Consider the following 60948-nt stretch of genomic DNA (forward strand, 5'->3'; position numbering starts at 1 on the left):
GACTGATTCAAGCTGATAGAAGAGCAACTTTGACTGAAATAACCACTCGTTACAACCGAGGTATGCAGCAAAGCATTTGTGAAGCCACAACACTCACAACCTTGAGGCGGATGGGCTACAACAGCAGAAGACCCCACCGGGTACCACTCATCTCCACTACAAATAGGAAAAAGAGGCTACAATTTGCACGAGCTCACCAAAATTGGACAGTTGAAGACTGGAAAAATGTTGCCTGGTCTGATGAGTCTCGATTTCTGTTGAGACATTCAGATGGTAGAGTCAGAATTTGGCGTAAACAGAATGAGAACATGGATCCATCATGCCTTGTTACCACTGTGCAGGCTGCTGGTGGTGGTGTAATGGTGTGGGGGATGTTTTCTTGGCACACTTTAGGCCCCTTAGTGCCAATTGGGCATCGTTTAAATGCCACGGCCTACCTGAGCATTGTTTCTGACCATGTCCATCCCTTTATGACCACCATGTACCCATCCTCTGATGGCTACTTCCAGCAGGATAATGCACCATGTCACAAAGCTCGAATCATTTCAAATTGGTTCTACTGTACTAAAATGGCCCCCACAGTCACCAGATCTCAACCCAATAGAGCATCTTTGGGATGTGGTGGAACGGGAGCTTCGTGCCCTGGATGTGCATCCCACAAATCTCCATCAACTGCAAGATGCTATCCTATCAATATGGGCCAACATTTCTAAAGAATGCTTTCAGCACCTTGTTGAATCAATGCCACGTAGAATTAAGGCAGTTCTGAAGGCGAAAGGGGGTCAAACACAGTATTAGTATGGTGTTCCTAATAATCCTTTAGGTGAGTGTACATACAGAGATAACTGGAGTAGCAGAGCGAGCTGAGTGACGCACGCTGTTCCATTTGCAGAATAACCGGACTCGCGTCCTCGGGAGTCATTCTCCTGAGTCGGACTTGGCAATTAAGTCCGAACTTTGCCTACTTGCTATCGAGAAACGCCTAATGTCGGCACTTGGCTTCTTGTGACAAACACGCCGAGAAGCAAGAACAAGATCTGCTGTATGTCATCCATTGTTGTTTATGTTGCTTTCTTCGCGCGAAAATGACATTCCAGTCTCACACAAAGCCCGCCCTTTTACCCATATATGGATTGGCCAGAAGGTGGGCGAGGTTAGGATTTCCCAAGATTTTCCAAGATGGCGCCGCCCATACCCCCCATAAACGGCCTCAAAATCGTTCTTCAGAAAGTCTATGGGTGACGTCACAGACGCTTTGTCCATATTTTTTACAGCCTATGGTTTGAATGAGCTCGCGAGTTCCCGTTTCCTCGCGTGTAGCTGTTATCCTCTTGCGAATGTCATTTACTGTGCGCGCCAGCATTAGTTGTGCGCTCCGTTAATTTTGTCATTGATTTTTTGCCATACATATGAAAACGTAGACAAAACTGGTGTAACAACAGTCCAGTCACCGGAACGTGTTGTTGCACGTCGTGGAGTCAAGCAAGTGAGTGCGATGACATCGGGTGAGAGAGGTGTGCTCATGTCAGTAGCATGCGTTGTGCAAGCGCTGGGAAATTCCCCCCTTCTTTGTATTCCCTCATAAATGTTACAAGGAATAGCCTACTTTGTTCAGAGTGGGCCAACAGGGAGTGCCGGAAGCGGTAATACTTCAGGATGGATACAAGAGGAAGAATTCCTGTTATTCCTTAATCACTTTGCAAAACACACAAAGGTCAGCGTTCTCATATATCATATATCACTGTTCTCATATATCTGTTAAAGCTATCGACTTCTGCAAAAAAAATCGAATTGTGCTACTTGCCTCCCCCCCTTAAGTCTTTCTGTCATATGGCCATTTCCAAAAGCAGGGCAAAGAAAAACAACTGGAAGGATCAGGAAGAAAAGGCAGTCTGAAATACTCACTGATACACCGGTGAAGCAATCCTTGATGGAAGAACAACAGAGAACGGGAAACAAAAATGTAAGAAAGAGTATCTTAGGAAAGGCAATCAACAGAAGAGAAAGACCACCAAGAAAATGTTGAATGCTGATTCTGACACCTCAGATAAGGAAAACCTTTGTGTGGTTTGCATGGAGCCATTTAACAACTCAAAGCCAAAAGAGGTTTGGGTGAGATGCGCCCTATGCAGTTTCTGGGCCCAGCAAGTCTGCACTCCAGGGTTAACAACATTCATCTGTCAGCACTCTGTGACTCTGATTAAGAATAGGCACACACTCACACACACACATTGACATGTTATTTTTTGTTAGATTTTTTTGTTTATGGTACATTGTAGTAGTGTTTATTAAGTATACTGTTAAGTATGTTTGTCAAGTAGATTAATTTACACACAGACATGTTTGTTTGTTTTTTTTAGACATAAAGATGTACAAAGATGTTCTTTAATTAGGTAAATTGTAGTAGCCTAGTGTTATTATTAAGTGTACTGCTGTAACGGATGACAGACAGGATGTATATGCAACAACGCTCTTTATTGAAAACACACAAAAGGTCAGAACACAGAACACAGATGGTCGCCAACACAGCGGGACAGATGGGCGGACACAAACGCTGGTGGAATGGTGACGCAGGGACCTCGGTGGGCAACTGGTGTTGGTGCTGTAGTCCAGTGGTGAGCCCTCGTGAAAGTGCTCGATGATTCCGTGAAGAGTGCAGGTAATCCAGAAAGACACGACGAAGACACGAGAATCCAAAACGGCACAGGGAACACAGGAACAGGCACGGGAAACACACCGGGAAACCACAACGATCTGACAACATGAGACACCTGGGGCATGTTCAAGTTCAAAACGGTGCGCAACGTTTTGCTACGGTTTCCGGGTTGAACGTCATGTTTCCTGGAAACGGCGTGCACCGGTGTGCAACGGGGTTTGAGATACGTTTTCTCTTGTTTGGTGGGTGTGTCAGAACTGCAGTCCAATCAGCAGCAACATGTATATAAAGCTTGCAGTATTAAAGTGAACTCACACAATGGGTTCAAGGAAAGTAATTTACAAATGTGTTCGATGCAGCTCGGTATACACAACAACTGAGGATATTAGAAGACATGTTTGTCGTAAGTTTTATTGTAAAAATATAGGATATCAACATAATGATGTAGTTGTTTATATTTTTAGCTTCATTGCAAGTGTATGACATTTGGTATAGAAATAAACAAGGTAATTAAGTGCTTTTCTTAAAAATGAGAAAGAAAATACAGGGTATTAAAACAGTATGAACTACAAATAAAGTCAGTATGTGAGACTAAATAGATGTGTTTTAGTCTGAATTAGGTAAGATGTGTGCTTCCATTTCAGTTTCAGCAATCCCTTCACTCGATTGGGATGTTCTCTTTTGTTCTGGGCGGCAAGTGCAGTAACTGTAACATCGGGCATATTTTGTAGTATTAAACACATATTTATACCGACTTCATCAGGCTCTGAAAATTCTTCACAAAGAACACAAAGAATGGCCTTCTCAGCTGCCATAGTTGCAACTCTTGCGTCATCAGAACAGTGTGTTCAACGCATCACCGTTTCTGTTTAAAAAACGTTGTGCAACGTTTTGTCGGGGCTGAACGCAGCCAAGTTACTGAGCTTATAAAGGGACATACAATTGAAACCAGCTGGCACTACTGATCACTGATGATCAGTGACCACGCCCACAGACACACACACACACAACAGCACGTTAGACGAGAGAGAGAAAGTGAATTCATAAACCGTGACAACTGCTAAGTTTGTTCTAGCAGACAAATGTACACACACACACACACACACACGAGTCAAACAGACATAGTCTGTTATAGAGAGAGAGAGAGGGACATTGTTGTTTATTTCAATACATCTGTTTTTGAACAATATCATATGGTATGGCATCCATTTTGACTTCTTTTGTCTAATTGTTACAACTTACCACAGCATGCGTTACCTACCCATACCTGTTAACATTTGGAAAATACGGGAGGACTGGGGGGGGTTCAGTTCAACCACATGCGGTTTCATGTCATCTATACATTACACACCCACCCCATCGCCAAATCATAGAAAAATTCAGTTAAGACAGTTGTATTCATCTTAACAATACACAACAAATGAATATACAGAAAAACAGATTTCTAAAATAAGGTATAGGCCACAAATCTGTGAGTACGCTACAGTTTTCAAAACTGAACAGGTGATGTTGTGTAATATTCAGTTACTGTAAGAAACTGTTCCAGCGGGTGGAGTTTACTGGTACTGAATATTACACATCACCTAGCTGTGTATACTCCCATTAACTGGAACAGATTTTCACTCGAACTGAATATTACATCCAAATATTGTTATGTAATCAATCAGCATATTGTTGTGTAACTTCACCTATTGGAACAGTATTTCACAATTTTTCACAGGAACTGAATATTACAAACAACTATTGCGAAAGAACGATTTACAAAACAACGATTGCGAAAGCGTGCACGGATTATTAATTTGTTCACTGTTACCGTTGTACGTATTTTTTTTCTTTTCTTTTTTTTTTTCTGTATAGTTCTATTTTGTTAATAAATTTTGCATTCTGTTTTGGCTTTCTCGTGTGTCCCTATTTCTGTTGTGTCCAGAGCAGGGTTTGTTTTAATCCAACCAAACAACAAGTGTGAACACTATCATGCACACTAAAGCACTGACTTCAGATCAGATGTTTTACTTTAATGGATCCAGACATTTTGCTGTGGTTTGAGTAGGTGTATTCAGAAATTATGAAATAATTTAGCAAAATGATGATGGCTGCAAATGAATTAAGGATCACAAAAATAATCTAAGTTGGAACCACAGCTGTACTCCAAAAACTGAATTTCTGAAGTTTGAAAAAAAGTAATTTTTCCTAAGTGAAACTTCTGTAATACAGAGCATTTCTGATCCTCGTCTTTAAAGGCCCTGAGCTGAAGGGAACTTTAAAACTTTTTTCTATGATTTGGCGATGGGGTGTGTAATGTATAGATGACATGAAACCGCATGTGGTTAAACTGAAACCCCCCCAGGCCTCCCATATTTTGGTAGCCAAATGTTGACAGGTATCAGGCTGCGATGTCAAATGTATTCCCAGGAATGAGTGACGCGTTTTCTGCTTTTAAAGTTTTATAAAATAAGTAGCCTAAGATATGGCTTGAATGGTTTAAAAGCATTAGCAAGAATAAAAGCGCATCATATAATGTAACGCCATGCAGCAAAGGATGACAGAAAAAAACAGATGCTGCGTTAATTGCGTTAAATATTTACTTACCACCGAGTCTTTTCCCATTTCTACCAGTAACGCTTATTCAACTTCCCGCGTCTACTACCTGAGCAGATATCGACGGCACAACTGGGTTGTAGGTTGCCAGGTTGAGCTCACAAATGGCTTGAAATGTCTATGATGTGTTGATTGCGCGAGTAGGATGGGTTTCAAACAAGATCTGGCAACTGGACAACCTTGGAATAATATATTGATGTGATTATTCATATAACGACGTTTGGGCCATACAAATAACGGGAGTTTCACGGGAGAAATAACAAAACGGGAGGGGGGCGGGAGATGGGTGTGAAATACGGGAGACTCCCGGGGAAAACGGGAGTGTTGCAGGTATGTGTGGCGCCCTGTAGTGCAGCAAAATGAGAATAATTTAAAGGGGCTTTTTATAATAATTTCTGCACAAACCAGCAATACTGTATTAACCCCGATTAAATACAAGTAGCCGACTACGCCACCTAGGTTGTTTTAATGGAACCCAGGACCCAAGTTAATCATTCACTGAGGGCTGGACAGTATTGACACTCAACAGATAGATTGAATTACAAAAACACTTCATTAGACTATAAAATGATCTCAATATTAAAAGCAGTTATCAAAGGAATGCAGTCCTCAGCACAGTCTGGTATGATGTCCTTATGGTGAATGAACAAATGTCCTGGGTTGGTCTCACAGCATGTAGGTCTCCACAGATCCAGAGATTATAGTGTACTAGAAAAAAAATAAGAAACAACTACCAGTATCTCCAGTCCAATGCAAGAAAAAGCTAACTACAACTCTCACTGGTGCACGCAAATACCCACACCATGTAATACACACTGCAACCCAAATAAATCACACCACAGCAAAAGGAAAACAAGAGCTATGGATAGTAAGTTATACTGGAAATTAGTTCTTAGTCTCTTATTATGAATTATCTCTATTATGAATTGTCTCTATTATGAATTAGATGCAAAATGATCAACACAATATTCATCAGACGATCTTCAACTGGGGTTGTACTCACAATATGACTGGGTAGCAATTCCCACTACCCAGTCTAGTTAGTTTCCAGCGTTGTGCAATCCTCCATCGCCGTCTCACCAACCGCGGTCTCACTCGTCTCCGACCAGCACTCGTTGATTCGCTCCTCCAAACAGCAACCGCTGATACACTCGACTCTGTACCAAGCGACAACCTCCTGAAGGTTGCTGAAGCAAAAAGTGTTACAATCCTCCCCGGTCTCCCCCTACAGCTTCAGAGATTACACTGTAATTCAGTCTCTCCAAACTTTAATTTCTCAGGGTGTGTGGTTTCTCAGGTTTTAATTTCACACTTGGCATGTTTGGTTCGATTAAAACGTACCCTGTGTGATTGCTCTGGTTCATTTGAACATGTGTGAACGCTGCCATCCAAACCCTGATGCACACCAATCAAACGGGCCGAGACTGCTTTAAAGATGGGTCTTGGCCCATATCCAAATGAACTCTGGTGCGGTTCGAATAATATATGAACGCAACACTGACCAAATGCATGTAAACGAACCAAAAACAGGAAGATGAGACCCTAAAAAGGACAGAATGCATATCGTTTTTTTCTTGTTACAGTCGCGAGATTGCCCATCACAGTTCAGTACAGGCAGGGCCGTGCACAGACCTTTTGAGGGGCATGTGCTGAAACTGAAAAAGGGCACCCCCCTCCCGTTTTCTTTTTATATCAAGATTATTTAGTAAGCCTACATAAAATGAAGAAATGGTCACATCTTCATGACAAATTCAATAAGACAAAATAAAAATAATAATAAAATAATAGTCTCAAAAGCTTTAGATTTATTCACGATTAATAACAACCATAATTCAGCTTTGATCACAGAAATAAATGACATTTTAAAATATATTCAAATAGAAAACAGTTATTTTAAATTGTAAAAATATTTCACAATATTACTGTTTTTGCTGTATTTTGGATCAAATAAATGAAGCCTTGGAATGAATTAAATCATAAATTACATTCTGCATGATAAAATATAAAGATTTCACAGTGATCTTCTGTAATGTTTTTTTTTAGTTACTACTACAACATTACTGTAGTAAAACCATGTTTTACTACATTTTATACATGTGAGGACGAGCAGAGAGTATAGAATACTATAGATTAAAAAATTAGCTAAATAGCGAATATGTTAACAGCCTTGAATTAACCATAATTTAATATTATTACCATAACATGATTAGCCTAAATGTTAATAAATTAAATTAAGTGTATCAGCAATCATAAATCAAAGAAGAAATTTCTTAGAAATATATGTAACGACGAGGATCACTCGTCGCTTTGTGTAAGTTCCAGTACGAAATTGTATTACTTATCAATATATAGTTTTTGACCAGCGAATGCGTGCAAATGTGCATTTTTTTGTCCATCATTAAAACGGCGCCAGCGCCTGCCGGCATCACATTACATTTTCATCAACAGGTTACAAACTAGTGTGTTGTAGCTATATACTGTAGGCGGGGCGCTCAGTTTTTCCTGTTGTAAAATACATTTGGCCAAAATCGCATTTCATAAAAGATGAAATGCTACTGTATGCACGCACAGGCTATTTAGGCTATGTATTGGCTATGACTAGATGGCAAATGCTACCTCTCAATCAGGCGAAGTCCCACATGTCTCAGTCAGTGAGTCAGACATCAAATAAATAAAATATGAGCCTTTATAGACATAGTGTTTAGTAGTACTTATTCAAACAACAAGATATTTATTTACCCTTCGCAAAACTTCGTTCAGCTGCTGTCTACTGTGCGGCTGCTGTGGAACTTTAGTTGATTCAGTGAATATAGAGGGGGCGGAGTTATCAGCTTACTGACAGCTTGAGGATCGAATAAGATTTACACAAGCTTGTTTTAAGAACTTTCATTGGCTAAATATTTGTAAAACAGACAGACAGACGTAAATGGTGACCAATAGCATTGATTTAAAAAAAAAAAAAAACACCACCAAAATAAGGGCACTTCGGAGTGTAAGGGCAAAAAGGGCATGTGCTCTGCACAGGTTGAGCCCTATCTGTGCACGTGCCTGAGTACAGGCATCAGAACCGCGTCTCCTCGCAGCATATCGTTTGTGTGTATGACGGAGGAATTCCCACCACTGTTTTGACTCCTACTGTTTTGACGCTAATCGGACCAGGACTAAATGTTTTTTGTTTGTTTTTTGGTCTGGAATCTGGACCAAACTACAAGTGTGAACACACCCTCAATCTCTCTTGTGCAAATAGTGAATCTCTCAGATATCTTGCACAGGTTTGGACTCTCGCACATGTTATATACCAGAGCTATAATTATTGTCATGTTATATATTAACATGGAAAAATGCAAGCCAGCGGATCAGAAATGGTTCTGATTCTGAAGGACCTGTTATGCAAGAAGAAGAGGTCGTATAGGCCTGAAGTTATGAAAAAACTAAAGCATGTGCTGGTGGAGCTAACGAGACAAGTAGCCTGTGAGAGAAATACGTTTTTGCATGACAAATTTACATATGAAAGCATTCACTGCATGTATTTATTATCTCTATAAGCATGACAGCATTTCACATGATAATATACTTTCTGCTATTTTCTTTCATTATTATGCAACTCTAAAGATTTCTCACCTACATCACACATTCTTGTCTGCTACTAATCATTAAGCTTGACTTATTTGACTTATTTATTAACATGACTTATTTTGATGTGTTTAATTCACAGTTTTCTCAATTCACATATAACAATATTAAAACTTTGGCTAAAAGTAAAGTTATTTCAATTATAAAATAAAAGTCCTGCAAATAAATATGCATTCCATAAATATTATTACAATGGAATACTAATGTTTTCTGTGTGAGGACAATAAACATGCGAATATGCATTACATAACAGGTGAGTCAGCTTACAGACACACCTTTTTGCACACCGCACACATGCAAATAACCAGGAAAACCATTTCAGTTCTTTAGTTCAGTGAAACCGAAACTTATCAAACAAAGTTGTTGAGCTGTTGTGTGTGCTTCTGTTTCTGTTCACATACTGTAATATGGCAGAAGCCAGTGTTTTATGGACTCAGGAACAGTTCATCTGTCCAGTGTGTCTGGATCTCCTGAAGGATCCAGTGACCATTCCCTGTGGACACAATTACTGTAAATCATGTATTGCGGACTGCTGGAATCATCAGGATCAGAAGAGAGTCCACGTCTGCCCACAGTGCAGACAGACCTTCACTCCAAGACCTGCTTTAAATAAAAACACCATGCTGGCTGAAGTGGTGGAGAAACTGAAGAAGACTAAACTACAATCTGCAGTTTCTGTTGACACTGGACCTGGAGATGTGAAGTGTGACGTCTGTACTGGAAGAAAACACAAAGCCGTCAAGTCCTGTCTGGTGTGTCTGAACTCTTACTGTCAAAACCACCTTGAACAGCATGATATTTTTTTCATAGGTAAGAGACATTATTTGATGGATGCCACTGGACAACTCCAGGAGATGATCTGCTCTCAACATGGCAGACTGCTTGAGGCTTTCTGTCGCACTGACCAACACTGTATTTGTACATTGTGTACGATGGATAGACATAAAAATCATGACACTGTACCAATAGCAGCAGAGAGAACAGAGAAAGAGGTAAGAACAGAAATTGGTGCATTAATGGGAAAAAGCATTGTTTGCATCTCCATGATATACTACTGATATAATAATTAGGATGATCTGTCTGTTTTTCAGTCTATCTGTCTTGTCTAACTCTTGGGCGGGCTTTGAAGAGGTCATGTTTTGTGTCCTTTTGTCCTGCTGCTGCCCAAGGTTATTTTCGTAAACTAAAACTGAAACTAAGTCTAAAACTATTGGTCAAAAAACATTTTCGTAAACTGAAATAAAATAAAAAATTCATAATAAGCTAAATGTAAAACTAAACAAAACTAACAGTTAATGAAAAACTAACTGAAAAGAATAATTAGCAAAAACAAATAATCGTTTTCGTAATTAGTAAGCTCTTTACTTTGGCGGAAAATCTGACCTGTGGCTGTTTAGGGAAATGCCTGTATGAAGGCTTCACGTGCGTGGAGTTACTGAGGCGATTAACGCTGTCCTGTGACGCGCTCAATGAAGGACCGTAACGTCGCGTCGAACACATCACTAGTCCTAAACGGCTGTTCATAGGATGCGCCTGTTAGCCTAGAAATCTAGACGCACCCTAGCGGCAGCAAAAATTATTTTACAGCCAGGGTTGTCTAGCAACTCTCCATTGACTTTCGTGCTGGAAAAACCTAAATTGGGTCAGGCCAATCACGTCGTGTATAGAGTAGGCGGGGCGGGCTTAACATAGTGACGACAGAGTTGCGACGATTCCCTGCTACTTGAAAACAAAGAAGAGCTGCTGCTGGCGAACAGTCTTTCGAATCGGCTTTGGCCGCGACTCTGGAGGACTTGGAGTTAAGTTTTTCTTTGAGAAAAGAGCAAAGAACGGCACTTAAGTCTTTCTTAAAAAAGGAAGATGTGTTCGTAGTTTTGCCGGCCAGATATGGCAAAAGTTGAATCTATCAACTAACGTTAGCTCCGCTGTTGGGAAAACGCTCTGGTTGGTTGAAGCACTGTCCTATCGCGTGCAGAGGGAATTTGAAAGACAGCCGTTTATCCCGCCCCTCGGATTGAGCCGTGTCTATGGTGAGTTGCCAGACCTAACATCTTGATGTAGGTCTAGCTTGCCAGGCTATGTGTCTGTGCCAGTGGCAGTGGAATGGGAAATAACACAAGGTAATAATGAGACGCAAGTTGAACTTGTTTAAACTTGAGCGCAGCATTTTTTGAATGCCGTTTCATGTGCGAGTCTGCGAGAGGTGGGTGCAACAGCAAAACAAGTCCGTCATGCACAAAAAAAACTTTAATGTACTACTACTAGGCCTACTGTATGTTTGAGATGTCATTCATGAAGGTTGACAGGCTGAAAGGTGCTGTTATTATCTTTGTTTTTACAAAACATTTACTGCTAATAATATTATTGTCCATGTGGAGACATTTCCCCACAATGTACCAGGACACGAAAACACACAAGCCGCTGATACACACAGACACAGAGTCTTCTTCTTCTTTCTTCTTTGGGCTTATTGGCAGTTCGCATTTTTAAAAAGAGCATTACCGCCATCTACTGTAGGTAATAGATCAGAGACAATATACCACAACTCCCAGAACAATCAGGGCTTGTGCTTTCAATGTTGCTGCATGTTGTTCAGCTCCTCCATCTATAGCCAAAGTCCAGTCTTAACCTAGAAATAATACAGTCTTCCTTCCTTCTCCCACTTGAATTCCTTCCTCTACCTACCAATGGTTGTATTACATGTAAATGTCTACCCTTTTTCTCATTATCCCAATACGATTGCCAATTTTTATTTATCTCCCTTTTAATTATTGCTTTGATTTCTAATTTGCTATACCTAATTTGCATATCTATATTTTCCTTTGCCATAGACTGTTTTGCTAATTTATCTGCTGCTTCATTTCCAGACACTCCAGTATGTGCCGGAACCCATAAAAACTGAACTATCTTATTTTTTTGTTGCATCATGAACAATATCTGTAAGATTTCCAAAACAATATCCTGTCTAGTACCTGACTTTTGAGCTTCCAGGCACATCAAGGCTGAACTTGAATCTGAGCATATTAAAGTTTTACTTAGCCCCATTTCATTTATTTTATTAATTGCTACCATAATTGCTATTAACTCTCCTGTAAACACAGATACATGATCTGATACTCTTTCCCGTCTTGCCACTTTCAATCTGGGAATGATATACGCTACCCCCACCTGTCCCTTCTGTGGATCCTTAGATGCATCTGTGAAAACCTGTATATATTGTTCATACTTAATACCAATATATTATTTTGTCATCTCTGCTTCCAACATCCTCTGATCTTTATCTTGTCTTGATTCCAATAAGAATAGATCTACATTTGGTTGAGGTAAAATCCATAATGGTGTTGTTGGTAATATTACTGCTGGAATAACTCTATACTCATTTAATTTCATATCCTGAACTAAATCCTTAATAATCCAACCAAAACTGTTAACTTTCCCTTTCCCATATTCCCAACATGCTTCAAGTATACCTTTTGTTGGGTGACTATCCTTCTGCCCTTTTAGGTTTACCCAGTATGCCAGTATCAATTGCTTCCTTCTTAAGTGAATTGGCATCTCCCCCATCTCCACCTGTAAAGCTGAAACAGGAGAGGAAGGATAAGGTCCACAACATATTCTCAAAGCTTGTGATTGAATTCGTTCTAATTTTCCTAACTGTGACTTAGCTGCTGTTCCATATGCGATACAACCATAATCTAATACTGCTCTTATCATTGTCGAATAAATTGTTTTTAATGCAACTCTATCAGCTCCCCATTCTCGTCCTGAAATACACCTCATTACATTTAAAATCTTCTTACATTTATCCTCCATCTTATTTATGTGTACATTCCATGTAACCTTTGTATCAAACCACATACCTAAAAATCTTATCACTTTAACTTGTTCTATCTCTTTGTTGTATAAATTCATCTTTAAATCAATACTTGACCTTTTATTTGTAAAAAATATATATTTGGTTTTCTCCACTGAGGATTTAAAACCCCATTTATAAGACCATTCCTCAACATTTTTAAAAACTGCTTGCATTTTATTAACAATATACTCTACATTCCTACCTCTAAGCCACAGAGCTCCATCATCTGCGAACAATGATTTATTTACATTCTTATCTATTGTTGCAAATACATCATTAATCATAATAATAAACAACAAAGGACTTATAACACTACCCTGAGGAGTTCCATTCTCAATTATTCCTTTCCTTGATATATATTCTCCAATCTTTACTTTAATATTTCTTTCAATTAAAAACTCTTTAATCCATTTATATAATTTTCCTTCTATTCCAATTTGATCTAACTTTATCAACAAACCCTCCTTCCATAACATATCATAAGCTTTTTCTACATCAAAGAAAACTGCTATTAGAGTTTCTTTATTTATCAATGCTTTCCTTATATCTGATTCCAATTTAATAATTGAGTCCATTGTACTCTTTCCATGTCTAAAACCATTTTGATATGGGGAAAAAAACATTATTCTTCTCCATATGATACATTAAACGATCTGTAATCATTTTTTCCATAACTTTACCTAGATGTGATGTTAATGCTATCGGTCTGTAGTTTAAAGGGATACTTGGATCTTTAACTGTTTTTTTAATGGGAATTATTACTGCTTCTTTCCATCTCTTAGGTAAAATCCCTTCTTCCCATACCCTGTTATAAAACTCTAGAATAATTTTAAGAGATTCATCACTTAACTTTTTTAACATTACATAACTAATTCCGTCCTGTCCAGGAGTTGAAGCTTTAGTGTTTTTTAATGCCTTCTTTAATTCTGAATATGAAAAAGGCACATCTAGAAAACTATTTGTTACTCTCTTTTTTCTAAAATAAATGGATGCTCTTTTAACAACTTCTCCCTCATTTCCTTACACTCCTTCATCAAATTATCCAAACTATTTATTTTTGAGAATTCTTTTCTAAACATTTCTGCTTTTTCCTCATCACTTATTGCTATTTCTTCCCCAATACATAACACAGGATACTCATATTCTCTTCGAATGCCACTCATCTTTTTAATCATACTCCACACTTCCTCAATTGGAGTATTTTTCCCAATTTCTTCACAATATGATCTCCAATACTCTTTCTTCACTTCCTTATTGTTCTTCTAGTTTCTGCTTGAGCCTTTTTATATATTATCATGTTTTCCCAATTGTGAGTTTTCCTTAGAATTTTAAATGCTTTCCTTTTCCTTTTAACTGCTATTGCACAGTCCTCATTCCACCATGGGGCTATTTTCCCCACCCTCTTTCCTTTGCTTTTCGGAATGCATTCTCTAGCAGCATTCTGTATCACTGATATTAATTCTGTATATATTCTTTCAATTATTATTCTTTCATTCATCTTGATCATTTTCAATCCTTCCTCACATATTCTTTCAAATTTTTCCCAATCTGCTTTCTCATACTTCCACTTTCCTGTATTTCCTTTCTTTATCTTCCCTATCTCATTATTTACAATTGAACTTAATATTAGGAAATGATCACTACCCGCTGTACAATTTAATACCTCCCAATATATTATTCCCCCTAATTCATTAGAAACAATTGTTAGATCTATTGCGGATTCCCTCCCTGAATTTACATCCATGCGTGTTTTTGTTCCATCATTTATACAAAACAAATTTTCCTTTTCCATCAACTCTTCAATGACCATACCATTTGTATCTGTCGATAAACCTCCCCATAAAGTATTATGGGCATTAGGATCCCCGCACCATATTACTCTACTTCCTCTTAATCCTTTTATTGGTTCCATACTTTCTTGTGTTAATCTTTTACACGGATTATAAAAGTTTATTATAAGACACAGAGTCTGGTAACACACACCCACTATCTTTGTGGGGACTCACTCTCCATAGACATAATGTTTTTTATACTGTAAACTGTAATTTACCAGTGGTCACTCTGCTAATTTGTACAGCTGAAAAAAAGTAAACTAGGCATGTTTAACAAGATTTAATTTTTAATATGAATTAGTTTGTCTGAATTTTTCAGTTTTTACTTGTATACTTTAAGTTCCATTTATTTGGTGCTTTGTTCAATCTCAAACCAATATTTTATTTTTTATTATTAAGATGTCTGCACTGTTAACTGTTTACTGAGTTAGGCTAACTGTAATCTGTGCAAACATTAAACTTTGCGAAATTAAACGTCTCGAATTTGGTCTACACTGGAAGTGTTCTGTTTGCTCTGCTAAACTATAATTACTAAAACTGAAACTAAATAAAATAAAAAACTAAATAGAAATGTGTTTGCAAAATAAAAACTAAACTAAAACTAACAAAACCATTATTGAAACTAACTAAAACTAAACTGAAATTTAAAGCAAAATTGAAACCGATTTTAAAATAAAAACTAATTTTAAAAAGCAAAACTATTATAACCTTGCTGCTTTCCATACATGACTTTTGTTCTTTTTGTCTGTCATCCAGTGGAAACTCTTTTCACACTACAGGACTTGGATTCACAGATCACTCTAGATGTTTAACATACTAAATATCTCTCGGAGTACAGCGATGCGTCTGTGCTTCCCTCAAATCACGTTTCTGATCATTCAAACATAGTGTGGAAAATCCAGGGCTCTAAATCGTGAAATGTTTGGGCGGTGTAACTTGAAGTTATGTAAAAACTAAAGCATGTGCAGGTGGAGCTAAAGAGACAAGTAGCCTACATAACAGAAACACATTTTTTCATGACAAATTTTCATAAGAAAACATTCACTGGATGCATTTGTTATAAGCATGACAGTATTTCACATGTGAATATACTTTCTGCTACTTTCTTTCATTATTATGCAACTCTAAATATTTCTCACCTATATCACACATTCTTGTCTGCTAATCATTAAGCTAAATATGACTTCTTATGATGCGTTTAGTTTACAGTTCTCACAATTCACAAAAAAAAAAAAAAAAAAAAAATCATTAACACTTTGACTAATATTAAAATGAAAACACAAAATATACTGTAAATGTATATCAATGATACAAAAATAACATAATGCAAATAAATATGCATTCAGTAAATATTTTTACAATGGTATACTGGTAATGTTTTCTGTATGAGGACACTAAATCTGCGAATGTGCATTAAAGGGGTGGTATATTGCCCCTTTTTACAATGTAAAATAAGTCTCTGTTGTCCCCAGAGTGTGTATGTTAAGTTTTAGCTCAAAATACCCCATAGATAATTTTGTTCAGCATGTTAAAGTTCCTTTTTGAGGGTCAGGTGTCCCTTTAAATGCAAATGAATTTTGAACATTGTAACTTTGCAGATGTTGGTTATGCTCAAACAGCAACATTACACACTAACTAAAGTTCGAAAAGTGAAATCATAATCAACCATCCCTTTAAATAAAGTCACAGCTTACAGTCACCTTACACCTTTTTGCACACCACACATGCAAAATAACCAGGAAAACCATTTCAGTTCTTTAGTACAGAGGTACTGAAACTTGTTGTTTTAAAGGGTTAGTTCACCCAAAAATGAAAATTCTGTCAGTAATTACTCACCCTCATGTTGTTCCAACCGCGCAAGACCTTCGTTCATCTTCGGAACACAAATTAAGATATTTTTGATTAAATCTGAGAGCTGATCACTCCTCCATGTGATTGAAACTTGCTGGCCCAGAAAAGTTATTAAAGAGATCGTTAATACAGTCCAAGTGACTACAGTGGCTCAATCTTAAGTATATCAAGCGACGAGAATACTTTTTGTGCGCAAAAACAAACAAAAATAACGACTTTATTCCACTATTCATTTCCTTCTCTCTGGGCCTCGTAGTGTTTTTGCGCTGCACGTCTGTGTTACACGTCATCACGCATCACACACATGACCAGCGTCGGCCAATAGTGAGCCTACGTGGTGACGTGCAACACAGACGCGCTGCGCAAAACACTACGTGAACCAACTAGAGGCCCAGAGAGAAGGAAATGAATAGTGGAATAAAGTCGTTATTTTTGTTTGTTTTTGCGCACAAAAAGTATTCTCGTCGCTTGATATACTTAAGATTGAGCCACTGTAGTCACTTGGACTATATTAACGATCTCTTTAATAACTTTTCTGGGCCAGCAAGTTTCAATCATATAGAAACCTATGGAGGAGTGATCAGCTCTCAGATTTAATCAAAAATATCTTAATTTGTGTTACGAAGATGAACGAAGGTCTTACGCGGTTGGAACAACATGAGGGTGAGTAATTACTGACAGAATTTTCATTTTTGGGTGAACTAACCCTTTAACATCCTAAATATCTCTTGAAGTACAGCGATGCATCAGTCCTTATCTCAAATCACATTTTTGCTAATTCAACAGTGAATGCATAAAATTCAGGGCTCTAATCGTGTAGTGTTTGGGCGGCATAACTTCTGTTAGATGTCACAGTGGTGCCACCACAGGGTTGGTTTACTCTTTTTGATTATGCACAGCCATTCCTGTTGTGTAACTTACACAGCAAAATCAGCGGTTACATGCAGCGTTTAAAATAAACTTTTTTACCCACCACCAATGTGGCTGTAGTAACAAAAGATACTGGCCTTTCAGAACTTCTACTAGCAAAAACTAAATATCACAAATAATCCAAATGAATTTATTATAAATCATTGTTTGCAGAGAAAGAGAAATAAAGCAGATTGGTGCTGCATTAGCAAAATGGTCCTTGTTACTAGTGTAACCTCCATTCCCTGATAAGTTTAAAATATTCTAACTGACCCTCCAGAGTGAGTTTTTTGAAGGCGACCATTATTGTTATCGTTACCGTTAACGTTTCCCCTTGTTGTGTCTATGGCAACCTGTCATATTTGTCACGTGACAGACCGCAGCCACAATAACACTGTATGACAGATTTATTGCTTTTATTTAGTTTTTCCTTTTTTATTCAAAATATTCACAAACTTGCTTATATTCCGATTCTCAAATACGTGTAAGTAAGTGTGTTTGGTGGTTTAAAAACCTTTACATATGATTAATTGAATCCTTGATCTATAACGTAAGGCCGCAGTTCAGAGAGTCCTGTCAGTCGGATTTACAGCACGTGAATTCATCAGTTTCTCCCGAAATACATGCAAATAAGTGGCCGGTGAACTGGGAGAAGAAAAGAGTGAACTTTTTAGTTACTTCCACTATGTGTGTCTGATGTGAATAAAACAGGTTGGTAAATTATATTTGAATAGATTGTTATTGCTGCTTCCATAAGACATCAGTGTGTATTTTACAAACTACAAATGTATTGTTTTACTAGTATTTAAATGTCTGAAACCTAAAATAAACATTATGTGGTTGAAAAAACTGAATAGTTGTGATATAGCCTATGTCAAGTGCTGCTGAGCGTGTCCGACTCTGGCTCAGCACCAGCCAACGTGCGAAAGCACAGTTTGAATCTGGCAGTTATGTCACATCACTGAACATGAACAAAATCCATATGTGGAACCGTACTGTTGGAAAGTTTTCTTTCTTCAAAGCAAACCAGGAGACGTTGGGATCGCGTTCAACAGAAGTTATTCTTTATTGAAAACTCCGCTGTACGTGACTGCAGTACTTCCAACATAATCTGACTAAGGGAACTTTACATGGTATCTTATAGGCAATTCAGTGGGCTGTCATTAAAGGTGCTGAACTTACACACAGCCTTAGAGATGACTACTGAATCTAATCATCTAAAGACAATAGAGGCAATTACCCCCAACTGAGATAATGGTACCCCCCAAATTGTATAAACAACACATGGTCACGAGAACTAAGACAAGGTAAACATTCACACATAGTTCAACTCTTAGTAGAAAGATCAAAGACTAACAAAACCCCTTCAAAGGAAACTGTTAAATCTAATCAGTAAATGGATGCCCTCATGTTCACCTTGAATGCCAAATACAGTATAGTTCACCTTAGTTTTTTATGTGATGTTATGTAAGGAAGTAGGATAAGCAGATCTAAAACATATTTGAAATAGATTCTTAAATTTTTAACCCTTCAGTCCCCCGTTTGAGAGTTCTTAAAAACTCTCACAAAATACAAATTTAGACACTTAAAAGTTAATTCTTGTAACTTGAAAAAATTACAGGCACATAGCATTATCTGTGTTGTTCATCTGTAATTGCATGCTGACACAGAAACATACATGCAATTAGGGTCCGTGAAGTCTCTGCGTTGTGTTTTTTTTTTTTTTTTTTTTTTTTAAATGGTTGGAACTGTAATTTTCTCGAGAACAAGTTTCCTAACCATGAAGAATTATCTTCAGTCATATTAACCAGGTGCAGCACTCAGATAATGGTGCAGGCTTGTAGTCTTGATCATGTCGATGGATGACTGAAGGTTTTGTATGTGAGTCTCTGCGTTGTGTATTTTTTCTTTTTCTTTTGTGATAGTTCGTTCAGCAGTTGTCATCTTGAGGTTGTGGCTTCATATGCAGGTGAGAAGGTCGTTGCATATGGGTCTCGGGACAAGTGTTTATCTGCACAGAGTAAGAAAGAAAACAAGAGACGACAGAGCAGTATTTGTTCAAACACTAGGGTTGTAGCAGTATTTGTTTAAATACGGGTTGTATCGTTTTCAGAGTGTGCTGTTGTTGTTTCATTCTTTCCCTATTTCTTAATTTATTTGACACCTATGGACCAGTGAGGTGGGGATAAGAGGGGGGATGAGGAAATCTTCACCACAAGGTTTTGCCCCCGATGCCTGTTGCACTTCGGTTCTTCCCTGGGCTCCGCACTGGTCTGTGTGTCCTATTCTGTCCCTGTTGTAGAGGTCTTCACGGGTCCAAAAATTCGTGCCCGAACCCGAAAGAGACCTGTAATGTGCTACACCGAACCGACCCAGACCCGTCTATTATTTCAAAAGCTGGACCCGGACCCGTGCAGATCCGAGAAATGCCTAACCGGACCCATCTATTATTTGAAAGCTGGACCCGAAACCGCCGGGAAGACACAGACCCGACTGGACCCGATTGTCACATATTCCACCTTAAACTGCTATTACAAGTCAATAAACCTGTTGCGAAAAATACAACTTTTTGTCTTACCTAATTTAAGGAGCCGAGGTAGCGTAGTCTCCCTTCCTTGTAACGCTAACGCTACCTGACTGGCTGTGATCATGCATTACAATCCTCCGACAAGAAAGTTATCCATGTTATTCCTCTCGTTATTTCAAGTCCAAGCTTAATCCACTCATTATTTCAGCTTCAAAAATCCACTTGATGTCACGGTGACGGATGACAAATGCAACTTTGCACATGTAACTTACATTCTGACTTGAGTTAACTCGCATAATAACTTTGACTGTTTGCCCTTTTGAACTATAATAACGATTGCTCGTTCAGTGCCATGGCCGCTGACGTTATTTATTTGCTATCATCTCCGTGCTCTCTGCTCTGCATCGAGTCTGAATCTGACCACTAAAACTTTAAGATTAAACAAGACGGTTAATTTATATTGTAAAATCTAAAGCGCGGTTTGGCGGTCCCTCACTGAAGCTCTGGTAACTGGTTGCCATAGAAACATGACACGCGGTTGAGACTGCACATGCGCGCTAGCTGGATCAACCTAAAATATGCTTTTTAACGCAATTTATTTTGAGTGTTCTAATTTTACAAGTTGCAAGTTAAAAAAAAACAAAAAAACACAAGCAGTGTCTAATCACGGCCTGGTTTTCTCCGAGTCTGATCTGATGACTCCGATCGCACGGGTATTACACACAATGTTAAACAGACCCGGGACCCGAAGTAATAGATTCGGACCCGACCCGGACCCGGCTGATCATTTAAAATATAGACCCGAACCCGTACGGGTCCCGGGTCGACGGGTCTCGGGTTCACTGTGAAGACCTCTACCCTGTTGTGTGCACACTGTACAGTGTGTGAGAAAATTGGCACATTTCCATTCTCCAGTGAAACATCAGTCTTAATAGACATCATATAATACAGGATTGGTGCCTGACTGGACTATTCTGTGGTATAACATTTAAGGCTGTGAGTCTTACTTAACCAGGGTCCCCCAAAGGAAGGCGGAGAACAGTCACTTTCCTTTAAACAAAAATAAGTCTTTCGTCTTTGTTGTTGTTTCTGGGGAAATTAAGCACTCACAGCCTAAATGGTTAACACCGTATCAAGTTGCCCAATGAGTTTAATGACGAGGGGAGGGGCTGCTTCAGAGTAGCAAGCAACCTTAGCAGAAGCTGAGTAACCTTGTTAACTTCTTTAAAGTTCTTTTAGTTTTTTCTACATTCTTTTCCAAAATGTCCGTGCTTGCCACAGTAAGAACAACTGGCTTCTCTAGGACTTTTGCATTTCTTTTGCTTCTCTGAGTTGACCTTAACAGAAACTGCTGCAATTCTTACTCTCTCTTTGACATCAGAGTCTCTTTCCCAAGTAACTAAACTGTCCAAGTTCTCTTGCAGGGTTCTCGTACACCATGTGATGTTTAAGTAAGGCAACGCCTTTCTGTGTTCTGGCAAAAGACAATGAAACCATGTGCGAACCAAATTATCACCTAACACCTTCTCTGGAGTGTCTGCAATTCCACTGTACGCTGCAGCTGACTGACAGAATCGTTCTGTGTACTCACAAACAGTTTCACCCTTCTTCTGTACACAATTGGTAATTTTCGACCAATCGATTTTGGGTCCTAAGATATTCTTTAGGATTTTCAAAACACCTTCTCTCAAATCGCCCTTACTGGCATATAGCAGTTCGGAAGTAACAGCAGACTCAAAACTGTTGAATTCAGATTCAGTTAGAATTTGTGACATCAGCTGTGTGACTTCCGGCAACGACATGTCGTAAAGGCGCATTTTACTGATCAATGCTCTTCTAAATTCAGAAAAATGTGTGCGGACTGAGGGTAAGCTTTCAGCAAGTCTCTCTAAATCTTTAGGACCTAAAGCTGTTTTGACTGCTTGTATTGGGGTTGCAGATGGAATTTGGATCAACTCCTTTTTCCCTACTCTGAGCCTTTTGTCTTGCTCCACACACTTCAAATGCATTTACATCTTTCATCATTGCATTGACATTGTCCTCTATTCTATCAAAAGACTGTAAATTAGGATAGCTTTCATCTGACTGTTGGTTTTCTGAGTCACATTTGGTTGAGGCCTTGTTATGGCCCAACTTTTTCGTGAAACAGGACACTTGAGTATGCAATTGTTTGTTCTGTTCTTTTAACTTATCAATACAACGAGCTTGTTCTTGTACAATGGATAAGCTAAATTCTCTGTGACAGAAGATAATACCTTTCACATTTTTCTTCCTGATACATGCACCCAACACTTTCTTGCAATCTTCAATTGACCATACTTTGTCTGCATCAATGCCAAATTTCTTTGTTAAATTCAATCTGACTTCCTCAGTCACGATTGAGTCCATGTGCTCTCTTAACAAAGACTTAAACTCATTGTCTGTCCATAACGGGCTAGCTAATCCACCTTTCTCTGTTGTGGGAATCAGCCTGGCGTTCCTTCTAACCATTTTGCGAGTTGCTTTGTTACCACACAAACAAACACTAAAACTTCTCTGATAAACAGAGGGTACACGTTAACACAGATCAACTATTGTTAACCTTCCTTGCCCAGAGCAAAGGATAACACAAATTACTAGCACTTTACGCTAATCTTCCCTGCCTGAAAAACAGAGGATAAATTTAATCTCTAAAAGACAACTTTAGAGGATAACTTAGTTAACAAAACCCTGCAGCTGGTTGTTAACTTCTTCTCTGTTGGCGCAGAGGAAAACAAATTTGTACTGGTCTGCATCGGTTCTTTGAATAGAGTGAAACTCACCGAATCGTTGGTTGTACAGAAAACATTCGTCTGGAACTCAGTCAGCTTTGTTGAGATCTTTGAGCTTGAAGTTTCAAGATTCAGTCTGGAACTCAGTCAGGCTTTGAGATCTTTTTGGAGCTTGAAGTTTTCAATCTGGAGGAAGCTGGAAAGATTCAGTCTGGCAATGTTTGTCAGATCTTTGAGCTTGAAGTTTCAAGATTCCGTCTGGAAAAGTTCATTTTTTGTTGAGTTTCAGTTTCTCCATCCGGGTCACGGCACCATCTGTTGGAAACTCAGAATCGACGACCAGGAGACTTGGTTCTTTCTTCAGCAAGGATTCTTTATTGAGAACACGAGCTGTCGGTAGCTGTAGTCATCAAGTCTAACTGAGTTCTATACAGTATAGTTTTATACATTTACAAGGAGGAGGGACTTTTGGAGGTGGAGACAAATCAAAACAAAACATAGGGATGAGTTGATTCAATCAAGTCAAAACCAGTTTGGCAGGTTATCCGGCTTGCTCAAAGAGAGATCAGCATAACAAAATCATTCAAATGATCCAATCAGCCTGACGGTATCACCTTCACATGATCACAGAGACAAAAGCACAGCTGTACATTGAGCTTACTGGTCAGGAAATGCATAAGGACAAAGGGTGAGGGTCTCAGGAATTGACTCATTTAGCGAAACAGGACTGGCCGGAATCTCTTGATATAATCACCATAACCGCTGCTAAACTTTCTCAGTCTATATTGGAATCTAAATTAAAACCTCAAATGCTAAAATCAGTATTCTTCACCGTGATGTTATGTAAGGAAGCATATCTGAAATAGATTCTTAAATTTGTAACCCTTCAGTACTCTCAGGGGCACAGAAATAAAAAATCCCAAATATGGGACTGTTCCGCTCAAAAGGTTAAAGAAATGTTATAATCATAATAAAAAATATTATTTTATCAGTCATTTATAAAGTTATTAGTTTAGCTATATTAAAAAAGCGAACAAGGACACTGGAAAAGGTGAATCTAAATAAATACATCAATGTAATTTCGCGTTTATTCTTCAGTTTTAACTACATATTTGTGTAGTGTTGTTAACTGCTCTGTGGACTACGGGAGCAGTTTAACTTAACGTTACGTTACTTAAGACAGTTCAAGCAGACTGATGATCTAGTTAACTTCATTAAAACAGTAGCAACTGCTGCAAAACTAAGTTAATTAGCACTGATACAAGTATTTGATTCATACAACAAGCAAAATTCAACCAACTTACCTAAAAGCTGTCGTCTCCATGTCCGACGTCTTGTCCCGCTGACGCAGCGCTGTGTTTGATTGACGGGCCGTGCCGTGCGCTGCAAAACCACGCCCATCTTATCACGCTAAACGTTCGGATGTGGGGAATGATCAGATAAAACTACAGTCTATGGATATAACACATTCCCTGTTTTCTCTTTGACTGTAATTGCAAAAGTTATTAAAAACCCTAGTTGTAATTTTTTATTATTTTTTTTAAGAGGTAAAACCAAATTTATAATCGACTGTAGTTTTTGAATTATTTCCTGTTGAATAAATAATTATTTTATATCTGGGATTTTTTTTCTAAACTAATAATAATATTTTAATAAATATTTTAACCCCCCCCCCCCAAAAAAAAAAAAATTCAGTGTTTGAATTGTCACTGTATATACAAATTATGTTTCTGAAGTTGTTTTGCAGAAGATAAAAGCTGTATGACTAATTTGTAATTACTAATATTTGTTTTAATTTAGTAACGTTTTTAAAACGTTCCACTAACAAGTAAGAATAACGTTTTAATGCTAACGTTTTTAGAACGTTTATCAATGAACTTAATCAGCATTGTGATAAAAGTGTCTAATTCATACAGCAAGCAAAATGCACTCAACTTAAATGAATACTGCTATTTCCTGTTGAATACATAATTATTTTATATTCTGGGATTTTATTTTTCTGACCATAAAAAATAAGTTAAATAATGTCAGTGCATTGTGTCATTAGTTGTGTCACTGGATTTACAAATTATGTTTCTGAAGTTGATTTGCCAAATAAAAAGCTGTATAACTAATTTGTAATGACTAATATATATTTTTTAACATAATAACGTTTTTAAAACGTTCCACTAACAACATAAGAATAACGTTTTAATGCTAATGTCTTTAGAACGTTTATCAATGACATATAACGTTGGCACAACGTTATAATAACGTTACAGCAAGAACATTTTTGATAACTTTTAGAGAACTTTCAGAGAACATTAGCCAATGTTCTGAGAACGTTCCCTGTTAGCTGGGGTAATAACTACAAAGCATTAAATAACATGTCAGTCACTGCTTACAGACACCTTTTTTAACACTGCACACACAAGAATTGCAATTGACTTGCAATATCCACATGGTATTTGACAGTTGTGCTCATGTCTCGTGCCTCTGGCAAAAACACCAAATATAATATTCATACAACATTTTACATGATGATTTTGTATTTATTTTTATGAAATATTTTCATGTTTATTTCTTACTTCTGTGTTCAATAGAGAAACTTGAAAAAAACACAGATAAAATACCAGCAGAGAATCCAGGAGCGAGAAAAAGACATTCAGGAGCTGAGAGAGGCTGTTGAGTGTCATAAGGTGAGTATCAAGAGGAGACAAACAGTACTGCTGGATTAAAAGACATACTGTTTAGACTCTCCTTCAGATCTGAAGATATTGCAGTCCCACTGAAGTCCACTGTGGATCACATGATGAGTGTAATATGTGTCCTAACAGCGCTCTGCACAGGCAGCAGTGAAGGACATCGAGAGGATCTTTACTGATATAATCCGCTCTATTAAGAAAAACCGCTCTGAGTTGACAAGGCTGATCAGAGATCAGGAAAAGGCTGCAGTTAGTCAAGCTGAAGGATTCTTGCAGCAAATGGAGCAGGAGATTGCTGATATGAGGAGGAGACATGCTGAGTTAGAGCAGCTTTCACACACAGATGATCACATCCAATTCCTTCAGGTAATAAAAAAATTTGAAAATAATTTATATCAGTGTTGTGATTTTACATCATTCACTGGCTCTCTAGGCAATTAAAGTGAAATAAAGTTTCATTCAAAGTGTTAGATTAGTTTGCTAAATGCAAGTCACTGAAGATAAGTCAGCAAAGGCATGTATTTGACTGTAGTAGAGATTTGTGGGAGGCAGGTTATAACGATTTTTTCCTGTCTTTTTTGTAGGGGTTTCAGTATCTATCTGCACCTCTTGAACCTATAGAGAGAATTACTGTCACTTCACCTCTCTCTACTAATGATATAAGACAATCTATCTGTCATCTGAGAGAGAAAATTGAGAATTTCTGTAAAGAGGAGATCCAAAAGATTTCTGGTAGGTAAAGCACATTCAATTACATAATCTAGTATCATTTGAAAATCTTAGAATACATCTACACACATTGGATACTGTACAGTAGATCATTTCCTTTCCTTAAGAATTGCCTGTTTATGTTGATTTTCATAGTTAAACACATCAGCGTTGTTCTAAGGACCAGAAAGGACTTCCTACAATGTAAGTTGCAAAGAAAACAAGTAAAATATATACACTGAGCATGCATGTACTTAATTTGAAAAATCATAAAAAATGTGTCTTTACATTATTCATAATCAGAGATTTCTCCACAACACACAATAACAATTTTGTTTATTCAGAAACAACAACATAAAAATGCTGTTTTATTCTACATAAGGTCCATGATCATGGTGCTGTAATAGCAATTTTTATCTCACTGGGAAAAACAGCATCACAGGGTTAAGGAACACTCAAAAGGCAAAATTGTAATAAAGAAGAAAAGGCTTTATTCTTTGAGGAATCTTTTCGCAACCGCAGCCACCCAGATGTGAAACAGAAAGCCTCCTGACATAATAAAACTGAGACATTTTATACAGGTTTCTGACATTCTTGACTCCTCCTTTCCCAGTTTCTGTAAATTTCCTTAAAGTCATCTTATATCTCAAGCTAGTATGGACTGGTTCTACCCCCCCTGGGCAGGTCATGCTGTTCTTTGTCCCTGAGAAGCCAAAAGGCCTTCATTTACAATCTAAATGACCTCCTGCTGTTCTTTGTCCCGAGAAGCCAAAAGGCCTTCATTTACAATCTAAATGACCTCCTGCTTCCCCTAAGGGGAGGGCATGGGACCCCTTGTTTATTGTTAAACGACCCCTGTATTCTCCTGGGTGGATCCTTTCTCGTGCTCAGGTGTAAGTTTTATCACCCTGTCTTCCTGTCCCTTCTTCAGCTGTTAGAAAACCCTCACAAAAGTATATGGTCAGATGCTTTTACACACACTCAAATGAAATCAACAAGTTTAAATGAATGGACACAAGAACAATGAATTTTTCATTAACATCTCCCCCCTGTTTATCATTCTCTGATAACCAATAAAATAATAAAAATTCATTTCTATTTTCTAAAATCAATCAAACCCATTTTACTATTGAATCCCCAAGAATACAATCACTTCAAGTCTTTACATCACAGTTATACTCCTCATTGCTGACTTTCATATACCTGATCATTTTACTTGAGTCTTGTAGAAAAATTAAGATGGAAAAGTTTAGGCTGTTTTTTGTAAGGATAGGTCCTCAATTATTTAGCAAGCAAATAAGGATTCATATAAGGCCGGGCTAGTCGGATAAACACTGTTATCGCGTCCCCAGCTGGGCTGGACCCTCGGTCACCCTATTATGAAAAAAAGTAATAGTATGGAAAACTTCATCACCCCATATCTGATTTCACAGTCTTATGATAAAGAAAAATTTAAAACAAAATACAAAAATACATTCAAAAGTCCCTCATTTCAAACCCTTCCACTTGTACGTCACCTCGTAACACGGATGACCGCTGCTTTTAACCTTCTGAACATATCATCATTCTTAAAATGGAAAAAAAGAATAACATTAATAAAAGAATAGTAAATAGTACAGTCAATCAATGATATCAAAACCTAAACAATCAAAGTTTAGGAAAACCCGTTCATTGTTCCAGAAAAGCAAAAAAGAATTTATCACATCTCTGTGTAAATCTCGTCGCTGTCATAGTCATACTGCTGCTCATCAGTAGCTGAACGCATAGTTATTTTTACTGCTTGTACTGATGTCATTGTTTTGGCTGTCCCTGCTCTAATCAGTCTTTGTACTGAGCTTGAAATGCACCTCAAGATACATGGTAAACAGAGCAGAACTAATAATCCCATACCAACAATTGGCAAAACAGTTTGAATTATTCTGAAAAACCACCCTGACCATGCGGACATCAGCCACTCCATCCACTCACTACCAGCAGCCTGAGGCGGCTCTTTTACTGCTTCTCTCATGTGCTCGATGATATTAGTTAAGTTGTCACTGTAATCAGGAATATTAAAACAACATGATACCCCCAACATTTTGCAAACTCCACCCCTCTCTGCCGTGAGAGTGTCCAAAACTAATCTATTCTGGATCAAAGCTTCGCGAACTAGTTTCATCTCATCGTTTATTAAGGTAAGGGCATTTTCTGTGCTATTGGCTATTGCTAGTACCGTCCATGCTAACCCATTGATCTTGTTGATTGCTACAGTTGTTCCCACCCCCAGGAAAATTGACCAACCTATGTTTGCCCCTGGCGTTGTCCACGGGTCTGCCAATGTATATCCTGCATAACTATTTGGCAAAGCGTCAGGCAAAATCTTAATATCTCTCTTTTCTCTTTTACCCACTTTGTTTGGCAAATACACAGAAGTACCCACATTCATTAAAGCTGGATAACAACACCCTGACCAGTCCTTTTTTGGCATACGGTGATATGCTCTATCACCACAGACCCAAACTGCTGCAGGTGAACTTTGATACGGTTTATCAAATGGACACTTAAAGGTAATTTCTTTGTCGTTAACGTTTGCTGTGCAATTGTCCATTGTCCCATCCAGCACGTTGATTTTGATTCTGCAATCAGACCACCCAACTTTCAGTGATCTTGGTCTGTTGAAACAAACGCAAACATCACCCTTTGCAAACGTTACCCTCAGAGGTGGAATTGCAATTTCGGTGTTATTGTACTGCTGTATATGGTCACAGCTGTCGGCAGGCTGTTTCGTTGGTGTCTTTCCCCTTTCTAGTTCTACGGCAGTTTTCAGCACATCAGTCATTTGTTGAGGAATCAGACACTTGGTTTCGTTGACAGTAGCTGCCGCTAGAGGGACAGCTTTCCATGCGTGAGACATTTGAAGACACATCCAGCAACTTGTCTTGATCTGTAACTCCTCCTTCTGCAGCAGTGCCAGCGCACACGCTTTATTCCCCTGGCATTTCATCATTGCTTTCTTTACTTCAGGATTTATCTGACCTTTTCCAGTGTCTTCGTCCCCCATCCAGGCCAGTTCTTCTTCAGTAGCCTGTTCGACCTCGGGTGGCACAGGTGACAAGAAAGGTGCCGTCGTTGTTGCTGCTTGTGGTCTGGTTGCCTCGACTACCATAATGTCTATTGTCTCATACCAGTCAGTTTCAGTCAAGTCCAGGGCACAGTAGTACCTGCCTTGGTCAGCACGTGTCGCATGTTTCAATTCCACTCTCATCCCGTATCTGTTGTTACTCATTTTGTCTTCAGCGTACACCTGAAATCTTTCATCGTATTCTGTCCTGTAGTGATGAGCGTATGCTTTTACGTCGGTCCACTTACATGGGCTTTCGCAGAAGTAGAAATGTGCGTGCTCTTGGTTATGTCCATCGCACCCAAGACAGTTCTTTTGGAATGGGTTACACTTGAAAGCCACACTTGATCCCTCCTCTATCGTGATGATGCTTCCGTGCAGTCCTTTCACCAGCTCCACTTCCGTGAATGTGTCTCTTTTATCACGCTGTCTGATGATGCTGTTCAGCACAGATGTTTCAGAACAAATAGTCACTGATATCAAAGTTAAGATGAACGTGCTTTTACAAAGTCCGCACATTATCAGTCTTTGTTGATGTGCAGTGTGCAACCTGATACCGCCTGTGCAATCAGAACCCTCCTCTTCTCCCAGCTTCCTTCTCACAGCTCGTATTTCACTCCGCTTGTTGCTGCTGCTAAAATGTGGGGATCTGTTGCCAGTAAATCTTTACGTTTTGTTAGTTCAATGGTCAATGTCTCTGACTGTACAAATGGCTTTATTCTGCACACTGGTCTCACCACTTTCTCTGAGTGACCTTGCACCTGCTTGTCTTTAGGGCTTATTGTTGAGCTTGCTGCTGTCTTTGGGACTCCTCCTCCTGTTGCTCTTCCGATATGGGCGGAACCTTCCTGCAGTGGCTGGCATGAACCCAAGTCGCTCGTTCCCCGACCTTCACCGCCGTGTACGTGACCAGCAAGACTTGGAACGGTCCTAGCCACCGTTTCGCTCTCCAGTTTTTCCTCCTGAGGTCGCGGATCACCACGTAATCACCTGGTCTGACGTTGTGCAGGAACGTCTCTGCTACCTTGCTCTGAGCTGCCTTTACCTGCACAGAAACAGCAGATAGCAGACACGACATTTCTTTGCAGTAATTCAACATTTCATTCTCACACACATCTGTTGATGGAAGCCGCCTCTTTTCCCCCACTATACCCATGAATGGTGGTCTACCAAATAGAATTTCAAACGGGCTCAAATTCGTTTTTACTCTCTTTCTCATTCTCATGTACATCAGTACAGTGGGTAGTGCCTTCACCCATGACAATCCTGTTTCTTCGCAACATTTTGCCAGTTTGGTTTTCACCGTCTGGTTCTCACGTTCAACCGCACCTCCGCTGGCAGCGTGATATGCACAGTGTGTTCTCAAATCGATTCCCAAGAACTGACCCACCTGTTGGATTGTCTCATTGACAAAGTGTCTTCCGTTATCTGAACTTATCTTCCTTGGGACGCCCCATCGGGGCACGACTTCGGTCAGCAGCGCTTTCGCCACTGCCGCAGCATCCTGTTTTGAGGTGGGAAAAGCCTCCACCCATTTTGAAAACATATCAACAAGTACCAAACAATATTTCTGCTTTCCAAAAGGGGTCAGTTCAATGAAATCGATCATTAAATATTCAAATGGCCCATCTGGGGCTGGCTGGCTTGCCAATGGTGTTTTGATGCCCCGTGCAATGTTGTATGCGGTACAAATCGCACATTTTTTGCAAAAATTTTCAGCATATATTGTGAAACCTTTGGTAAACCACAATTCTCTCATTTGCATAATCATCCCCGCCTTTGACACATGGTCTTTCCCATGTGACAACTTAGAATAATGCTGGAAAAAGTGGCTTGGTAGGCACGGCTTCCCCCCAACAGATGTCCATACACCATCCACAAGGCGGCAGCCTGCCGCCTTCCACTTGTTTTTCTCAGCTCCTGTGGAAAAAGACTGCATGCTCTGTAAACAAGGAGAAATGTCATTATGAAGGTTAATGTCAACTGATACGCAGGTGGCGGCGCTGGTATCAGCTTCATTCTGGGTCGTTGCCGCTGTTTTTGCCGCCATATCTGCTCTGGCGTTGCCTGTTGAGATAGAAGTCTTATCGTTAGTGTGCGCTGCGCATTTGCAAACTGCAATCTTGTCTGGAAGTAGAATGGCCTCCAACAGGTCAGATACCAAAGTAGCATTCAGTATGGGTCGGCCGTCTGACTTCAAAAATTTTCTATGTTTCCACAAAGCGCCAAAGTCATGTGTGACCCCAAAGGCATAACGCGAGTCTGTGTAAATCGTCACGCATTTACTAGTCATTAGTTTGCATGCTTCAGTCAGGGCGACTAACTCAGCTGCCTGTGCTGAGTAATGAGATGGCAATCTGCCAGATTTTACAGTTTCAAATTCAGTCGTCACCGCATAACCTACGTTATTCTGTCCTGTTTGCGGATTTTTCGACGCAGATCCATCCACAAAGAGGACATTGTCACAGTTTTCAAGCGGAATGTCTAACAAATCTGGGCGCGGTGTGCATACCTGCTCGAGAGCTGACAAACAACAGTGATGCTCTTCGCCGTCCTGTTGTGTGGGCAAAAGAGTCGCGGGATTCAATCTTGTACATCTTTTGACAGTGATATTTGGCATATCAAGCAAAATCGTATGATACCTCAGCCATCGGGCTGTAGACAAGTGTGATGTTCTCTGCTCCTGCAAAATCAAAGACACTGCATGCGGAACTTCTAAGGTCAAATCAGCATAGCCCATCTCTTGAAGCCATCACAGCCAGCTCAGCTGCCGCCACTGCCCGGAGGCAGTGTGGCAGCCCCGCTGCTACAGGGTCGAGTTTGCTTGAGAAATAGGCTACAGGTTTTAAACGATCACCGTGTTTTTGCAGGAGCACAGAAGCCATAAAGCCATTTCTCTCATCGACCATCTGTGTAAACGGACGGTCGATAACCGGAAGGCCTAACGATGGAGCCATACACAACTGTGTTTTCATGTTATCAAATGCCACCTCAGCTTCACTTGTCCAAACAAGTCTGTCACACGACCTCAACCCTTTCCCTGTTGTAAGGGCTCGTAGGGGCTGCTCTAAAATGGCATAGTTGGGGATAAATGTTCGACAATAAGCACACATCCCCAAAAATGACAACATCTGTTTCTTTGTTACAGGCTTTGGGGCTTCTTTTATGCCCTGCACCCTTTTCTGTGACAATGCTTTGCTGTTTGGCTTGATAACATGCCCCAAGAAGGTCACTTCCTGTTTTACAAACTGCAGCTTTGAAAGGCTGACCTTGTGGCCCTCTCTTTCAAGATGCTTGAGGAGAGACACACTGTCAGCCCTGCAAACAGCTTCATTCACTGAACAGATCAAAAGGTCATCAACATAGGACAACAACGCTGTTCCTTCTGACAAAGTCAAATTCTCAATACTTCTTCTGAGCGCTTCATTGTACAAAGTTGGGGATTCGCAAAATCCCTGACATAACCTCGTGAACGTGTACCCCTTGCCATTAAAATCAAATGCAAACCAAAACTGGCTTTTTTCATCCACCGGAACGCTAAAGAAAGCATTAGCCAAATCCACCACAGTAAAGTATGTTGCATTTTCTGGAATCTGAGTTAGTATGGTATAAGGATTGGGGACTCGAGGAGCGCGGGCGATGACTGCTGAATTCACCGCCTGGAGGTCCTGAACAAATCTCCATTGCAATGGTTCACCTGGGTTGCGTGCTTTCCTTACAGGAAAAATTGGGGTTCTGACAGGTGAATCATTGCAAGGCCTAATTACTCCCTCCTTCAATAGAGCGTCAAACACTGGTGTTATGCCCTCTATTGCCTCACGTTTCAAGGGATATTGCGCTTTACATGGTCTGAAATCAGTCTTTGGTGTTATCACAACTGGCTCACATCCCTTAATGAGGCCCACATCATATTTGGTTTTAGCCCACAAATTTGGTGGTATTTGTGCCAAAGAAATATCGATTTCTGAAGCAGAAATACCCCCCTGTGCTGTCACATTTTTTCCAATAACAATCATGTCTCTTTTGACCTCAAGTTTAAAATCACAGTTCGATTTAAATGCCCCCACACTCTTGCTCTCTGCTGTGTGTGTGTCAACTTTCACCCAGTCTGTGGCAGATAAACACTCTTTCACAAACAGCCCTACATCTCTCCATTGCTGGCTTATGGCCTTCGAGACAGATAAGTGGCATGCAGTGTTCTCTGTCATCAGATAGCAAGCCTTCTGACTGTCAGACAACACTGCAGACAACGCACACACATTCTCCGTCCAGAAAATCCTGTCAAATTTCACACTCTCATTCTGCACAGCATTAAACCACATTTTCTCAAAATTTAAATCACGCTCTGCCACCACATGTGAAGTACAATGCATTTTCTCATTTGTCATAAACTCTGTATTGACTGGGTTTGTACGATTCTTTGCCAATTTCAAAATCTTTTCTGCCCCATCAATATCTGTAACCTGCCAGACATAAGCCCACTTCGGCTCAAATTTAGTGCAAGTAATTTGTGGTGTCTCCTCGATGCTAATTCCATACTGATCAGCACAGAGAGACAAATTTAATTTACACATTAGATCACGAGCCATCAGAGGTGCGGGACAGCCGGGTGACCAAACAAACTCGTGTTTGAAAAAGCGTCCACCCTCCGTTTCGCACTCTAACGGCTCGGTTAACCGGTCAGAAATCAAATGGCCTGAGGCCGAAGTGCTTTCAAACACTTTTCCGGTTAAGTTCGGAATGCACGGTAAATCACATGGTCGTAATGTTGACAGGCTCGCTCCAGAATCGACTAAGAACTCAATAACTACCCCTTTAACCCGTAATGGATAAATGGGCATTTCAGAAAACCCTGTGCTTTTGTACAATCTCATACACTCATCATTCACAGCTTTGTTCACAGTTTCATCAGACACACAAAACGGTTTGCAAGCAGTTTCTTCATTGCAAGAAGCAGAAAGAGAATCAGTGTATGTGTTTGTGTTTGCGTCGTGTGTGCATGTGTTAGTAAGAATATTTTCACTTCCCTTTGCTGTAGCCAGAGATTGGCCCCAAAAAGCAGGACCCTTTCCGTCCCGCTCTCCAGTCCCCTCGTTTCAATCAGACTTCATGGTCGGACACGCGGTGCTCCAGTGGCCTTCCTTCTTGCAAAATTTACACTTTGTACAGTCTCTGAGCATGTGGTCATTCGTTGCACAAATGTAACAGCTCCATCTTACCCCAGCAGCTCTTCTCTGTCCTCTTCGATTAGCAGGGTTTGACCTGGAATATTCAGGCTTGTTGGGTTGTTGTGATTGTTGTTGTTGCACAACTACCATTGTGACGGGCTTTGTCTTCCCGCTCCTTTCTCCGATGTCTCTTTCGGCGTGAATAGCATGTTGCAGCATTCTATGCAGACGACCCTCTTCCCAGCCGACATAGCTGGTTTTCGCTCCCCTCCTGATCTCGGGTTTCAGCCCTTGCAGGAAATAGCCCATCAGATGTTTCTCCCACGTGCTTGCCTTTGTTCCCCTGTCGTCTGGCTCAGTTATGCCACTGTATTTTGCAAAAGTCTCAAAAAGTCTGAAATAATAGCTTCTCACCGTCTCGTCCTTTTCCTGGACGCAGCACGTGATTTTTTCGGTGTCCACACGCGCAGGGAAAGCTTCCACGATGTGCTTTGAGAAGTTTTCCACTTCGTTCCTGTACGGTTCGTTGCTGACATGGTCCCAGTCGGCGTGCACTCTTCTAACGTCTGTTTTTGTCAGCTTGCCAGCCACTTTGCCCCAGTTCGCAGCGCCCATTCTTATCGTTAGCAATCGTTTCAGTTCTTGTGTGGTGGGGCTGAATTCTTTACACACTGCGAGCAGTTCGCTGGCAAAATTCTCGCCCGCGTCTCGCGGATCTGGCAAATGTGCCATAGCATCCTTCATATCTGACATAGTCCATGCTCTGAAAACTAGCATTGGGCCGTCCGTGCCCGCAACTTCAACCATCGGAGCAGTCACATTCGACACTTTAACCTTTGCCGCTGTGAAACTGACCTTTTCTTGCTTCACTTGTGATCTTGTGAGCATTGGCTGGGCGCTTGTCCCCGGTCTTTCGTCGTTCGGGGTGTCCAGAACTGCTTCCCCGGAAACTTCCCCCTCTCCGTCTTCTTCACCGCTTGTCGCGGCCTGTGCCGAGGAGTCTGCCTCCCCCTGCTGTACTGGCGGTGCTGGTAGTTGTACCTGAAGCCTTGCTGTCAACATTTGTGTAAGTCGCTCTGCGGCTTCCGCCTCCGCTCGTGCTGTTCTTGCATCTGCCTCTGCTCGCGCTGTTCTTGCATCTGCCTCTGCTCGCGCTGCCCTTCGATTGGCTTCCTCCAGTTCGATTTGCGCTCTGTTCTGTGCCGGTTCTTGTGTGGGTCGGGGGACTGGTGGAGAGCGGTCCAAATCGGAATCCAACTTAAGGGCCGAGATCTCTGCCACTGGGTAGTGTGTTAAATTGTATGCGGGCGGCGGAGCCGTCGCCTCCCCGGTCACATGTGGAGAAACACACTCATTCGTCTTATTAGTAGCATTCTGTTCCAGTGGAACCGTTTTTACACATACAACATTCTCGGCATTAAATGCTAATTCTTTTTGTATTTGTTTTCGTTCTCGTCTATCAGCTTCCTCTACCCAACATTGTATAGTCGGTTCGCAATTCACACATACATGCTTAATACACACACAGCAGCCACTCTGTTTCCCTGCATTCTTTTCCACTGACTCTTTCACGACATTAAGTCTTATTTTACTCAATGTTCCCGCTTCAGGGAAATCATGATATTTGATCAGTTTCTGTATGTCAGTCATACATTTACCACCATAATTATTTCTCATCTGACAGAAAATTGGTGTATAAAAATTATCTGTTTTACTGTTTGATGATCCCATTTTTGGCTGAGTTCCTCTTTTCTGGATTTCACAATTCGACACGTGTCTTACAGAATCTGTCAAACGTCTTCGACAGACCCGATCTTTCCCTTACCCCAAGATCGGTCGGGTAGTTTGTAATTACGTTTCACTCAAAAACTTCCTATAAGCACTTTCCAGCGCTCGATTAATTCTGATTTGACGTGGCTCTTCCGTCCACCTAAATCGATTAAATTTTTTTTTTTTTTATTTATTTTTTTTTATTTATTTTTTTTTTTGGTTACTAGCACTTTTGAGTAAAACTAATTAATCAATAACTGTGATTCCCCTGAATCTGTGATTCCCCTGAATCACCTGTGGGCTTTCCGTCCACCAACGAGCTAAGTGAGGTAGAAACTGATCCGAATTCCTCAGATCAATTCTTTCCCTTACCCCAAAAAAATTGTGATTCCCCTGAATCACCTCTCGCTCGTACCAAAAAGCAAAACTCAGCCAATATGGTTCACGTTCACTCACAATTATCAAATTACACTCAACTTCAATAAAACAATTTGCCGTGTCTTACCCAGATGCTTTTTCTGTTTCTCCCGCAATCCGCGGATTCTTTATTGTCCTGGTGGGAGCTTCCCCTTCTGGTCCTGAACGCGGTGTTGGCTCTTTCTCTCGTAATCTGTTGAGTTTCTATCTCAAACCGTCGAGGTATGAGACGGCCGCCTGTTGCTGCCGAGGTCGTGCACTTTCCCGTCAAATCCGTTCTCAGGACCAGGAGAAGAAGCGTCCGCACAGGATCCCTCTTCTGACACCAGCTGTAATAGCAATTTTTATCTCACTGGGAAAAACAGCATCACAGGGTTAAGGAACACTCAAAAGGCAAAATTGTAATAAAGAAGAAAAGGCTTTATTCTTTGAGGAATCTTTTCGCAACCGCAGCCACCCAGATGTGAAACAGAAAGCCTCCTGACATAATAAAACTGAGACATTTTATACAGGTTTCTGACATTCTTGACTCCTCCTTTCCCAGTTTCTGTAAATTTCCTTAAAGTCATCTTATATCTCAAGCTAGTATGGACTGGTTCTACCCCCCCTGGGCAGGTCATGCTGTTCTTTGTCCCTGAGAAGCCAAAAGGCCTTCATTTACAATCTAAATGACCTCCTGCTGTTCTTTGTCCCGAGAAGCCAAAAGGCCTTCATTTACAATCTAAATGACCTCCTGCTTCCCCTAAGGGGAGGGCATGGGACCCCTTGTTTATTGTTAAACGACCCCTGTATTCTCCTGGGTGGATCCTTTCTCGTGCTCAGGTGTAAGTTTTATCACCCTGTCTTCCTGTCCCTTCTTCAGCTGTTAGAAAACCCTCACAAAAGTATATGGTCAGATGCTTTTACACACACTCAAATGAAATCAACAAGTTTAAATGAATGGACACAAGAACAATGAATTTTTCATTAACAGTGGCATCCATGTTAAGATCACATGGTCAGAATTTAACATTATATAGCAGCTTTCCAGTACAGGAGGAGTTTATAAAAAAAAAGTACATGCAAGTTAAACAAGAAAACCAAACAATTTTACAGCAAATCACAATATATAAATATAGCTGCAAGCAACAATTAACAGGGCCAAGCACACTAACTACAGAAATTAGTAATTCAAGACATTTTTAAATGATTCTAGTCAAAATGGCTGAAAGATATACTTTACATATCTATATAATCACTATACATCACTAGTAATATGATTAAATGACTTATAACTTTTGACCAAAATGTGTGTCACCTAACTGATGTTGTGTGGTCAGTGTGAGGTGACAATGACACATACAAAGTTTGGTGTCAATATGCCTGTCACAGCTGGTTGCAGTAGAAAGCAGTCTTTAATAATATAATCCAACAAGGAAAGTAACTGGAGATCAAGGGGAGTTAACACAACCATAAAAAGACTACACTGAATAAGGGGCTGTTTACATGAGACCGTTTTCAACTGAAAATGGAAAACTTTTTATGCATTTTGGCCGTTCATTTACATGACAGCGGTGTATTGGGGGCCTAAAAACGCAAACTTTTGAAAATGGGTTTCAGAGTGCACGTTTTTGAAAACAATACCGTTATCGTCTCTGTCTAAAGTACAAAAATGCGAAAGTGGCGGCAAACACATGCGTATTATGTTTTTAGCCTATAGTGCCCTGTAAAAAAATGTGTATGTGCGCAAGCACATAGTCAAAGTGACATTGCTAACTACTGGCCTGGCATGCATAATACAGTGTTTTTAGTCGTTTCCGCAGATCCGTGTGAACAGGGATCGTTTTGATAAAATTTTCACCTGTACAAAGAAAAAACTTTTCCGTTTTTAGGGTAAAAGAACTCAGGAAACACATGGCTTAAATACAGGGAGTAATTGTTAACATAACACAAAACACTTGCACAGAATGATTAACTGATTCGTAACCTATGAGACAAACTAGAACTCAGGCTGACACAGAGGGGCAAAACATACATGTGACATTAGCTCCCCTTCCCGGAAGGCGCATCCTCGCGCCATAAAGAGCCCAACTGAGGGAGGGGGCTCTGGTGGTGGACGTGGAGCTGGAAAGGGGCGTAACAGAACTACTGCCAGCAAAACAATCCATGGGGGAGTGGAGGTTGGGAGGAGCCAGGTGGTAATCCAGAGTATAGCCAGGACAAGGCCCCAAGGCAGAAGCAAGGGGAGTTCCAGGTGGAGCTGACAAGTCGAAGAGCCAACACGACATTGATGACACTGGAGACTGAGGTGGAGCCATGGCGACGAACGTCCAAGGTAGAGCCAGGGAGCCAGAGGACAGAGGCAAAGCCGGTAGAACCGAGGATCAAGGCGGAGCAAGATGGAGCTGAAGGCGCAGGCAAGACGACTTTCGACCAAGGTGGAGCCGGAGGAATGAGGGAGCCCGATGAAGCCGCAGGGACGATGGTTTCTGGTGGAGCCGAGGTAGGGAGGAGCCAAGGTGGAGCCAATAGGTCGACAGTCAGAGGAACAATGGGTTCAGAATCTGGAGGCGGAGCCAGGGGATCCTCTTGACTAGGCAGAAATGGTAACCTGAAGATCCAAGGCAGATTCTCGCAGAGATCTATAGGAGGAGATGGAGAGGGGCTGAAGGGAACCAGCCAAGGTGAGGCTGAGGAACTGGCTGATTTGGGTGAGACAGGGAGGCTGGGTAGGCACTCAGGAAACTTGGGCGGGACCAGCGGAGAGGGGAGAGACAAGAACTGCATCCAAAATCGCATTCTTCTCTACTATATAGTAGGCAAAAAACAGTATGTGACAAAAGAAGTATGTCCGAATTCACAGTACTCATAAAAAGTACCCGGATAACCTACTTCTTTTGGCGAGATTCTGAAACGTGCATGCAATGGACACTTTACAATCCCATGAGGCCACGGGAGAGGATTTGTGAAAGGCAGAGAAGTGATATAACTGACGCTGTCACATGATAATGACATCGTTAACATGACGAATGTAGTACGTCCGGATTACACACTCATACTATAAAGAACATACTTCTTTATCAGTTGTTAAATAATTACTTATTCAAAATACTTACCTACTCTAGAAAGTAAGTGATTCCGGATGCAGCCAGGGAAATTACTGTACCACCGCAAAAAGTTCCAAACAGTGTCCAGAGGCCAGGCTTCCCTCCCAGCCCTCGAAATCCACCAGCTCTCCCTCGGCGTTGCACGGTATTGCCTGCTCACGCACCTGGTCTGACTCTCTGTGTGGTTAACGATCCAGGGGTGATGTCTCGTTCCATCCTCATTGCAAACTCAGGCTTGTACATCGCGACAGGCTGAATTCCATGGTTTGCGGCGGGCTCTAACGAGTCCTCCGTGCAGTTTACGGGCAGTGAATTGCTGGACTCTGGGTCTGGAGTGGGGCTGGTGTAGTCCTCTGCCGTGCGGATGGTGAATGCCAGATTTTTGTTCACCAGCAGCACCCACTCCATGAAAGTGGCAAAATTGTTACAAGAACCACTCTCTTGGAGGTGTGCCCTGGAGCGAGCGGTCTGGACAGTCCGTTTGGCACAGCAACTCCAAAAAATCCCTGGTGTGAGACTCCAGGGAGCTGCCCCTCTGGTCTAGGCATAACAAAAGAATTGCAGGAAGGTCCATGGTGACAGGGTGGAGGGAAAAAATGCCTCAAAAATCACTGTCTTGTTTTGGTGTTCTGTCACATCTGATTGTGGTAGTAAGCGCTCAAAGGCGAGAAACTCACAGAGTGAAAAGCCTTTTATTACAAAATGGCCGATGCCCAAAATGGCCAGTATAGGAACATTGGATATTATTTGATACCCATTCAGTATGCTGCACTGAATCACAAGAGACCAGTTTTAGGATTTTTGGGCAGACCGTTCAGAATATATAATCAAAAAAAGTTATTTTTCATATCTCCTGACCACTAGGTGGCACTGTGCCGAAACTGTGCATGTACCCACAAGTTAGGCTTGAGATGACAGGCACTAAGTTTCGTCATAATATGCAAAAATTGTTGCAGAGATACAGCCTCACGTCCATTTTGGCGTACTCTGTCAAATTCTTTAAATGCGTTAAACGGGAAAGTATGGGTGTATCAAAAAGCTTAAAATTACTTTTTGCCTATACAATCTGAAGATGATCTGAGCTAATTTTGGTAAAAAAAAACGGATGAACTGTCTAGGATGGGTTTGAAAAAGTTGTTGTTGTTTTTTCTGAAAATTCTAAGTGGCTGAAGGATTTTCATGACAAAAATGACATCATATGGGGCAATTTAATCATTTTTTAGCCAAAGAATCAGAGGGGAAAAAAATTGTTTCTAGGCCTTGTGATTAAAAAGTAATTAGCATAAACATGAGTGCAACTTTGGACAGTTGGTGGCACTAGAAGGGATTGAGTTAGAGACTCCAAAATTGCTGCAGGTAATGTTCAGACTGTCCTCTATCTGTATGACAAATTTCCCACATGTGGTTCTATGGGCTTCCAAAAGTGGAAGAAGAAGGACGAATAATAATAAGAACCTACACACCTTCAGTGCTTGGCCCCTAATCATGATCATGTGGGCCGGTATATTCTATGATAGTAGGAATTTCTGTAATAGTAATATTCATTATATTATTTCAGTTCAATTCAAAAGATTATTTAAAAAAAAAAAAACTTTAATATTTACATGTTGACCGATCACTGATACATTTTATCTTCATCAGATGCTCATCAATTCACACTTGATCCAAACACAGCGAATAAACACATCCGTCTGTTGGAGAGGAACAGAGTGGCTACTTACACTGACACAGTCCAGCGGTATCCTGATCATCCATACAAATTTGATGTTTATTATCAGGTGATGTGTGGAGAGAGAGTGTGTGAACGTTGTTACTGGGAGCTGGAGTGGAATGGTGATGTGGGTATATCAGTATCATATAAGCACATCAGCCGGAAGGGAACAAATACTAAGTGTTTATTTGGATATAATGATCATTCCTGGAGTTTGTTCTGCTCTCCCTCCAGATACTCATTCAGGCACAATGATTTGGAGACTGACATCCCTGCAGCCTCCATCTGCTCTAGAATAGGAGTGTATGTGGACCTCAGTGCAGGAACTCTGTCCTTCTATGGCGTCTCTGACATAATGACCCTTATCTGCAGAGTTCAGGCCACATTCACTCATCCTCTCTATGTTGGGTTTAGGCTGTACAATGGATCAACAGTAAAACTCTGTGATTTAACATTATAGAATACAGAGACATTGTATCAGTAGTCCTGCCATACAGTAACAGTAACCTGTTCTCTCTCCTAAGATGTCCAATAGTGGCATTTGTCCAAGAGCTCTGCACGTCACTATACAGACACCAAAAGTGATTTTTGTCATACATTATAGTAGGTTTCTTTAGGTATTTGCATAAAAAAAAATCATAGGTACAATGTACTTACTGTAATGTAAGGTTAGGGACAGGTTTCATGGTATGGTTAGGTTTATGGTGCAAGGGAAGCAATGTAAAAACATGTATTGTACACAATAATTGCATTGTATCAGATGATTAATTTAAATGTTAGTACAAAGTAGTTTATCAGTTTATCAGTAGTTTATATAATATATAAAGTATATTAAAGTAGGACCATAATACTAGTTATTCAAAATATCTTAATATTTTTTTCTGCCATACTGTTCATTTCAAAAGAAAGATGCGTTGTTTATTTATTAAACATTTAACTCTATGAATTTATTTCACCTGTATCTGGAGAAGTAGGAAATAACATTGTTTGTATAATATTGTTGGTATGTTAGTTGACCTAAAACTACCCTGCTCCTCTCTGAACAGTCACATCTCTTTCAACATATGAATCAGAATTTTAGCCAAAGCCAATGGCATTTCACAAAAGAGCTGTTTAAAAATTCAGGTGACAGTTTTTTAATGAATGCCAGATTTTAGCATTATGACAGCTGGGGCGATGATCAGAATTTTTTCAACATTTTTTATGAAATATTGAGAGTTTTTTTATCTACTTGTTTTATATTGTTTATAAGTGTTTAGGTTTATAAGTAGGGTTTAGGTTATGTTCTCAAAAATATAACTGTAATGTGTGCTGGAAGGAGAGTAGGAGAGGCATGGATCTATTTGCATCTTTTATTCAAATGAACAAGGTGAAGATATCCATAAATGTAGGTGAAAACACTATACAAAGAAACACAAAACAGCTTAAAATCCCTTAGTCAAGACAAGATCAGAAAAACAAAAAAGAGAAAGAGAAGGCTATAAATACACAAGGTAATGAGAATTATACTAGACACAGGTGAAGATAACCAAGAAGAAAGGAAACCAAGAGAAACAGGAAATGAACAAAGGAAATGTGAACTTGGAAACAACAGGAAAACATACTTAAAAAATAAAAGTCTTAAGGAGACACAGACAGTTGAAAAACAATAATATTTTAATGTCACAATATATTTCAAACTGAAAATCAACTTGTTGGATATAGGGGAAAAATATGAGTTTTTGTTTATGTGCAAGTTTGTGTGTTTTCATAATAATAATTGTAAAGGGTGATATCAAGGCAGTAAAGTTGTGAATCAAGGGGGTGTGGTTAGCCAAGTATAAATATCAGGGGTAGGAACGAAAATAGTAGGTGCGTTTGTTTCTGGCCGGTGGAAATAGCTCAACACTCGTGGTGTTCGTATGTGAGAGGTTCGCATGTGGATTTGTTTGGATCTTTGAGACAGGTATGAGTTGATTTGAAGTATTACATTGTTTTAATATGGGGTGATTGTTTTAATATGAATAATAAAGGTGTTTTAATGCTTTTATTTTCAGCTCTACGGAGCCCATTTGTTGCTCTTGTTGTATTTGTTTTTTTGGTTTGTTTGTTTGTTTGTTTTGGGTATATTGTCTAGTCCGCCCGGGCGCTTGAGCTGGTAATCAGGCCCAAAAGAAATGGTAAAGGCCCTTGGAGTGGACTAGTTTTCTTTTCCTTTTTTGCTTGTTTGTATTGTTTGTTCCCCCACTATGTATTACTGCAGCACGAGGATGCTACTGGCCTAGTGTTTGAACAGAGGAGATATTTTTGCATGTAATTTACTTTGGATTAACTGAGTGATTCACAAAGTTTTGTTTAATTAATTTAACTTATGGGTTTATTTTGCTTTGTGGTGTAAAGGCTCCTTCTGTGTGTGTGTGTGTGTGTGTGTGCGTGTGTGCGTGCGTGCGTGCGTGCGTGGTGTAAAGGCTCCTTCTGTTTGGGTAGTGTGTGTTATACCTTTTGTGTGTGTTATACCTTTTGTGTGTGTTATACCTTTTGTGTGTGTTATACCTTTTGTGTGTGTTATACCTTTTGTGTGTGTTATACCTTTGTGTAAGCCAAAAATAAATCTTGGTTATTTTTCTATTTAATGAACCTGAGTCATGCTTTGTCTATTTAAGGGTGGGTCATGTAACATAATAATAATAATAATAATAATAATAATAATAATAATAATAATAATTTAGGTTTGAAATAATTGTTATAATTCTGAATTGAATTATTCTGGCTAAAATATTGACAATTTAGAGATTTGTTGTTCTTGTTTCACAAAGCAATAAAGCACAATGATCATCAGCTTTTTTTGTTTAAGTTTTAAGTTTGTGTAAATTTTAAATAAGTGTTTTGGACTTTTGTTTGGATAACTGCTGTTACACTGAGAGTAATAATATTAATATGAAAAAAAAAAATATTACTACTATTAGTTTTGAAATTGAAAGATGATTGTTCTTAAACACTTTTTGTGGAATATGCTGTATTATTTCAAATGAATGTCTATGGAATGTCTATGATGTTCCCTCTCAGTCCAAAATTGCTCTATCATGAGCACATACAGTAGCACAGAATGCAATTTCATGTCAGCAAGACTTGACTTAAAAACAGAGTATTAGCAGTCAGAATAAAAGCCAGATGATCAAAGAGAAAGAAAATGCTCAAAATACAAACTTTAATCAATTACAAACTTTAATTAATGACAGAAGGGGAGCGTGCAGATGTGCAAAGATTTATTGTGAAATGTGTTGAATAAGAACACGATGAAGTGATCTTTTCACATTTGGAAAAAAAAAATAAATTCATGGAAATCCATGTCTCTGTCCACTTCCATGAGTGTATCAATCACTTCTTGGGACTACTTGGGATGTAGATGCTTCTTTTTGGGTTATGAAAGTTCCACTGATTAATTAATTGGAGTCCTTGATGAATGATATAGAATTGATTTTTGTTTATTAACTATGAAATGTTACAATATCCTAAACTTAAAAGATGAAAATTAATGTGAAATGTATTGACATTATCAGTAATGTTTAATGTAACTAAATGCGAGATTTGCATCTGAAGCAGCGCAGGTATAAATACGGATGCGGGTGCATCGCATATTTGCTTTTCGCTTTGCAGCCGAGTGGTTAGGTAGGTAGTAGAATAGGTAGTATTCTATTGTTTCCGCTCTGCAATCCGATGAGAGTGTTCTACGTGCCTTTTGTGCTTTGTGGAAGAAACCTCTTCAGTCGGTGTTCGCGTGACGGCACCTCAGACGGTGGTCACAATCTCTTAAAGAGCTTGCAAAAAACAGCTGTTTTCATAGCTCTTTATAGAGTGTGAGTGCACACAGCGGGCTGCACTATATCCCTGCTTGTGGTGCTGCACCTTCATAGAGTGTGAGTGCACACAGCGGGCTGCACTGATTCCTGCTGATTGTGCCACGTTTTCAATGAGTGTGATTGCAAACAGCGGGCTACACAATTTCTGCTGGTTGTGCCGAGGCCATTTCCCCTGTGCGCTTCAGCACCAGAGAGGGAGCTAATTTCCCTAAAAGAGTTTGCAAGGGTGTGACACTGCATCTTTTTCAAGATGTCATTCCACCCGTGTCTCTGGATGCAGTCGTTACCTGGCTCCGGCTGATAGTCACGATCGTTGCCTCACGTGTCTGGCTGTTAAGCACGCTGAGGGTGCTTTCGTGGATGAGTCATGTACCCATTGCGGGAGGATGACCATCTCGGTATTGCGGTCGAGACTTGAGTACCTCAGACGAGGTGGAGTCCCTTTGCCTATCCCCTGATCTAGTTCCTCTTCTGGTGGCTACCAGAAAAGGGCTACTTCGGCTGATAGCTTTGGAGACCTGAGGATCACAGTAAGGGCTTCCCCACCAAGTAACCAATCTCTGTGGGACCATTACCCCTCTAGTACATCGCAAGCTGTGGAACTTCCGAAGGTGCACGTTGGTCTCATGGGGCACCTGTCGTTTCCTTTGGGGCTCCGCCGGATTACCAGATGTCAATCGCTGCATCGGAGGGTGAGCTTGAGTCCCCCGGGGATGAAGATTCGGCTGTGTTGCCGCCTTTGGGGATCGAAGCATTGTCCGAGTGCGACCCAGAGCTGATGGATATGCTTTCCCGGGCCACCGAGAGAGTCGATCTAGAGTGAAGGCCTCCACTGTGTCCTGGTCCCTCGAGGCAGGACGACTGGTTTCACGGGGCGGCCCGTCCCGGTCCCTTTCTTTCCGGAAGTGCATGACGAGGTCAATAGATCATGGACGGCATCTTTTTCTGTCCAAACCCGGTGTAGTACCTCCTCCACCCTCACTACCCTCGATGGTGGGGCAGTTGGTTGCCATGCAGTTGTGTCCAAAGACCGCTACCTCTTTGAGGGGTAATCCGTGTCTCCCCTCCCGGACCTGTAAGTTCTCGTCCCATCTGGCGGGCAAGTCTTACAGAACCTGTGGAGAATGGTGCTTCTGCAGGTCTACCAGGGCAAAGTGCTAAAGGGGTTATGCAGAAACCCTGAACTGCGCACAGCGATGGACCTCACCTTAAGAGCGACGAAAGTCACTGCGCATTCCCTGGGTCGGGTGATGTCCACCTTAGGGGTCCAGGAACGCCATCTCTGGCTGAACCTGGAGGATATACGTGAGCCTGACAAGGTCTAGTTCCTCAACGCCCCTATCTGCAAGGTCGGCCTTTTCTGTGACATGGTCGAGAACTTTACCCAGCAGTTCTCAGCTGCACGGAAGCAGACGGAGGCAATCAAGTACATCCTGTCCTGGCTGCCAGCTGCTGCTTCTATCCAGTCGCCGACTGCAGCTCTCCTGTCTACTTGTCGCTGAGGGTGCCATCCTGCAACCGCCCCCACTCGGCCTCAACAGCAGCCTCCACCCAGGCCACAGCGTGGGGCCGGCCACAGGCAGCCCACCCATCCATCCCGTTCAGGCCCCTGCCAAACCAGACGGTAAGCAAAAGAACAAGCGGCCCTGAGACGGGCAACCGAGAGGTAGAGCAGCTCTTTGGGAGAACTAGCAAATTCAGGCAAGGAAAGCACAGCGAGTGAGGGCAAGGCAAATTAAAACAGTGACTATGGAGGCTTTTATAAACGACAAGGAGTCAGCTGACCAAGCAGGGCGTGCAACCAATCTGGTAACTCTGGTAACTAACCAGAATACAGGAAAACACAGAAACAGATAACATATACACTAGTTACGCAATCGTCGCTATTTGACCTTTCCATACCCTGCTTGAAAGTTGTATGTTATTTGCATTTGTCAACTGCAAGCCACTAGTTTATGCTGTCCAAAATCTCAAAGCCATTGATCACCACAACTGAAAGTTCATCACTGACATCCAGTATGTGAAGAGACAGACTCGTGCAGTAGCTGACTGCCTTTCCAGGGCTGTTGTGCGCAATGCATCTGCATATTGCCAGTACAGCTATTGGCGAAGTTTCTGACCTGGAGATGCACAAGACACCATTGCATCCAAGATTTTGGAAATGGCACAATTTTTCGATGTGCAGGGTACTCAATTGCTTACAATGAGAAAACTTTGACGCTATACAGAGATGCGATGGGCATGAGAATTTTGAAATTAGATATATTGGGGTATAGTTTTGCTTTTGTGACATGTAATTTTCAATTTAATCAGCCAGCATAATTTTATTTACATTTATTACAAATATTTATAACATTTAAACATGTTTGAACACGCAACCCTACCCCTAAATCTACCAATTTGTATGTTATGTTATGTTATTTAACAGGCCTATATGACTACAGTCAAAATGTATTCAAAAACACAAATATTTCAAGTGTTCCGACTGATTTGTTTAGAAAATCAGAACAGACCCAAACACGATCACCGTCTCCATTTTCGTGTGTCTCATGACAAAATATACAGTATATATATTGTACATGTATATACCATTTCAGTTAAAGTGAGGAAATATGCAGTTGTAAAGCAAACTTACACATGAATTTTCAATTTTGGGTGAACTAACCCTTTAAGGCTTATGTAGAATTAGATGGACCTTTTGTCAGGAGAAAATAATGCTATGTCATACCAACGCATTCTCATCCTAGGGCGTCATATACTGACGCTTTTGACATTTCGTCTACATCCAACGCACATGGCACCCTTTAGCGTCAATATGACACGCACAAAGCTTTGTTCGGTTATGGGTAGGTTTAGGTCTGGGGTAGGGTTAGGGTTATACCGTTAGGAGGCGCCTTCTGGCCCATATCTATCTGCGTCTCATATTGACGCCAAAGGGTGCCATGTGCGTTGGATGTAGACGAAATGTCAAAAGCGTCAGTAACAAAACACTGATATTTATAACATCATCTGTTCGTTTCCAGTTCCGTTCCATCTGTTTTAAGATTAATTCTAAGAGAACATTCTATACACATAAAACTCCTTTTTTTAAATATTTGCATTCTTCTGAATATCTCAGCAACTTATTCTGTACAAATGTTGATTGGGTAGTGTCTCTGACTGCTTGCATATGATAGTAGTCATAGATAGTAGCATGTCTTTGAGGGCAGCAGGGTTCCTAAGACGCCTTCCAGTGTACGCAGGTGTTGCAGAGAGCGCTAAATGCTGGCGGTGGAGGTGATGGGGAAAGATCTTCCCTAGATAACTTTTAGGTCTCCTCAATGAGGGTGATATCTAGTTCAACACAATCAAACATGCTTGTTCCCTGTCACGCTCTTCAGGATCCACCTCCTCCTCGTTGATTTCACTTAATGGCCCAATACTCGTCCAACTTTTGCCTTTCATCCTGTCGCAATAAACTGGCCTGTCAATCATCTTGTCACAGTTAAAATCCTCCAAATTTCATTTCATTTAATTTCCTACCGTATTGGAGAGAAAAGTAGCACGTTGATCTACCAGTCATAGGTCTTTCATGCGGAGAACTATTCTAATATTTTTGCATGATGCATTTGAGTTAAGAGCCAAACAGATCTTTATAAAAGTGCACATTATTGTTGCAGACGATATAACAAAGATAACATTAAATAAATATTTTTATAAGGTTAAATGTTGATTATTTTATCTAAACCTCTCTACTTAACCATTAATCGTGCACATCCGCCATGTTTTTTTGTTCTGAACCGAATCCTCCTCTAAAGCGCAATGGGTTGTGGGCAATATTAGCCATTAGAGTGTGCAGAGATCCACACTTCGATAATCTAACAGAAATAGTAGATAATTCGGGGACTTTTGGCATACTATATTATGCTTTGGGACACACTTATAAGCTCACATATTATTTAGGATGCATAGTATGCACATTGGGATGCAGGGTGTTACTTTCTGACCCAAAGAGCCATGAAAGTGGCCCTAAAGCGAATTGCTCAGCTGTCATCTAAACAAATTTCAGTCCAAAAATCAGTTTGTAAATTTGTTTTATTAGAAAGTGCTGATTCATAAAGAGTAGAGCAACTGAGACTGTGAATGACACTGTAGTTTTGTCTTGCCCCAGACATTGACAAAGATTTTGTTAATTCACTGAGACCTAATTTCATATGGCTATTGCAAAAGCTACCTTAGACATAGAAAAATATAGAAATACTAAAATAATCAATACATATTTCCAATACTACAAAGTGCTTTCACACAATAGTTATCCCTGAGTCATTCTAAACCACGGGTAAACTTGCTTTGTTTCACATTGTTCATAATTATTGCAGACTGTTGTCAAGTTTGTACTGAAGACTTTTCAGACTATAAAAGTAAGAATGAAACAGTCACTTCTACAATTGTTGTGTTTTTAGTCACTATTTGACATTTTTCCCCTCGCTGAAACATAGTCTATACTGTCAACACAGTGTTTCTGTGACTATACAAAGCATGTGCATATGAGGCAACAGATGTGATTGACTGTCTGCTAAGCCTTTAGACATAACATTCTAACATTGTAATAGGAATTTTAATTCGACTAGCTACTGTATGTAAGAAATTACATCTTCTGATGACCTTGTTGTCGATACTCTGAGGCTTCGAATGTTTTCCATTTGACATTGCACACCCATATCGATGGGGTACTTAATTTTGCCATGCTGCTGTAGCAGCACAGTGTAAGGGGTGTGGAGCAACTGATTAAAAAATGCTTAAAAACAATGTCCATATAAAAATAAAAGATAGAAACACATACACGTTTCAAACTGAATTTAATTACAGATAATTAGGAAAATTAGCCGACCAGGCTGAACAAAGAGCTAGTTATTAGCTATGATGGATTTGATCCAGTCAGTGTATCGACACACCTCAGCATAAACCCCAGGAAAGCGTGGTTCAGCACAGCCGTCACCCCAGGAAACAACACCTTTCAGTTTCCTCTTGCACACCACAGGGCCACCAGAATCCCCCTGAGAAGAAAATTGGAAAATGAAAAGGACAAAATTGTGGTTTGTATAAAAATTTAAAACGCATATAAAAAGGAAGACTGAGTCAATAACATACCTGACACGAGTCTTTGCCTCCCTCCATGAATCCAGCGCAGAACATGTTTTCAGTTATTTTTGCACCATATGCTCCCCTACACTGCGCACTTGAGAGTACAGGCAAATTCAAACACTGCAGGACAGAAGCAGTGTGAACTGGAAAAAGAATATGAACAGTGTTAAAAGTTGTATAATGACTGAATGCACGTTTAATATCTGACCATATATAAGTGTAAGAAGATTTTAATTATTCAGCCATCTCATCTCCAGTTTTGCCCCATCCAGAAACCAAGCACTGCTCCCCTTCAGAAGAGCAGCTGGTTGCCAGACGGATCCGCTTCACATACTTGTTGAAGATGGCAGGCTTTCTCAGCTTGATCAGCATGATATCATTGTTAAGAGTCTGATCATTATAGTTTGGATGACGAATCTCCTTCTCTGCATCGATCCGCTGCTCAGTGTCTTCAGTAACAAACACGTTGTGCTTTCCCAGGTGGATGACGAGTTGGCGTCTATTTGAAAAAGAAACTCATATTTTACTCAGCCTTAATATAATGTTTATCCGAATATTGCCTACCTATATATCAGATCTTTATATAGTCTTAAATAGGTTTTACCTATAGTCTAAGAGACGTATAGACAATAGACAGTAGAAATCCTGCATTAGTATGCTGAATAATAATTTTTTTTTAAAATTGTGATTATTTATTGAAGCCAGAAAAGAGGCATATTTAAATACTGTACACAAATGCAAATTTGTTTCAAAACTAAAATATTCAAAATTAGAGCTGGATGCCAATGGTTGGTAGACTAACATACTCTCATCTTAATTATAGTACATAATATGTAACTTTTTTTGACAGCCTTTCTTTTTCTTTAGAAATTATGATTTTTTTAATACACATTCAGAAATGGTAAACAATAGCAACCTTTTGCTAATCAATTCCTTAAAAGGGTACTCTTTAGGGAAAAAGTAGTTTGATGGTAAAGTAGCTTTAACATGTTTAAAAAAAATACAGGTTAAAAAGGGAGGTTATATACTCACATGAAACTGCAGTGAGCTGCAGACACAACCCATCTTTTTTTAATCAAAGATCCTCCACACAAGTAATGCCCATCCGTAAGGTACACTTGCCAGGGCTGGGAGTGGGGCGGACATTCATAACCTCCAATGATTTTATCACCTGTGCTGTAAACTTTATTGAAAAATGAATTGTTCTTTAATAATATTAATGCTAAAGACTATCTATAATACATATCAGTGTACAAACAAACAATTGTCATGAATAATTACTAATAAAAGAGATTGCACTGGCACTTATAAACACTAAATGGGTAAAGATTGCAATAAATAGGCTTAGTTTTGGAGCCAAATGTTGGAGTTGGAATAAATACCTCATTTTCGTTATGTATTATTTGTTTTGGTTGTTTAAAAACACACACATTTTTTTTTAATCCGATTAATCGATCGATTAAGTGCTAGATTAATCGATTACAAAAAGAATCGATAGCTGCAGCCCTATTAACTATTCTAAAGTATTAAAATACACCAGTAGTAACTGGTTAAGAAAAAATTTGTTTAGTTTGTTTAGAAAAAAATGTTTATTTATCTTGACCTAAAGTGCTCCACAAGGCTGATTTATTTTGCGTCCTTCAAAAGATTGTCCAAGTATAGCTGCAATCCATATGGATAATTGTAAGGTTGAGCATTTATTTATTCCAGTTTGTACTCTAATTTTGTGCATAGAACTTCATCACCTTAAAATATGTGTACCTAATGCAAATACAAAATGTGTTGTTTTGCAGAATATTTGTCAATACATAAGTTCTGTAATGATAGCAATGTCTTTTGTATTGTGTTGTATTTACAGTATGGTTTACTCCCTGCATTTGGATTTTTAATGTGAAGGCTATACAAGTATTTGGGTGAGATTTTTGAAAAAGTTGAATCAACTTAAAAAAGTAAAAAAGCTGAATCAACTTAAAGTAAAAAATTGAATCAACTTAAAGTAAAGCAACCAGCTGCAAAGCTTTTTTGAGTTTACTGAACTTCAGGACCTCTGTAGTTGTGCTTATTCGTTTCTTTGAGTTGGACTGGTAGTTGGATGAACTTCGACCACTGAAGTTGAGTAAACTCAAAAATGCTTTGCAGCTGGTTGCTTTATTTTTTTAAGTTTACTCAACTTTTTATTTTTTACAGTGTACCCACAGCCACAACCAGCAAAGTGAACACAACAGTCTTCATTGCAGTAAAGGAGAGAAGGACTGCTCACAGCTTTAGAGCAATTCTGCAAAGTTCAAGATTAGCATTCATGTTTTTAAGCAATCTTTTGAACACCCCTACAGAATCTATACCAGCCAATAAGATCACAACAAAGGATTGACAAGTAAAAATGAGCATGTGAGACAACAGTTCTTTTCATACAGTTTTCCATGGTCATAATAAATGCGTTGGAAGGAAGCGTTGACTTATGACAGTATGAAGCTTATATAAAAACAGATGACCAAAATGCTGTTTTACTTTTTGAGTGACACACACTTAAGATTGTGAATATTTTTTATTATGTACAGTAGGTTTATTGTTTTCTTAACTGTTCAATAAAAGACAAATTCTCTAATTAATAGCACATACTGATGGCCTGACTCAACATCACACAAAATAACATCACTTTTTTTGTCTCGTCCGTTGGTAAACATCGCACTTTTGAGATTCAGTCTCTTATTTTAATACAGTTGTGACTCCCGAAATTTTGAAGTGTGTACTTGGCAGCATGAAAAATAAAACTTTATTCAAATTATGAATGGGTTATACAGAAAGCAAACAATGAACCTCTTATTTACTTCGTCATTATACTCTGTTGGTTATAAATAAGAGATTGGCCGTTGCATTCACATTCTCAACATGTCTGTGATTGGTTACAATACTTACTGATGCAAAAACGACACTTTATTTTGATGGTCCCTTTTGAACATTCTGTTGACTGTAAGTAACTTTGCAACTACATGTCAACTAACTCTCATTAGAGTATTATAGACTGTCTGCTTAATATCTGCTAACTCTTTATTGTAATGGTCCTCCAACAGACATTCTACTGACCATAAGTAACTTTGCAACTACAAGTCAAATTATTCTAACCCTAACCCTACCAGTCTACTAATACTGTACTAACACTTAGAGTTAGTAGAGATGTAGGTGCAACGTTACTTATAGTCAACTGAATGTTCAAAAGGGACCATCAAAATAAAGTGTTACCGAAAATAATTAGTGGTGCAACAGATCACAAAACTCACGGTTCAGAACTTCGGGTCATATTACGTTTTTTGAGTCACGGATCGGATAATTTTTTGGATCAGCAAGTGTAACTTTGCTTTCCATTTATTACTTAAAACACACTTTAAGTACTTTGATACCACAGCAAAAACTACTAGCTTAACTAATAAAGTTCAAACATTATTAAGTCAAGTCAAGTTTATTTATATAGCGCTTTTCACAATACAGATTGTATCAAAGCAGCTTCACAGTATTAAATTAAAATAATACATCAATGTTTGTTTCTAGTGGAAAACGTCCACGTTTGGTAATGCTGATCAATAGTATTGTTGATTGATTAATTAAATTAAATATCCCCAAATATCCCCAACTGAGCAAGCCAAAGGCAACAGTGGCAAGGAAGCAAAAAACTCCATCAGGTGACCTAATGGAGAAAAAAAAAAAACCTTGGGAGAACCCAGGCTCAGTCGGGGTCAGTGTTGGGAATGTTACTTTAAAAAAGTAATTAGTTATAGTTACTCACTACTTGTTCCAAAAAGTAACTGAGTTAGTAACTGAATTACTCTATAATAAAAGTAACTCGTTACCAGGGAAAGTAACTATTTGCGTTACTGTAAAAAAAAAAAAAAGTTGCTATATGTCAAAGAATTTGGATTTTTTTGAGCAGTTTTCACAAGTCAGTTGAAATGAGTAGAACAGACAGGTGTTTGTACATAACCTTCGATATTTATTGCACGTCGACAGACAACAAGAGGTTTATAAACCTGCACTTCAAGCATTATCTTTATAAGAAAAGTAAACAGTTACACCATATAAAGTGCATTTAACTCTAGCAAATTAAATCAACCTCTCTCAACTTTTTATTAAAAGTTTTATTAATAAAGTAAAGGCATTGAACCAGTTTATTTATAGTGCACTGACTATGCACATTATATAACATTATATATGTTTTATATAATTAGTTTATTAATTAAATTAACAAAAAGACAAAAAAACCTTGAGATATGTTTGGTAATTGTATCTGAATGAATTGAAAATTAATTTGCTAAATTTCAGATTAATATATTTGTTTTCCTTAATTTTAATTAGCAGTAACTTAAACACTTTGCAGTTTGAATGTCCTGTAAACAAAATTACGGATTATGTTTTTATGTTTCCACTGTTCGATCGCGTCCTGGCCTCACACACGCACGCACACAAATGTAAACACTTTGCGACTTTTCGATCGCGCCTGCGCCTCTCTTTCTCTTTCTCTTTCTCTCTCTCAAACACACACACACACACACACACGTAAACACTTTGCAACTTTTCGATCGCGCCCGCGCCTCTCTCTCTCTCTCTCTCTCTCTCTCTCTCTCTCTCTCTCTCTCTCTCTCTCTCTCTCTCTCTCTCTCTCTCTCTCTCTCTCAGTTCAATACGAATACATGTACTGTTCCGCCACTAGTTCTTGCCTTTGACCTCAATGAATTTGAAGTAGCGCCAGAGCCCGTCTACGGAAAGCCTTGGCACTTCCTATTAGCCCCATTGTATAGATCTTGGTTGCAGTTCCATTAGAATTCCACTGGAGGTGATCGCGGGCGAGTGCAGACTGAATGGGAGTCTATGGGGCTAGGCGGCTAAATGTGTCTCTTTCACCCGATTGCCATTGAGAAATCTCAGATTTTATTGTAGGTTTTGCAAGTTCAACATGGGTTATAGGTCGAAAGTTGAATGAACGAGTACTTATGTCCTTTCGATTTCTTACAGGTTGAGTTGTTGTTGCCCATAACACGCTAGCATTCTGCTAATGAACGCTGATTGGTCAGTGAAGGACTGATTACGACCAGAGATACCGCTTGATGGCATCGTGGCATCCGAAGCGGGACCAGAAACAAACAAAACAAAAACTCTTCTAGCATGTGTATTTACCTGTGTCAGCTGTTTTTGTCGATGCCCCGAGAGAAAAGAAAGTGCAGAGCGCGAAAGCACCAGAGTGACTGAAGGATTGCCGTAAAGCAGTATCTCTGGTCGTACGATGTGTATGACGTCATTGACATTTTAAAAGACTTTTTAAAGCAAATAAGTGACTCTAAAAAATCTAACACCCAGCAATGTGTAATTTCTTTGCATCTCCTTTCAAATACAACATTCAAATTATTAGACAAAAAATTATATCCTGAGAAAAGTGGATTTTGAGGGGTATTTCGCCATAGACCTCCATTCATTCTGCACTCGCCTGCGAGCGCCCCCGCATGGACAGAGACGTGTTACTGCAGCCAGTCCAGAAACAGGAAGTAAGCAGAGAGTGCCAATTCTCTTCCTATTAGACATTCTCTGGTAGCGCTTATATCTCCACCTTGAAAATGCCAACTTTTCATCGGATTGCTCCTGACTCACCATCTCTGCTGCTTCATCGAATCTCTGTTTAGCTGGTGTGTGTGTGTGTGTGTGTGTGTGTGTGTGTGTGTGTGTGTGTGGCGCGTGTGCTGGCATGTGTGTAAAACACTGGCTCTGATTGGCTACCATGAAACACATGACTCTGCCTTAGCCAATCATAATCGCTTACCTTGTTATTAACCCACCTCCTCACTAGCTGTGCAAGCCAGGGGTGCGTTCGGATTAAACAGTTTATTCAATCAATGCATAGTAACGCACCGCATTTAATGTCCAGTAATGTAAACGGAGTTGTAACGACGGGAAAAGTAATTAGTTAGATTACCCCGTTACTGAAAAAATAACGTCGTTACCTAACGCCGTTCTTTTAAACGGCGTTATTCCAAACACTGGTCGGGGGCCAGTTCTCCTCTGGCGTTTATGAACTAGAGGTCGGATTTAACTGTAAGATTAAAAGTATTATATGAATGCCTGGCTGAAGAGATGCGTCTTTAATCTAGTTTTAAACTGGGAGAGCGAGTCTGAGCAACGAACAGTATCAGGAAGACTATTCCAGAGTTTTGGAGCTAAATGTGAAAATGCTCTCCCTCCTTTGGTGGACCTAGATATCCTAGGTATGACCAAAAGCCTCGAATTTAGTGATCTTAAAGAGCGCGATGGATTATAGGGCGATAAAAGATCCGTTAAATAGACTGGAGCTAAGCCCGTTTAGGGCTTTATAAGTCAGTAGCAATACCTTGTAATTAATACGGAACTTTATAGGTAACCAATGTAGTGATGATAAAATTGGTGTTATATGATCATATTTTCTTGATCTAGTTAGAACTCTAGCGGCGGCATTTTGGACTAACTGTAGCTTGTTTATTGAGGATGCAGGACAACTGGCTAATAAAGCATTACAGTAATCTAGTCTCGAGGTCATGAATGCATGAACTAACTTTTCTGCATCAGAAACTGATAGCATGTTACGTAGCTTAGCAATGTTTCTAAGGTGGAAAAAGGCTGTTCTTGTAACATATGAAATATGATTTTCAAAAGACAGGTTGCAGTCTAATATAACACCCAGGTCTTTTACTGTAGAGGATAAAGTAACAGGACATCCTACTATGTTAAAGTTGTAGTGTGAGAGGTTTTGTGGGCGGTTTTTTGAACCGATGATTAGTACCTCTGTCTTGTCTGGATTTAATAAAAGAAAAATTGATTGTCATCCAATCTTTTATATCTTTAACACACTCTGTCAATTTGGATAATTTAGCGATTTCATCTGGCCGTGATGAAATATAGATTTGAGTGTCATCAGCATAACAATGGAAACTAATTCCATGTTTCCTTATAATATTTCCAAGTGGCAGCATATATATTGAGAATAACAGAGGGCCTAACCACAACTATGCGGCACTCCATAGTTTACTGGAGTTATGATCGATTTTTCTCCATTTAAATAGACAAAATGGTAGCGGTCAGATAAGTATGATCTGAACCAGCTTAATGCTTGTCCTTGAACACCAGTATAATTTTGTAGTCGATCTAAGAGTATTGTGTGATCTATAGTATCGAACGCAGCACTAAGATCAAGTAAAACTAGTATTGAGATACAGCCTTGGTCAGATCCTAAAAGTAAATCATTTGTAATTTTAACGAGCACAGTTTCAGTGCTATGATGCGGTCTGAATCCAGACTGAAACTTTTCATAGATGTAACTTTCTTGCAAGAAAGAGCCCAGTTGAGCGGACACCACTTTTTCTAGTATTTTAGACATAAAAGGAAGATTTGAAATGGGTCTATAATTTTCTAGATTATGTGGGTTTAATTGTGGTTTCTTAATGAGAGGTTTTATAAATGCCAGTTTAAATGTTCTTGGAACATGACCTAAAGATAAAGATGAGTTAATAATATTGAGGAGAGGCTCTTCCACTATAGGTAACACTTCTTTCAGTAGTTTAGTTGGTATAGGATCTAATAAACATGTTGTTGTTTTAGATGAAGTGATACGTTTATTTAACTCTTTTTGTTCTATAGTTGTAAAGCACTGTAATTGTTCTTGTGGGGTGATAATTGAGGCTGAATTATAAGGTGCGATTGAGGATTGAACGTTTACAATTGTGGTTCTGATGATTTCTATTTTCTCAGTGAAGAACTTCATGAAATCATTACTACTAAACTGTAATGGAATATTTTGTTCAGGTGACATCTGTTTATTTGTTAGTCTAGCCACGGTGTTAAATAAAAACCTAGGATTGTTTTGGTTGTTTTCTATTAGTTTGCGGAGGTGCTCAGCCCTGGCCGCTTTTAGGGCCTTTTTATAACGTGACATACTGTCTTTCCATGCGATTCTAAAGACCTCTAAATTAGTTTGTTTCCATTTACGCTCTAAATTACGGGTTTCTCTCTTTAGAACATGCGTAGTATTGTTGTGCCATGGTGCTTTACTTTTCTCTCTGACCTTTTTTAATCTAATGGGTGCAACAATATCCAATTTTCCAGAGAGAATGGTGCTCATAGTGCTAGTTAATTCCTCTAGTTCATCTGTTTGTTTGGGTTCATTGAGCAGCTGAGACAGATCAGATAAGCAATTTAAAAAATTATCTATGGTGGATGGAAGGATTGTTCTGCCTGATCGATAACGCGGCGCAGCATGATATATTACAGGAGTACGTAATATGCAAGTTACCATGTAATGGTCAGTGACATCATCACTTTGTGGAATGATATCTATATCAGTTGGATCGGTTCCATGTGATATAATTAAATCGAGTGTATGATTAAAACGATGAGTTGGTCCGGTAACGTTTGCTTGACCCCAAAGGAGTTTAATAAATCTGTAAACGCAGCCCCTAACGCATCATTTGGATTATCTACGTGTATATTAAAATCTCCAACAATTAATGCTTTATCGACATTGACTAATAGGTCTGAGAGAAAATCTCTTTTAGGAAATCAGCGTAAGGCCCAGGCAGTCTATATACGGTAGCCAAGGCTAGAGATAATAGGGATGTTTTTCTAACATCTAAGAGCGTAACATTTAGTACAAGTACTTCAAACGAAATAAACTTATAGCCCGTTTTCTGAGTAACATTGAGAATATCTCTATAGATTGTTGCAACACCGCCGCCACGACCAATCAGACTGGGCTCATGCTTATAGGAGTATCCTGATGGAGTAGACTCATTTAGACCGAAATAATCATTTGGTTTAAGCCAGGTTTCAGTAAGGCAAAGTACATCGAAGCTATTATCTGTGACTATTTCATTTACAATAACTGCCTTAGGGGTGTGAGTGATCTAATGTTTAGGAGACCTAGCTTTAGAAATTGTTTTTGTTTACTAATAGCAACATTTTCTGGTTTAATAACAATTAGATTTTTCCTAGATCCTGCAGTAGATTTATTATTTGATCTCACTAAACGAGGAATAGACACAGTTTCTATGCAATGTTCTACACTAGTATTTATATCAGTTAAATTGGTGCAGCAGAGACTATGATTTGGACTTTTGGTTACTAGTCAAAAGGTATTTAACATTTTGGAGATGTTATCCGACAGAAGATCCGCACCGAATCTGCTTGGGTGTAAGCCATCAGCACGGAAAAGCCTAGGACGCTCCCAAAACAGATTCCAATTATTTACAAAGAGCAGTTTCTGCTCATTGCACCATGACATTAACCATTCATTTAGCGCTAATAATCTACTAAACTTTTCATGTCCTAGTCGGTACGTGGGAAGCGGCCCTGACACTATGATTGTTGTTTCAGGCGATGTGCTGCGTACCGTATCGATCAGATTCCTTAAGTCTTTCTTCAGAACCTCCGTCTGGCGCAGCCTGATGTCGTTCACTCCCGCGTGCAGGACCACAGTTCCGACGCGCTCGTCACCGTTCAGAATCTCGGGAACGCGAGCAGCGATTTCAGAAACATGAGCACCAGGAAAGCAGTGAATGTGCACCTTACTTTTACCTAACGTAGCGTGTACGTGCCGAACGATGGAATCGCCGATGATCACAGCATCGCGCTCTGTTTCGCAAAGAGGGGAGAAGCGGTTTTGGGTGGATATCTCGAAAACCGGGAGGGTCGGAGAGAGTCTTCTTGGTCTAGACCTGACTCGCGTCTTCCGCTGCGGAACCATCCAGGCTTCGTGGTGGCGTGTTGGAGCCGAAGTGAACGAGACCATGGCTGATCGCGACCTCGGCGCTCGGGACCGATGTTGAGAAACGCACGGAGTAGACGAGGTCGGAGTCAGCGGGTTAGTAACGTTAATAACTGATTTGTGTGCATCGGCGCGTGATGTTTCAAGAGCTCAACGCCGGTCTATCAGCTCGGCTTGTCTCACTAAAAGGTCGTGGATCTGTTTCTCAACAGCTTCCAGCTCAGACTGCAGTGCGTGCAGCTCAAATGTGTCTTCACCTGCACCAAAAGGTAGACTACTTACATCTGATATATTCCCCATTTTAACAGATGGACAGTAAGTTAGCAACGACGCTACCAGTGATGCTATCAATATTAATACTAATTTATGACTGAAGTCTTGGATATAATCCGTCTTTTTAGTGGTACGGGTGTAGAGTAGACGCACGATAGGCGAAAACATTTTTGTTTGTAAGTGAGTGTGGAGAAGACGCGTTCAGCCGTGATCCACAGGAGTAACCTATAAGAGTATCCGATGTTGGATCACTAATAGGCTTGAGACGCGTCTGCTCAACAGTCCGCGTTGTAACTATGAGGTTTGAGCAGCAGTGCTTCTCATTGAGGAAAGGTAGAAAATGTTCGTTGTAAGTGAGTTTAAAGAGAAAATCAAGAATTATAAATCAAATCGATGGAGCTCCAAAGACAACAAACCCGTTCAGACGCGACGCATGCGCATTCATCAACGAAGAAGAAGGCCATTTATTAAAGACAAATGAAGTGTCAGTAATAAAATAACTTTTGTTGTTTGTATCTTCTTGTACTTGAATGGTTTGAAATTATTTAAATGTGTAAACTGGCCAGACAAAACACTTGTAAATGATAAACTAGCAGTGCACTGACATCCAATCATAACACCTTTGCAACCACCTTGTTACCAACATGGTAACAACCACTCAGATCACCTTGGCAACCACTTAGT

The 60948-nt window shown here is 39.8% G+C and overlaps 2 protein-coding genes and 1 long non-coding RNA gene across 3 annotated transcripts; 1 reads left to right on the top strand and 2 right to left on the bottom strand.

The window, feature by feature from the left end:
- The first annotated feature begins 9024 nt into the window (after positions 1–9024).
- On the top strand, positions 9025–43866 carry LOC311089070 (tripartite motif-containing protein 16-like). The gene is made up of 6 exons (XM_084123509.1): positions 9025–9879; positions 25195–25290; positions 25429–25662; positions 25881–26028; positions 26161–26208; positions 41187–43866. Exons 1-6 carry the CDS (start codon positions 9295–9297, stop codon positions 41714–41716), a joined length of 1641 nt encoding a protein of 546 aa, XP_083979635.1. The 5' UTR covers positions 9025–9294; the 3' UTR covers positions 41717–43866.
- Positions 36859–37425, bottom strand: LOC311089071. Its single transcript, XR_014607624.1, has 2 exons — positions 37190–37425; positions 36859–37132 (listed from the first exon to the last, which is right to left on the bottom strand). It is a non-coding gene; the product is annotated as an uncharacterized lncRNA (long non-coding RNA).
- A 6098-nt stretch (positions 43867–49964) lies between the features above and the next one.
- LOC311089833 (trypsin-2-like) lies at positions 49965–52491 on the bottom strand. Its single transcript, XM_084124826.1, has 5 exons — positions 52412–52491; positions 51252–51402; positions 50471–50718; positions 50226–50362; positions 49965–50131 (listed from the first exon to the last, which is right to left on the bottom strand). Exons 1-5 carry the CDS (start codon positions 52449–52451, stop codon positions 49982–49984), a joined length of 726 nt encoding a protein of 241 aa, XP_083980952.1. The 5' UTR covers positions 52452–52491; the 3' UTR covers positions 49965–49981.
- Positions 52492–60948: the final 8457 nt, after the last annotated feature.

This window comes from Abramis brama (assembly GCF_963993115.1).
Source record: "Abramis brama genome assembly, chromosome: 9".
Taxonomy (NCBI): Eukaryota; Metazoa; Chordata; class Actinopteri; order Cypriniformes; family Leuciscidae; genus Abramis; species Abramis brama.

Bases quoted from the DNA above. Each gene is read 5' to 3' on its own strand.
- LOC311089070 (XM_084123509.1), top strand. From the start codon at position 9,295: ATGGCAGAAGCCAGTGTTTTATGGACTCAGGAACAGTTCATCTGTCCA. The intron at 26,029-26,160 runs GTAGGTAAAGCA...TGATTTTCATAG, and splicing joins GGAGATCCAAAAGATTTCTG to TTAAACACATCAGCGTTGTT. The intron at 26,209-41,186 runs GTAAGTTGCAAA...TATCTTCATCAG, and splicing joins CAGAAAGGACTTCCTACAAT to ATGCTCATCAATTCACACTT.
- LOC311089833 (XM_084124826.1), bottom strand. From the start codon at position 52,451: ATGAAGACTGTTGTGTTCACTTTGCTGGTTGTGGCTGTGG. The intron at 51,403-52,411 runs GTACACTGTAAA...TTTTCAATAAAG, and splicing joins TTTGCTGGTTGTGGCTGTGG to TTTACAGCACAGGTGATAAA. The intron at 50,363-50,470 runs ATGAGATGGCTG...TTCTTTTTCCAG, and splicing joins TGGATGGGGCAAAACTGGAG to TTCACACTGCTTCTGTCCTG.